Source organism: Quercus suber, unplaced genomic scaffold, assembly GCF_002906115.3.
Source record: "Quercus suber isolate HL8 unplaced genomic scaffold, Cork oak 2.0 scaffold_21, whole genome shotgun sequence".
Taxonomy (NCBI): Eukaryota; Viridiplantae; Streptophyta; class Magnoliopsida; order Fagales; family Fagaceae; genus Quercus; species Quercus suber.
Window position 1 is genome coordinate 2425298 of NW_027069486.1, and position 72089 is coordinate 2497386.

General features: G+C 34.1%; 3 protein-coding genes and 2 long non-coding RNA genes across 7 annotated transcripts in view; 4 read left to right on the top strand and 1 right to left on the bottom strand.

Moving 5' to 3' along the window:
• The first annotated feature begins 1853 nt into the window (after positions 1 to 1853).
• LOC112027635 (uncharacterized) lies at positions 1854 to 11642 on the top strand. Of its 2 annotated transcripts, none has more exons than XM_024060292.2 (4): positions 1854 to 2085; positions 4665 to 4757; positions 6283 to 6550; positions 11217 to 11642. In XM_024060292.2, the coding sequence occupies exons 2-4, from the start codon at positions 4674 to 4676 to the stop codon at positions 11363 to 11365; spliced, it is 501 nt and encodes a 166-aa protein (XP_023916060.1). In that variant the 5' UTR covers positions 1854 to 2085; positions 4665 to 4673; the 3' UTR covers positions 11366 to 11642. The 2 variants fall into 2 exon arrangements, with proteins under 2 accessions (XP_023916060.1, XP_065620250.1); XM_065764178.1 differs by lacking the exon at positions 1854 to 2085 and adding an exon at positions 2691 to 3479.
• A 4539-nt stretch (positions 11643 to 16181) lies between these two features.
• LOC136063648 (uncharacterized) lies at positions 16182 to 17660 on the top strand. Its single transcript, XR_010625274.1, has 2 exons — positions 16182 to 16426; positions 17193 to 17660. It is a non-coding gene; the product is annotated as an uncharacterized LOC136063648 (long non-coding RNA).
• An 18960-nt stretch (positions 17661 to 36620) lies between these two features.
• Positions 36621 to 43851, top strand: LOC112037314 (uncharacterized). Of its 2 annotated transcripts, XR_010625213.1 has the most exons (5): positions 36624 to 40981; positions 41131 to 41276; positions 41464 to 41581; positions 42700 to 42859; positions 43160 to 43851. It is a non-coding gene; the product is annotated as an uncharacterized LOC112037314 (long non-coding RNA). The 2 variants fall into 2 exon arrangements; XR_010625212.1 differs by having other exon boundaries at positions 36621 to 40981; positions 41131 to 41581.
• A 3675-nt stretch (positions 43852 to 47526) lies between these two features.
• Positions 47527 to 50064, top strand: LOC111999905 (uncharacterized). The gene is made up of 3 exons (XM_065764318.1): positions 47527 to 47877; positions 48100 to 48311; positions 49805 to 50064. The coding sequence occupies exons 1-3, from the start codon at positions 47692 to 47694 to the stop codon at positions 49953 to 49955; spliced, it is 549 nt and encodes a 182-aa protein (XP_065620390.1). The 5' UTR covers positions 47527 to 47691; the 3' UTR covers positions 49956 to 50064.
• A 15894-nt stretch (positions 50065 to 65958) lies between these two features.
• LOC112016844 (DEAD-box ATP-dependent RNA helicase 15-like) overlaps positions 65959 to 72089 on the bottom strand; it is a 10657-nt gene continuing 4526 nt past the window's right edge. Inside the window, exons 5-18 of the mRNA XM_065764235.1 lie at positions 71457 to 71780; positions 71142 to 71325; positions 70979 to 71043; positions 70831 to 70900; positions 70619 to 70703; positions 68637 to 69701; positions 68323 to 68524; positions 68043 to 68229; positions 67898 to 67952; positions 67408 to 67788; positions 67101 to 67226; positions 66776 to 67021; positions 66590 to 66676; positions 65959 to 66332 (exon numbers count right to left, since the gene is read on the bottom strand). Coding sequence (XP_065620307.1) covers positions 71630 to 71780 — 151 coding nt within the window. The 3' untranslated portion in view covers positions 65959 to 66332; positions 66590 to 66676; positions 66776 to 67021; ... (9 more) ...; positions 71142 to 71325; positions 71457 to 71629. The remainder of the gene's footprint in view (positions 66333 to 66589; positions 66677 to 66775; positions 67022 to 67100; positions 67227 to 67407; positions 67789 to 67897; positions 67953 to 68042; positions 68230 to 68322; positions 68525 to 68636; positions 69702 to 70618; positions 70704 to 70830; positions 70901 to 70978; positions 71044 to 71141; positions 71326 to 71456; positions 71781 to 72089) is intronic.

A 72089-nucleotide genomic window follows, 5' to 3' on the forward strand; every position in this document is an offset into this window, starting at 1 on the left:
GGGTTGGGTCGGGTTGGGTCGGGTTTGGCGAGTTTGTACTTTTATGACCCAAACCCAACCCGACCTGCCATTAAAAAAAAAAAAAAATTGTAACCCAACCCAACCCACCAAGCCTTAAAAACTGACCTAACCCGGCGAGTCGAGTTGGGTCGGGTCGGGTTTGGCAGGTCAGTGGATTTTCTGCACACCCCTAGTTTGCATAGGAAGGACTATTATAATAGTAAATGATTAACAGGTTGTGGGATGTAATGATAGTGTTGGGCTATTGGGGAAACACCACTTTTGGAACTTAAAAAGCTTTAAGAAATGGTTTTTTCATTTTTTATTTTTTTATTTTTTTATTTTTAGCCCAATCAAGCTAGGATTAACAGACATGGACACGAACATGGGTAGGGGTACGACATGATGACATGAACAATTTTTGAAAAATTATAACATGATATGGCAAATAAGACACGGGTACAACACTCCAAACTAAGTATCCGTGCATCCTATAAGTAGTGGTTATTATATCATCTTCCCTATAAATAGGATTAAGCTTCAACTTGGGTTGGTGATTTATGTGAATAGTGTAGACATAGTAGCATGTTCCTCTTCCATTTATCTCATGTTCACTTTGTTTTTTCCTTTACCTTTTTTTAAACTTAACAGGTTTTCTTCTCTGGAATCAAACTAGTAGTGGTGGGTAAGAAATAAAAGTTTTGAGAATCAGGTCCAACTAATTCAAGAACCCAAAATAAGGTTTGCTCTAAATTTCTTATGCAATTTTCAAATTAAATACGGCCTCTTATGTGAAGATGAGAGTTGAAACTTTCAATCTATAAATTAGTTTCTCGGGTTCCACCACAGTCATTTTCCATTCACCAATTATCATAATCTAGTTTGCTTATTGCAATATGAGGACATAATGATGGGCCTATATCATAATCTAGTTGGACCTATATTCATAAACTAATTTGAAGAAGTTTTTTGTCCATCTTCCATATCATTACCAGTTTACCCCTGTATCCTTGCGCATAATGATGATGATTTGAACCTTTTTCACTAATCTCAAATAAAAAGGATTGTTCAAAGTGTCTACATGTAAGAACTTTTGGAGTCACAATTGCTTAGGCTTAATTTTAAGAAGTCACTATAGTAAGAGCAGTTATATGTTTATATTGTGTAGTAATTCTTTTGTCTTCTATAATTATTAGTACTTATCAAGGCAAATGTAAGAGCACTTTTATGGTAATGGATTTAACTATATATGAATTGCATTCATTTAGCCTAAGTTTTTGGTTATCATTTTTGAAGTCATAGTACCTTCAAGTAAACTAGATAGTTTTAATATTTATTTAAATATACCATGCATCACATAGGTTAGCAACTAGTACATATATATAATCGTTCCCAGTGGCTGAAAATTTAGGGAATATAATCGTTCATAAATTATCCTCAGCAAGAGAACAAATTAGAGATATTATACATTTATCCATGCAAGGTTCATCCTTTTTAAGCTTTTTTTTTTTTATTTCAATATAAAGCATTTTCATTAAGAGTCATACAAAACATTTTCATGAAAAAATGGATTTGTAAATAAGTTCAAGCCTATCTTTAAGGTTTGATTTCGAAACAGGACAAGCTTAAACATAATAGCGTATTTAAACAAGCTCTTAAATATGATGGTTGATTGAAGTATATATAATATAATATTGGGCAAAAATACCTTTTAAGTAACTATATTATTTTGGAGGGGTGGGGGGGTATTTTATTTCTGGTCTTTATGTTTTTAATGCATTCAATATGGTACTTGTTTTTCAAAAATTTCATTTGGATCTTGCTAATGGAAAGATCCATTTGAGAATTAAAAAAAAAAAAAAATTATAAAATAATGAATTTAAAATGAATAAAATAAATCGCCATCTTTTCTTGCACTTATTGTGGAAATCTCCTTCATTTGAGTCTCTACTAGACCATTACCATATTCTCCATCTTCAACCAACAGTCTCTATATTCGATTTAGGGCTTGGAGGAGTTCTTCAATTGTTGGACTGATTGTGGAAGATTTATGGTCTGTGAGTTTTCTGACAACTCGAAGAACAGGTTTTGTTTCGTCTTCAACCCCTTCCCTCTTATTTGAATTTTATTTCCATTTAACCATAAATATAAAAAAATTTAGATACTTGTCACGTTTCAAAACAATGTTGAAAAGTAACGTTTCGAGTGTCTAAAACTCGAGTTCTATGATAAAACTCGAGTTTTTAAGTCTCGCTTTGTAAGCGGATAGAACTCGAGTTCCGAAAAACGCCGCTATAGGGACTTAAAAACGTCACTATAGGCCTTCAAAATGGAGTTATAAAAAAATTTAGCAGAAAAACGTCGCTATAGGGCTTTAAAACGTCACTATAGGACTTAAAAACGCCACTATAGGCCTCCCTGAACCTGTACTGAATACTTATGAAAAAAATTTTGCAGGAAAACGCCGCTATAGGGCTTTAAAACGTCACTATAGGACTTAAAAACGCCACTATAGGAGCGATAAAGCTAAAATTTTTTTTGCATGGAACTCGAGTTTCTAAAACTCGAGATTTATGCATATGAATCTCGAGTTTCTAAAACTCGAAATGTCTAGTTTCCCTTATAGTTTCAAACGTTGCCTAACTAACTATATACAAAGGCTTTGCACAGCTATTCTGCACATTCTCCCCTCTTATTTATCTTAAACCTTGCTGACCTATATACACGTTCAAGATATCATTTTTTTGTGAGCATTTCTTCAATCTGCTTCTTGGCTACATTGTTAAGCATCATATTTTGGGTGCAAACAGAGGATTTCATTTTCCTATATGGAACTTAGGATTTTACTCCACAGAAAAAAGCCTTTTCTTTTCAATCTGGGTTCTCCAAATTTGATCTGATTCTTTACCCAAAATCCTGGTTTTTTATTCTTACTTTATTTCATTTATAATTCTCTTTCATATCCACTTCCTTCCTTGTGGGTTCTGTTAATTCTTGTGAAATTCAGCTGGAGCTGGATTTTAGCCATTTTGAAGATCACCCTTTTGATTAATTGCCAAAGAGAATGCTTGGTGCTGTTTCGCCAAGATATGGTTGGAATGGGGGTTGAGATTAATCTCGACACCTATTTCTTCACTCAGCAAACTATGACTAGTACATATGTGATTTTGGGCCAGCATGTTCTTGATGCTTGAAGGTCCTAGTGTGGAGATAAGCACGTGGGTTTGCTTTTCTTGAGATTTGAAGCATGACCATTCGGTTTTTAATTCATTTCTATAAAAGTTCTTGATCACAACATGGCTTCGAGCTTCAATACTTTTGGCTTGGCTCTTGTGATCAGTTTTATGAGATTGTGACATCAAGCTGTCCTCCACATTGGTATGGTGATTTGGAAAGAGATTCTCATCTTTTTGCTGTGCATTTTCCTGCACTTACTGCATCTGTTGTGAGGCTCACAGGGGCTGGTGATTGCTTGGTTGGTAGGACGCTTGCTTCTCTTTCTGCAACTGTGGATGTTGCACTTTGTTTTTGCTATGGTGGATTACTCAGTTTGCAGCTGGGTTTCGTTGTTTCTGTTGCCATTGATATTGGCATCTCTTCTAAGAATTTGATGCTAGATTTTAGACTCATGGGTTACTACCTCACTGCATTTGAAAGGTTCTATCAATCCATGTCTAGTACTCTAGGCACTCTACTCTGTTTTGGAGCTATGGTGCTTGTCTATTTTAGAGCCCTGGTGTACATCATATTTTTGGAGCTGTGGGGCTCGCCTTTACGCAGCAAGTTCTGCATTGTTTCTGGTTTTAGTAGCAAGTTCTGCATTGTTTCCGGTTTCTGCAGCAATTTCTGTGTTGCTTCCGGCTTTGTTTCCGGTTTTGTTGTTCTCCATTTATGTGTTGGTTTTTGCCGGCAATACTTTGTCGGGTCTATTGTTCTCCAGCCATCGTTGGTGTTTTTGCGGCCATCATTCTAGTTTTTGCCATTGCCCTTTTTCAGCATCTTTTGTCTGTGATCAGTGACGCCTCTCACCATCACCTTCGTGTTGCACTTGATCATGCATCTTGGAGCTCACATTGAGCCTTTTACTTCTGCTATGCAGAATTTCTTCTTCTTCATCAAGGTTCATATGTGTGTACACTCCATCTTGACTCTTGAGGGGGCCTATTAGAAATTATATTGTACATTAGTCTTTGTATTTTGTACATTGTATTTTAGTCTACACATTTTCCATATTTTCCACGTGATTTTTCAATTAGTTAGGAATTGCTACCTATTAAAAAAATTTAGTTAGGAATGACCAAATTAGTTAGTTTGTTAGTGATATTTTCTTAGGCTACCACTTTTATATATAAGAGTGCTTTGATGTAATTTACACACGTTGATAATACAAGAAGTTATTTATTTTACTCTCTATATTTTGACAAGTCCTAAGCCCAAGTTTTAGCTACACCAAACTAAAGCATGTATTAATTATTATGGTTGATGATCAGGCATTCAAGGTTCTAATTATGTCTAATTGCAATTTTTTTTCTTTTTCTTTTTTGTATAAAACTGAAAACCCCTAATAAAAATTATGTCTTTTTTTTTTTCCTCTTTTTTTATATATATATATATATTATTTAAAAAACAAATCTATTCTTTGTATGCTGTGTTTTTCTATTTAGAATTTAAAAATGGATGAGACTATGAAGCAATTCCAGGAGGGCTTAATTGAGCTTGAAACTGAAGCTGAGCATCTTCTTTTAGCTCGCCATCAGGTAATTTTCTCAAACTCACTGTTTTTTTTTTCTTTTCTTTTATTTAACATTCTGTTATGTTGCTAAGAAAGTGTGGGAAAATAGAAAGACAATTGACATTTGAAGCTTGAGGACAATTTCTATTCACTATTTTGAAACGAATCTGTAAATTTAGAACTCAAAATTGAAACATTATTGCTTAAGAACACAAAATTATAAATTTTTGCTGTTATTAGGGAACTAAGAAACAAAATTGCAAAGCTCAACTAAGTCCAATACAAGTTGTTTGGCTTGGTTGAGTTAATAACACTATTTTTTATTTACTTGAGGAAAAAATTATAATTTCTTCTTGTTGTTGTTTGGTTGTTTTTTCCCTCTCTGATTAAAATTATGTTTACCTAAAGAAAGGGGAAGGGAAAAGAAAGGAATAAGAGAAGAAAATAATTCAAAATTCTTCCTTGGAAGTAAACAAAAATTTTCTCTTCAAAATAGGTGAGATTTGGAGAGAAAAATTGGTTGCAAGGTGGGCTATGACTTGTGGAGTTTTGTTTTCCAACCTTTTGGGATGAATAGGGTTTAGTAGAGAAGGTGATTGATTTATTGCTTGGTTGGAGAAAATGGCTGGTAAACATTCATCCGACATATGGAAAATGGTTCCTTTGAGTTTGATGTGGACCATATGGAGAGAACGCAATAGACATACATTTGAAGATGAGAAGCACATAGGAAATCAGTTGCTTGTGATTTTTTTTTTAATTCCTTATTTGGTTGGTCTCAAGGCATGGGGTTTTAGAAATAGGGATTCTATTGTTGCGTTTTTAGATATGCTGCCTTTTTGTAGATAATTTTTTCATTTCTTGTAATTCTTTAGGCTCTTCATGTTCATTTTACATGAAGTAGCCACTTTTTAATTAATTATTATTACCTATTTTTAAAGACAAGAATAAAATAATATAGAGAAGTGATAGCACATTATGATCCTAGTGTCCCACATTGGTTAAGTGTAAACTTAATCATGTGTTTATAAGCTCTTGAGCACCCTGCCCTTGCAAGCCGGTTTTCAAGGGTGAGCTCTACCCATGGGTTTGTAACATTTGGTATTAGAGCCAACCATCACCCTGATTAATTGGGTGTAGCTCATTGAGTATGGGATCAAATGAGTTGTGGCTTTGTGGTCGGATCTCGGAAGGGGCAACCTAGAGGCTGGATTAAAATTACTGATAGTTGAGTAGAAACACTAAAAAGAGAGAGGGCTGTATTCTCAAGTGTTGATTACAATGAACCCTATTAGGGTATATATAGGAGGTAGGGTTAGCCCTACATGGGCTTACAATATATTGGTCCTTTTGGCCATTTTACATTGACATAAACTCAATATCTCCAACACCTATAAAGAAAAATTATTTCTTCTATTTACTTTAAAGGAGGTAATATAGCTTTTTATTCTTTTCTTTCTTCTTTTGTGTGCATGTGTATGTGTGATGGATAAATCTTGCTTTCTTTGTGAGGACATGAAAGGTTACTGATTCCTTTGATGAAAATGTAGCTGGTTGAAAATGATAGAGTGAGGAATGGGAATAGGGAGGCGCTTACTGCATTGAGGAAGAGGGCTCGGACGACAAAAACTAGTGTTGCATCTCCTTTTGAGTCAATAATGAGAGATATTGGGGGTCCTGAATCCAGGCCCTTGGTGAAGGAGGTATGTACCACCTGTGGCAACCATGACTCTAATGAGCGGACATGGATGATGTTCCCCGGGACTGATCTCATTGGTAGGATTCCATTTCATGCTGCTCATACCATCTTGGAGACAGGTTTTTCTCAAACCTTTCTTATTTTATTGCAATTATGTGTTTAAGTTGCTTTTTAATACGATAATTATAAACACACACAAAAATCATCACATACCAAATGAGGTGATTTATTAAGGAGTTCCTAGGCTTACTAAGTTTTTGAGTATGTTGAGTTGAAGAATAACAAAATTAACATACATCAGAAATGAAACTTTGTTCTTTCTAGAATTTGTGCTCCTTTTTCATGAGGGTGATTTTATAATATATATACATATATATATATATATATATGTATATATATGATATGCATATGTGGATAAAATGTAAATATATTTTCTGTATGTCCATATGAAAATTGTCTCTGTTTTTACTCAAATATTACTCAAATACTATTGTAAGTAAGCCTCTTTTTATAAATATTAACTCAGGTCAAACAATAGCTCTATTCCAACTCTCCTGGCAATCTACCCAAATTAAATTTGAATTCCTCCATCTAGGATAAATAAATTAAAGTTCTTAAATTTAATTTCTCTGCATTGCTTGTTCCCCTAGTAAACAATAACATTTTGGATTCATTTGAGAAATGCAATAGAGAAGGCTTAAAATTTTAATTTGTTAGAGAAACATGTAAATATATAGAATAAGACCAATTAAGAAGCAATGACAGGCCTGATATTGATAGATATTAGATTGATTGTTTTGGATTCTTGAACCCACATCTTGGAACTCGGAACCTTGTTTTGCTAATTCACAGGGTCAACTAAATTTGTCTAATGATAAGTTGATATCTAAAGTTAGTTACAAAAAAAAAATAAAAAATATATATATATATATATTGGTGCACGTGTAGCTTACCAATAAAAAACTAGTTACAAATAAAGGAATAGCTATGTTTTATATGTTCAAGTATCAAACATTCCATGATAATGTCATTGTATTATTGGCTTGATATATTGGTTTTTATCCCTGATTTCAATCATGGGGATTGTTGTCAATTACATATCCAAAAAAAAACGGTGATGTTGTCAAGGCTATTGTTTTGTTGGCCTTATAGCAGTTCTTAACAACTTACAATGCCTGCTTTGCAATTTGTGCTAGAAAAAACATTGTGGCTCTCCCTATATGCATGCCATATGATCTCAGATGCAAGGTCAGATTGAGTTTATAACAGTTGGATCACAAAATCAAGATTTTGTTCTGTCCTATTACAAACCAATATCTAGATGAATCTCCTTCTTTTGTCATAACATCTAATATTTATGATGTGGTGATGGGAGATTAATTTGTTGCTGCTTCGCAATTTTTTTATTCAAGATTTATTTTATTTTTACAGGAAAAATGTGTGAAGTTTGTTAGAATAATGGTTAAGTGATTTAATTCACCTCCTTCCTATTAGTTTAAGTTTTGGGGATTGGTGGTAGTTTATCATTTATTGAGGCTCTACCTCCCCTATAAAAATTAAAAATTCCCTGTGTACTCACTTATTGATGGAGAAATTGGGTCTGCACATTAGGGATTGTATTAGAGTAATGATTACGTGACTAAATTCACTTATTTCTTATTTGGTTCAACTTTTGGGACTAGCAGTAGTTTATCGAAGTCCGATTAAAGCAAGATTCGTATGATTTTAAAGATATTGTTATAAGAATTCTAGGCTTGAAACAATTTTTAACTTGGGTTTCTATTTTACAAGTTATGGTTAGTTTTATAAGGAAAAGTTTTTCTTCCAAATTACTATTTGGCATTTTTTAGAATAAGCCATTTTCCATTAGGTCTTATGAGAATCACATGATTTTTTTTATTTGATAGGCTAGAATCACTTGATTTTTTTAAGTACTTAACAATGATTGCTTGTTAAGCCTATCATATTTTGTTTTTTTGTTTTTGTTTTTGTTTTTTTTTCCTTCTCTCCAATCTCACTTTACCTAAGTTGTAACTAATCTTTATCATTGTCAATCCCCGTTTGCTAAGAATTCACCTAGTTAAAAGTGCTGCACCTTTTCCAAACACGATCACCAGTCTCTTCACATTTCTAAGCAATTACATTGTTTTCTCGACATCAGAAACCAAAGGGATTGGATTTGAATTGTAAATGTGTATGAAATTTTGACAATGGATAAGGCAGTTCAGCTAATGAGGAGTTGGGGATGGGCTTGGGCCACAGAATAGGGAATTCAAGAAACTTGTGTGACTTGGATTGAGAAGTTGGAGAAGGGCTTGATGGATTCAATGTGATTGAGCTATCACTATGATAACGGCTATTTAATTAAGTCCAACAAGCTCTTTTTTTTGTGCACATAGGTGAGAGATTTCCTAGTGAGGGAAGTGCATGTGGGTGGGCTTGCAGGGAATTTCGGGTGCAATAAGACCATTGAGGAGCTAGAGCACAATTCTACTAGCCAAGCTTAAGTGAGATGTCACCAAGATAATTGGCCAGTGTTGCTAATGTCAACTGGTCAAACACCGTAAGCAAAATGTTGGCCTTTACACCCCTTTATTGGTGCTAGATCACCCTAGGTAGGATGTAAGCATGGATTTTGTGCTAGGTCTCTCTTGCACCCTTAGGAAGCATGACTTTTCTCTTGTGACTATGTATTATCCAAAATGGCCCAATCATTCCCTATTCTGAGTCCTCTAATGCCTCCAAGGTTGCCAAACTTTATTTCAACGAAATTCTCAAACTATATAGCCTCCCCAAAAACAGTGTCTGATAGAGTTAATGAGTTATTTTTAGAAAACTATTTGGCCCATAGAAAGAAAAAAGTTGAAATTCTCTATCGCTTACCATCTTGCAACATTTGGCCAGACTAAGGTTGTTAATAAGAACCTTGGGAACATTTCAAGGTGTCTTGTAGGTGGACATGCTAGGAACTTGTACTCTATTCTCCCTACGGCCTAATTTGCATGCAATTCTCTATCAATAGGATCATAGGCATGAGTTTGTTTGAGGTTGTGCAGGTTAGAAGGCTAGGAAACCTTTAGGTCTCCTCCCCATGTCCCCTCATGTTTGAGTGTCTGAGTCAACCAAAGCTTTTGGATTGCATGCCCATGACTTGCATCATGACATCAACAAATGTATTCAACCGAGTAATAAACAATATAAAATTTAGGTTGATTCTCATCATCGACATTTAGAATTTAACATATCAGATTATGTCATGGTTCATATTAGGCCTGAGCAGTTTCCTTTAGGAATAGTTAGGAAATTGCAGTGCTAGACGGCCTGGACCATTTAAAGTGCTGAAGCTAATTGGACCAAATGTGTATGTCATTGATATTAACACAACTCTTAACATTAATTTTTTTTTTTTTTTTGATAAGTAACAAAAGTTCATCAATCAAAAAAGAGAATACCTAGGTACACTAGAGGTGTTCTTGAGTAGCAGTGCATCAAACTCACAAATTACAAAAATTAAATCAAATAAATTAGAACAGGGAGGAGAAATTTAAGCAGTACTCCAATCCAGCAAAGAATGAAGGAGGGATTTAATCTTAAGTATAGATCGTTCATTTCCCTCAAAGCATCTCACATTCCATTCTTGCCAAAGGCGCTACATAACACGGTGCGCCACAACCCTCCGGAAGATGATATTTCTATGTGGGGAAAGAGAGGTGAGAAAAGAAAGCAAGAGCGAGAGTAACCCCTTACTTGAATTATTTCAAGTATAGGACTAACATTTTTTGCCAAATTACAAAACTGCCTTTTTTTCTTTCTGCTGAATTTTCATGAGGCTCTCACCTCAAGCACCTTACAGCCTTATTTAAGGTGCTCAACTAGGCTCTAAAGGCACCTTGCAGACTTCAATGGTGCTTTAGTAGCACCTCACCTTGCCTGATCGTCTAGGCAAGTGCCTAGCTTGTGTGTGACTGCACTGCTTTGAGGTTCAAGATTTGTTGATACATGTATGCAAGTATCTGGGGAGCATCAAATATGACTTATTTCTTCAAAATTATTTTCCTGCCCAAATATTTGATATTTTTAAGAATTATTGGATGGGTTTCATGGGTAACCAAATAGTATCAGTATCTTGGATATGCTCCTAATATAGCTCCGTCATAGGAAAAGAATTCCACCTGAAAGGAGTGGATTCAAGGTAGTGGCACAATGTTGTGAAGTTGCACTGGAAAGGATTCTTAGGATTCTATGATAACATTTAGCTGCATTTGTTTACAAACTGGGCAGCTAAAAACTGTTTTTAGTTTGGCAGTAAATCAGTCATTCAGGTGGCTGGACCATGAGAAGGGATAAAGGACAGACTCTTCAAGAATCAAGAGTTATTGAGATAATTAATTTTCCTTATTCTCAAATGGCATCTCCTTCCTTGTACTTCAAGAATCAAGAGTTGTTGAGATAATTAATTCTCCTTATTCTCAGATGGAACCTACTTTCTTGTAAGAGCAAGGCTGAGGATGAGGTCATGGGTACAAGACCCAACTTTCTAATTAAAAAAATTATAAATTATCCACGTACCTTTTTTTCTTCATTTGTAATCTTACAAGTGGTTCCTTCGTAGAAAATGAAATTAGTTTTTCTGTCTAATGACTTATGTTATTGCTTTGCTTACTCAATGCTACTGAAAGTGTTTTGATCTTGATAGTCATTATTGTCAAGAAAATTTTTTCTTCACTTTATACATATAAGATAATTGATATTGTGGATAATCTGGGCCTTGTCCTTGTAATGTAGATCAAGCACAACTTGACTTTGATGCGAAAAGACTACAGAGCTATATGAAAGAGAAGTCCTTTTTGATTTCAGAAAGAGGTGCCATTGCTGACAGGATCAGTCCAGGTGTACTCAAATCTATCATAACCCTATCAGACAAACCAAAGTAAGTGGTGATTTTGGAAATATAGTCTACCTCATGGCAATAACCTCGCCTCTACTCCCCTGTGGAAATTACGCTCATTTCTTCTCCATCTCACAATTGTAACATTCACATTTACCTGGTATGAAATTATGTATAGACTAGTTTTTGAATGTTTTCTCCTAATGCTGCTCATGAGGGTTGCCAAATTGCAGCATTTGACTCCATGTTAGTAATGATAGAAAATTTTAGTAGTTAATGTTCGTTTGATCTACATTAATCTTCATGGTTACACCTCTTTTTTAGGTCCTACTTTGTGGTTACACTTTTGTTCAGAACACTTGTGCTTGTCAGTGATCAGCATATCATACACACCTGGTCACAGTATTTTTATGACACACACTTGAATGTACCAGCCTTGTTTCTGAAATGCGCAGAAAAAGAGTATATCATTACCTATTGTAGATGATACAAGTCAAGTTATACAAAATAATATGACGGTCCAAATGTGGCCATCAAACATAAGATCTCCATTTCCTTTACATGTGTGCACACCATGATGAATGCTTCTTCACTGTTCTATGGCATAATACGTGGAACCATGTTCCCATGTTTATAGTTAAGACTAGCTAGTATTTAATATTACATGATGAGTATAAGACCTCTAGCTTTCGTCTTGTTTCCTTTTTGTTTTGTTCCCTATGGCTTTCTTCCTCCCTACTCAAATGAAGTGTTAAAAAGAATAGTTTGGTGTCAGGTTGAGGGACCTTGTAGTTTTATACTTTTTCCTAGAAGCTTGGAAGTTTCGTGGGGACTGAACAAAAGGTTTGCACATATTGCCCGTGTTCTTGCTCTGTGGTCCCTTAACAAAAGGTTTCTACAGGGTTGAATTAGCTAGCTGATGGGAAACTTCCCCTTCTGTTTCTCCTTTCTTACCACTTTGTTTTGCCCTCTTTCACTGTTAGTTTTTATTGCTATTAATAATTGACGTGCCTATAGATGGCAACAAAAGTAATTTTAAGGTCTGTTTGGTTAGGCCTTTTCGGAGCCTAAAAGCGAGTTTTGAAAACTCAAAATTTCGTTTCGCAACTACAATCTCTCGTAGTTTTTTTACAAATTCCATTTTAAACCCAAAACACTGTTTTGCAACAACTTATACAAATACACCCTTAATACAAGATTTGTAGATGTCCTATGTCAATCTGCATTTTGCACAATAAGCTTGTTATTATTCTTAGTTACAATAATTAGGTGTTGTTCCTTATGTTTTGCTTTTAAGATTCAGTCATGTAGCAGTATTTAACTAAAAATACACTTTCATTCCATAAGAAAAAAATCACATGCCTAAATCTTAAGAGGGAAATTCTAAAGAACGATATCTAAATACTGTACATAAGTTTTGTCTTATGCATCATCTATGGAATCGAGGCATATTATATATGAGTGTAATGTTACAACCACAAATTATTTTACAGTATTTTTATTAATTGTTGATATGTTCGGTTCTTACTGGTTCTCATTTGAGCCCATCATTAACGTCACTTATTTATTTTGATAAATCAATGTAGGATTTAGTTTGCATCCAATATTTTTGTGCAAAAGACAGTAACACAGGCACAACACGTGTCTTACAATAACCAAGATGTCGACCTCATATTCTGTTAGTGCACGTGACCCACCAGACTGAAGCTTACCCCTCAATGTGTAGAGATCCCCATTACATACCATCCCCTAATGGTGTGATTCTAGCTAGTAAAAGATTAAAGGAACGTAGATAGACAAATTGATACCAATGGGAAGCATACCATCCCCTAATGGTGTGATTCTAGCTAGTAAGATAGTAACCCAAAGGGAACTTGTGTTGTTAGTGGGTGGCAGGCTATTCTTGGTGTTAGTTGTAGTCAAAGATTGGCCTAAATATAAAATGCTAAAGTTCGAGAGTGTATAGATTTTGTCTTTAAATTTCTAAGTTTGAGGGTCTTTAAATTTTAAACCTTGAAATTTCAAAACTTAGATTTTATGTTATGTAGTTATATTTCATTTGCATTAGTAGTCTTATCAATATATTTTTTCGTTAAGTCATGCGTGTTAATTAGTTTGTCAAATAAAATGATGCCACATAATATTTGTGAAAAAAAAAAAACTTAAAATAACTAATATAAAAATGACGTCACATTATTTTATTGGACGAACTATATATGAGTGGTAAGTTTATGTGACACTTAATAGAAAATATAGACGAGGGGATACAAATATAACTGAAATATAATTTGAAAGTGTAAAATTTAAATTATGAAACTTCATGGTGTAAAATTTAAAGAGTCCTAAACTATAGGGATGTAGGATGTAGTTTGAGGTTTATCTAACATAAAAAAAACATTAAAAAAAAATTAGGACAAAGGAAAGAAACATAATTCCCTTCCTTAGGTAGTTTCATAAGGATGGCAACTTTTTATTGATGCTGGAAGTTTGCTTTTGCAATAGACTAATTAAAAGTTATATGTAAAGTCAACAAAATATTATAAATATCATCGAAGTTGAATGATAAAATATAAAATATTATTTAAGTTATAAATATGGTAGAACTGTAGGATAATAAATAATGATAAAAAAGATTAACTTATAAAAATAGAATATAATCAAAATAGTAATTTGAATTTCTTGCAACTTTGGCAATATAGTTTCATATAGAGTAGAAATAGCTTCATTAATTTATTTTTTATTTATTTTTTTATTTCTGAGTAGTTTTTATTTTATTTTATTTATTTTTTTATTTAGAGGCTCTTCTATTTTTTTGGGTAAAAATTAAAATTTTTATATCTATTATAATTTAAGATTACTACATTTTCAATCACAAAAATACTTAGGCGTGCGATGAAAAAATTATTTCACCAACAAAAACGCATAACACTCATACACCCACAAACGTGCTTTTGTGCGTGAAATAATTTTTTCGTCGCACGCCTAGGTATTTTTGTTGATTGAAATTGTAGTAATCTTAAATTATAATGAATGTAAATTTTAATCTTAACGATTACCTTACATTGCTCGTTAACACAACCCAATCAAAAATTTTGGAGACTCTAACACGCGGAAGGCATATAGACAAGTTTCCCCCCAAAAAAAAAAAAAAATTATACACGTCTCAGTGTATGATTGATTTGAGTATTAGTTTTTACATCATTTTGAGGAGAAATTATAGAGTCCTTTGGTGGACCACGTCACTGGTCCACCATTCTACTAAAAAACTTCCACTTGTTTAAAATTCTGAGTCAATAATTAATTTCTATTTAAAAAAATTTTCTAACTAACAAATTTAAACAAGTGGCAAATTTTAGTGGAATGGTGGACCACGTCACTGTTCACCATGTGGATCTTATAATTTCTCCATTTTGAAGGGTATTATAGTCATAAAAAATGCAATCTGGTTTTTTTTTTTTTTTTAATGGGAAAACTCGTCTCAGTGTATAAAGGAAAACATGTATTTCCAAATGGCACCATCAGCCTTACCCTAGTAAGTATCTTCATTCGAAAAAAAAAAAAAAAAAAATCTAGATTATGCCGTATTTCATCTTCTATTTAGGTTTTGTTTACCTCCGGTACTTTTTTAACTTAAATCTTCACTTGTTTTAATGAGAAACTACCACATTACCTACTAACTAAATAAAAGATGGATATTAAAATTTAAAACTTACTTCTATTTACCATTGTGTATTTAAAACAAAATAAGATCTCCAGTTAAAAAAGTACTAGAGATAAGCTAAACCCCTCTTGTTTGCCTTCTCCTCCAAAACCAGGATGAGACGCAAATGTATACCGCCGGCTGTATATCCAGTGGAGGAAAATTTGCCCTTCATGCTCCCTATCACTATTCGCTGTGACTCCTGCTCCAAGTATATTAACCAGGGCACCGAACTCTTTGTCCACAAGGAGGAGGTTATTGATGAGGTTCCATATTTCTTTCTCTATCTCTCTCCCTCTCGATCTTTTTGTTCCTAGATATGCCTTCCTTTGAGTAGGATACACATGATGCTGAGGCGTTCTGCTGTATACCTCCTGCCCTGTTTTCTTTTACTTTCTTCTCTTCTTGATAGAATACTGTAAAACAAAATGTTTCTACCTAGTGTAGTGTGGTGTGCCTTTGTTATATCGATCAGATGTGCGCTTGCGCTTTGCACCTAGGCTCTAGGAGGCACTTTGCACTTAAGTGTGCTCAGTGCTTTTAACAACGCTGAAAGTAACATAGGGAGTTCCAACCTCTTCTGTAAATGTGTAACAAGTAAAATGCACCCTCTTCCTTAACTGAAAACTCAAAAGTTTTGGATTCAACGAAGAAAAACGCAGATCCTCCCATTGAGGTTAGAAGAATAGCAGGAAGCGAAACAAAAACAATGAAAAAACTCATTATCTATGGCTGATTTGAGGTAGCCAAGCCTCGTTTATGACTAATCTGAGGTAGCCAGGCCTCTCTTATGCGAACATTCGCAATTTATTTATTTTAAAAGACAAAAAAAAAAAAAATGACTGCCAGACTTTATAAATAAGCTGTCGTATTTTATAAAATGAACAAGTGGCACCTTATATTAAGAATTTTTTTTTTGGTTATTGTTTCCTAGTTTTCCCCATGTTCTATCCCACTACACTTTTCTTCATGCAAGATTTGAATATCCTAAAAAAAAAAAAAAAAAAATTCTAGATTGTGCCGTATTTTATCTTCTGTTTGGGTTTTGCTTACCTCCGGTACTTTTTTAACTTAAATCTTCACTTGTTTTAATGAGAAACTACCACATTACCTACTAACTAAATAAAAGATGGATATTAAAATTTAAAACTCACTTCTATTTACCATTGTGTATTTAAAACAAAATAAGATCTCCAGTTAAAAAAGTACTAGAGATAAGCTAAACCCCTCTTGTTTGCCTTCTCCTCCAAAACCAGGATGAGACGCAAATGTATACCGCCGGCTGTATATCCAGTGGAGGAAAATTTCCCCTTCATGCTCCCTATCACTATTTGCTGTGACTCCTGCTCCGAGTATATTAACCAGGGCACCGAACTCTTTGTCCACAAGGAGGAGGTTATTGATGAGGTTCCATATTTCTTTCTCTATCTCTCTCCCCCTCGATCTTTTTGTTTCCTAGATATGCCTTCCTTTGAGTAGGATAGACATGATGCTGAGGCGTTCTGCTGTATACCTCCTGCCCTGTTTTCTTTGACTTTCTTCTCTTCTTGATAGAATACTGTAAAACAAAATGTTTCTACCTACTGTAGTGTGGTGTGCCTTTGTTATATCGATCAAATGTGCGCTTGCGCTTTGCGCCTAGGCTCTAGGAGGCACTTTGCACTTAAGTGCGCTCAGCGCTTTTAACAACGCTGAAAGTAACATAGGGAGTTCCGACCTCTTCTGTAAATGTGTAACAAGTAAAATGCACCCTCTTCCTTAACTGAAAACTCAAAAGTTTTGGATTCAATGAAGAAAAACGCAGATCCTCCCATTGAGGTTAGAAGAATAGCAGGAAGCGAAACAAAAACAATGAAAAAACTCATTATCTATGGCTGATTTGAGGTAGCCAAGCCTCGTTTATGACTAATCTGAGGTAGCCAGGCCTCTCTTATGCGAACATTCGCAATTTATTTATTTTAAAAGACAAAAAAAAAAAATGACTGCCAGACTTTATAAATAAGCTGTCGTATTTTATAAAATGAACAAGTGGCACCTTATATTAAGAATTTTTTTTTTGGTTATTGTTTCCTAGTTTTCCCCATGTTCTATCCCACTACACTTTTCTTCATGCAAGATTTGAATATCCTATGTTTAGTGAACTGAATTTTTAATGGATGGTTTCTCATTGCAGAAGTATCCAGACTTTGAAATCTACCTGATATGCTTCAATTGTACAAATTGCTCTGCTGAGCTTTGGATTAGACCCAGAAAACAAAGACTTTGTTGTTGAGTCTGGCGCTACCAAAAAGCATGTTGAAGAAGATGATGGTCAATTAAAAGTTTAGATTCCCTCCCTAATCTTGATATCACAATGGATTCTGATTTCGTCAGTAAATTAAAATTATTCCTTTTACCAGGTTTTCTCTTTGATGATGATTGATCCTGACCGGGACAAGCAAGATTGGAGCTAATGATCATCTCAATCTCTTCCATTTCATTGGTTTTGGTGCTTTTAGTAGATAGGGTTTTAATTGTTTGAAGTGGTTTTCAATGATGGGTTTTGTATTTGGAACTTGGAAGTGGGCTGGAAATATATTTTTAATTACATTGTACTTTTTATCTTTTGAAATATTGCTTAATGAATTGCACTGTTGAAACTGCTAGCGAGTTTAGAATGTTATTTTTTGGGAAAAATGTATCTTATACAATTTGAAAATACAAATTGAATGTTTTTCTTTAAAGTTAATGTAAATAGTTGGAGTGAGGAATATAATTTGTTCGATTTGGATTCTAGAGAGGGGATATATGGTAAATTTGTTCAATCTTTCTATGCCATAAGGCTTTAAGTTGAGCAGCTAATGAATTCTCATTATGCAAGAGCATTGTTTTGAAAGCCAAACCGTTCAAAGAATCATAAAAGTGAGAGGTTAAAGTTTTTTAAGGTCAAACCGGGGTTCAACCAAGGTCAAATCTTGACAAAATAAAATATATTAGTTCAATTATATATAATAAATATGATAGTTTGTAAAATAAAGACCCAAGAAGCTGACTTGCATTAATGGTTAGCATGTCAAACACAAGTTCTTGCATGGGGGGCTTGGGTTTGAGTCCCTGCATGTGCCTCTAATTTAAATTTTTCCAAAAACACAACTTCCTTGAACTTCTTGCCAAAATAACAGCTGGTTTGGTCAGGTCCGGTCCAGTCTGGTTATGAAAACTATGTGCAAGAGGCTATTTGGGTGGTTTTAGCCGTAGGTACCTTGATACTAGGACTTTTGTTTGAACTGTCAGATTATAGGAACTTGTTGACTCCCCAATGTGAAATTCTATAAGAAAAGTTTGACAATTTTTTGTTCTCCAATCCTATTTTATCTATTTGTTCATATGAGTCCTAGTGCTGAAATGACCGTGCTGATTGTTTTGGGTGAAAGACCTGATGCTCACACTGCAGTTCTACATTCTCAATTTGAGTTTACAATGCTATTATATTTCCAACTATATGCTTCTATATAGCATTATTAAATAATGTGCAGAAAATATATGTTCCTATCTAGCATTACATGTCCAAGGTTTGCATCAAGATACAATAACTTCAGTTTATGTTTCCAGATATGCATTGTACTCTAGTTTATCAGTTTGTGTTCTGTTATTCTCACCTGCAGATTATTTATTTATTCATTGGGTGTTACATCGTAATACATTCTTTATAGGGGGGGGGGGCAGGAGTTTGGGGAGTTGGGTTGGTGCTGTTTTCTTATTCTAGGTTTGCTCAAGAAATTTGAGTTCGAGATTTATGATGTGTTGTTTTCTCAAATTCCATATGGATTTCACGATAGAAATTTTTTTGCTTAGTATGGGCTTAGGTTGTTGATGATGGTCATTCATGTGGGTTGCTAACACAATGATTAAAAAAAATTTGTGTTTTTAAAAATATATGACGGGAGATAAGTTGTTGGGTACTTGATGTATTGTCATTTCGGAACTTAGTGTTGTGAATTTATGCAAATGTTGTTTCAGGCACGAGTATGTAGTATTACCTTATTTACTCATTTTGATTTTGTTATGCAGAAGGATAACAAAAAAATTCTAGCAGTTCCGGCTGAAGTTGTATCTGTTCTTGCTGTGGGGTTGTGTAGAAAGCTTTGGTTGGACAGTTTTTTCAACAGAGATGGTCACTAGATAAGGTTTATGTAATCTTTTTTTCTTTTTTTGTTTGTTTGTTTGTTTTGTTTGTTTGTTTTGTTTTTTTTTTTTTCATTCTTATTTTATTTATTGTAGTTATATTACTAAATAAAATAAAAAAAAAGTATTATGGATATGTATTATGGAATGATGTGGTGTTCTGGATGTTTTTGTATTAAAATCTGGAAGGTAGTAGTATTATGGTAGTGTTATGGAACAATGTCAAGTATTTTGAATGGTTAGGTGTTCGGTGTTATGTGTTATGAATGCTTATGTTTAATCATGATAATGTAATACGTGGAAGTATATGAGTGTTTTTCTCTGTTTGGTTATGAATGCTAATGTAACGAACTTTGAGATTATTTTTTAGGTTTTGTTTTATTGATTTGAGTATTTTTCAAACTAGTAACTAACCCGTAAAATAAAAATTACATATATTTATCTAATTGATGGTGAAAATTTGGACTTAAATGTTTCAATGCTCAAACCATCAGTCCAATAGTTCCTCATAATTCTAAACCAGCCAAAGAAAAGAAAAGGCAAACATTCATCACAAAATAACAAATAGACAACTCAAATTTAGGTTAAATTACGCCAACCCTTTTACATGTTACAAAATAACTCTCTCAAAACGTTTTAAAAAATGACACTTCTCGTGAGATTTGAATAAATGTAATCATTCATTTTTTGCAAATGGATTATTTTATTTAAAAAAATCTTATTAATTTATACATACCTATGGGGGAATATGAATATCATTCATTCACAAATCTAAAGGGAGGAGAGTATCACTTTTAGCCAGGTAAGGTTTTTTTTTTTAAAGAATATGCTTTTAATGAAATAAAAAGTTTGAGAGGATTTATGTCAAGAGGGTATGGCCTTTATTTATTTATTTTTTGGTGAGGGGAAAGAGGGAATAGACTTGAACATTACTTTTATGCAAACCTCAAAGGGGAGCGTAACTTCATGAAACATCTGCAGGGAGTAATTTCATAAAACCTCGGGAGGGTGTAATTTACCCAAAAATTTAACATAAGTACGTATCTGACTAACAGTTTTGTAGGATAAATTAAAAGCCCACCATTATATGGTATTCCAATTGCATAACAACCTAGAGAAGCAACCCAACATCTCAGTAAGGAGCCCCTCAAATTTTATTTTTAATAGAGGTACTAATTTTAGCAATTTTGTTCTATAAAATTACATTTTGTCACTCTTAACAATATCATTGATTCTTTTAATAGTAATGCTACAACCAAAAACTTTTATACAACAGTTTTACAAACTGCTGAGGTAGGAAGAAATATATATATATATATATATTTCTAATTCTATTTGTTCTTATCGATTTATTTGGATAAAGTAACAATAAGTATTGTTTCAATTTTTTTATAAAGTAACAATTTTACTTTTAGCTTAATTTATACTTTAATTGTTGTTGTTGTTGTTTTTGTGTGTGTGTGTGTGTGTGGATAAAGTATTAAATGATAGCTAATATGTATTAACATTAATGTAAACTTAATTAAAAAAAAATCTAATTTAGATAAGATCAACACAAAAAAAAAAGGGATAAAGTAACGCAAGAAATTTTTTTTTTTTTAATAATGACAAATTGTACAAAAAAGTAAATGACAAATTCAAATCCATGCAAGTTTGAAGAAAAACATTCAAATTTTGTTTCATGATATTGACAAAAATTAATATACAAAATAAATAAATAAATCATCTTATGAATTCTAAAAACAAACATATTTATTGCATTCTTTTAATAAGTTATTACTATATATATGTGTGTGTGTGTGTGTATATGCATTTCATAATACCTCAATTTCACACAATATGAATTTATTATATAACTTAAAAGTAAAATATTTATTTATTTTTATTATCTATTTTATTATCTAATTTTAAGTAAATTAATAAAAAAAACTATTTTCATATGAATTTTGATTAAGCCGTTTATTGCACGGGCATAATGCTAGTATGTGTGTGTGTATATATATATATATATATGTATGTATGTATGTATGTATGTATATCCCACATTTTTACACATTAGCATTATTAAAAAACTAATTTCATCACACGCGCTTCGCACATGCGATAAGTTTTTTTTTTTTTTTTTAGTGTCATAATTTTTCATTCATTCTAATTTGAGATTTAGATGTTTTCTCGTTAATATTACGCATTTAGAACTACTAATACAACCAGGAGTGTCATGAGTCTTTTTTTTGTTTGAAAAACAAACATACACACGCACATACAAGGGAGAAGGAAATGAGTTCTAACACAAAGGCACACCACAACTTCACTCAAAAGTCATGGTGAGTGACATGAGTCTTAGTGGTCCTATTTTGTTGCCCAAAAAAAAAAAAAAACTATTTTCATTTTTATATATAATTTTTATTTTGAAATTTTAATTTATAAGTGGATAAAGTAATTTGAAAATCAACAGGAAATTACCCTATTTTTTAGGTCATGTTTTAGTAGGAGTTAGAGTTGTATTTTTACTAGATTGTCCTTTAGTTTTGTCTCTACTTAAACATAAGGGTGTAGGGACATTTTTGAACCAAAAAAATAAGGAATCCAAACCCTTTTAATAATAGTATAGAAGATAATTATTTTTAACCCAAAAATTTCAGCTAAAAAAATACTCTTTTTCTCTCCCAAAAACATCCAATATCTTTCTGAGAAAATTGGCATTTAACACCAATTTTCAAACATATTTGTTAGTTAGCACGTTTCCAAACTTATTAGCAAACTAATATCTTAAGGCTCTTAAACTCAAGTTTACTGTAGCAACTCGAGTCTTGGAAACTCGATTTTCATGTGTTGGCAAGTGGAAATCGAGTAGTAAAAACTTGAGTTCCTCAAAACAAACTAAAAGAGCAAAATTGAACAATTTCAGCTCCTTATGCGTGAGCTTCGGGTCTCACTCTCACATTTAATATCTCACAGGACTGTATGGCATCCTTCAAGGTCTCACCTTCAAATCCTTCATAGGTCTTCACCAGCAAGACCAAACCCAAACCCAACAAACACACTAATTAGAACCTACAAAACCGAACCCAACAAACACGCCAATCAAAACTTGGAAAACCAAATGCACCACCACTTCATCCCGATCCCAGTTACTACCTGGGTTTGCCGCTTGGAGCTTGGGTTTGTTGCTTCGTGTTAGTGTTTTGATCTCACTGGGTTTGTTGCTTCGTGATTCTGTTTTTGATCTCTCTAGGTGTTGTGGCTTCTGTTTCGATCTTTGTGTTTTTGTTTTTGTTATAGGGAAATCGAGTGTTAAAGAGTTGAGTTCACATGGAACTCAAGTTTGTGAGACTCAAGTTGCTATAGTGAAATCGAGTCTAAGAAACTTAAGATGTTAATTTGCTAATTAGTTTGAAAATGATGCTAACCAACGAATATGTTTGAAAATTGGTGTTATATGTCAATTTTCTCCTAGAGGATACGGAGGAGAGAGAACCATGTGGGTAAGGAAAGAGGGCCACCTAGCAATTTGGAGAAAGCCAATTGGTGTTTCATATCTAATAAACAAGTGACACATCCCAAAAAAGCCAGCTCAACTTACTCCACTAAACCAAACCAAAAGACAATTTCTCTATATAAAAAGCACGAATGCCCTTTTGGTTTGTTCAATTGGCACTGTAGCTATAGTGCCTATAGTTTTTTTTTTCCCCCTTCTCTTCGGTCATCGGTTTTTTTTTTTTTTTTCCTTTTAAATATTTATATGTGTTGGCATATATATTGTTATACTGACACAACAAATTTCACAATATTGTGAAAGCGCAAATGCACAGTAGCTACAATGTCCTTTTGGTTTGTTCAATTGGCATTGTAGCTATAGTGCCTACAGTTTTTTTTTTCCCCTTTCTCTTCAGTCATCGGTTTGTGTTTTTTTTTTTTTTTTTTCCTTTTAAATATTTATATGAGCTGGCATATTTGTAGCCCAAAAAAAAAAAAAACTATTTTCATTTTTATATATAATTTTTATTTTGAAATTTTAATTTATAAGTGGATAAAGTAATTTGAAAATCAACAGGAAATTACCCTATTTTTTAGGTCATGTTTTAGTGGGAGTTAGAGTTGTATTTTTACTAGATTGTCCTTTAGTTTTGTCTCTACTTAAACATAAGGGTGTAGGGACATTTTTGAACCAAAAAAATAAGGAATCCAAACCCCTTTAATAATAGTATAGAAAATAATTATTTTTAACCCAAAAATTTCAGCTAAAAAAATACTCTTTTTCTCTCCCAAAAACACCCAATATCTTTCTGAGAAAATTGGCATTTAACACCAATTTTCAAACATATTTGTTAGTTAGCACGTTTCCAAACTTATTAGCAAACTAATATCTTGAGGCTCTTAAACTCAAGTTTACTGTAGCAACTCGAGTCTTGGAAACTCGATTTTCATGTGTTGGCAAGTGGAAATCGAGTAGTAAAAACTTGAGTTCCTCAAAACAAAACTAAAAGAACAAAATTTACAAACAATTTCAGCTCCTTATGCATGAGCTTCGGGTCTCACTCTCACATTTAATATCTCACAGGACTGTATGGCATCCTTCAAGGTCTCACCTTCAAATCCTTCATAGGTCTTCACCAGCAAGACCAAACCCAAACCCAACAAACACACTGATTGGAACCTACAAAATCGAACCCAACAAACACGCCAGTCAGAACCTGGAAAACCAAATGCACCACCACTTCATCCCGATCCCGGTTACTACCTGGGTTTGCCGCTTGGAGCTTGGGTTTGTTGCTTCGTGTTACTGTTTTGATCTCATTGGGTTTGTTGCTTTGTGATTCTGTTTTTGATCTCTCTAGGTGTTGTGGCTTCTGTTTTGATCTTTGTGTTTTTGTTTTTGTTATAGGGAAATCGAGTGTTAAAGAGTTGAGTTCACATGGAACTCAAGTTTGTGAGACTCGAGTTGCTATAGTGAAATCGAGTCTAAGAAACTTAAGATGTCAATTTGCTAATTAGTTTGAAAATGATGCTAACTAATGAATATGTTTGAAAATTGGTGTTATATGTCAATTTTTTCCTAGAGGATACGGAGGAGAGAGAACCATGTGGGTCAGGAAAGAGGGCCACCTAGCAATTTGGAGAAAGCCAATTGGAGTTTCATGTCTAATAAACAAGTGACACATCCCAAAAAAGCCAGCTCAACTTACTCCACTAAACCAAACCAAAAGACAATTTCTCTATATAAAAAGCACGAATGCCCTTTTGGTTTGTTCAATTGGCACTGTAGCTATAGTGCTTATAGTTTTTTTTCCCCCCTTCTCTTCGATCATCGGTTTGTTTTTTTTGTTTTTTTGTTTTTTTTTTCCTTTTAAATATTTATATGTGTTGGCATATATATTGTTATACTGACACAATAAATTTCACAATATTGTGAAAGCGCAAATGCACAATAACTACAACGTCCTTTTGGTTTGTTCAATTGGCATTGTAGCTATAGTGCCTACAGTTTTTTTTTTTTCCCCTTTCTCTTCAGTCATCGATTTGTGTTTTTTTTTTTTTTTTCCTTTTAAATATTTATATGAGCTGGCATATATATTGTTATACTGACACAACAAATTTCACAATATTTTGACAATTATTGAGGTGTCAATTTTTTATAGGTCGAAATAAAATAATAAAATATGAGACTTGGGCCAACCATAACTGAAAATAAATGTTTTGTGAATATGTTGTAACACTTGTTGTTGTCACAATATTTTCACAACTATTGAGATCTTAATTTCTTATAGATTAAATAAAAAAACACTAAGTCCACAACATTTTCACATTAATTTCACAACAAATCATAGGTAAGTTACTATCGATGGATAAAAAAGTTATATCAGTTATGGGTCCATTTTAAAATCAGTAACAACTTGCCATCTAGAATTTGTAATGAAAATATTATAGAGATGGCATTTCTATAAAATAAACAATAATATATTAGACCGAAACTTATCTCGACTGAAAATAAAGGTATTGTGAAAATATTGTGACATTTTGTTGTGTTCCTAGACTTCTTTTTTGGTTTAGTCAAATTTGGTGAGCAAAAATTCACTGTTTCAAACACAATTTTTTCCGTTGGTTTTTTGTTTATTATTTTTTTTAATGCATAATTTAAAAATGTTGTCTCAATTAAAAATCAATAAAATTTACCACCTAGGATTTGTTGTGAAAATGTTATAAACGTAGCATTACTCTAAAAAAAATTATAAAATATCATACCACGGCCCACCATAGCTAAAATAAAGGTATTGAGAAAATATCGTGACATTTATTGTGTTCCTGACCCTTTTTTTTTTTTTTTTTTTTTTTTTTTTTTTTTTTTTTAATTTATTGTGTTCCTGACCTTTTTTTTTTTTTTTTTTTTTTTGTTTAGCCAATTTGTTGAGCTAAAATTCATAGTTTTACGGATAGTTTTCTTGGGTTAAATTTTTTTAACACTTTTTTTAAAGTAAAAAACATAGTTTTACCAACAAAAAAGAATTATGGAAAAAAAATAATTTTTCCCTTTATGTTTGGAGTAGTTTCATCCCCCCAACTTTCAAGTTGAATAATTTCCACCTTTGTATTTTGTAGACAAGTATATAGTCCATGCTGTTACTCTCTTAGTTAAATCCTAACAAAATCTTATGATTCCTAGAATATTACATTGTGCAATATCTAAAATGCCTCACTAAATCTATTTGTTACCTAGAAAACACTAATTTATTAGTGATTTTAATCTTTTAAATTTATAATTTTATCTAATAGAAACTTCAATGACATATGTCTTTCGTTATTTTTTTTTATTTGTTTTCTTTCTTAAAAATGCGTTCATTAAAAATTAAGTAAGTTAAGTATCGAAGTTAGGCTCATAAAATAAAATGATAAAGACCGAAGTGGGTTAGTTATTTTTTGCTGACATATCTCACATTTATTGGATTTTAATAGTGCTGATGTGGTATCATTTGATACCAAATACCTCTCCTAAGAAATTATCATACTAAATAGATAGTTATATGTTAAATAACTATTCTAAAGTTAAATACATGATTTGATACTACTTCAAAAAACAAATCTATCTTAAATTTTCTCACCGAAAGAGCAGCACGTGCAACCCTTACTAGTATATATAAAAAGAGCAAATAGGTTTTCAACAGTAACATTTTGGTTTGTTCAATCATTAAGGCAAAACCAAAAAACTTACCGTTTGACACTTTTATTTTGTTCTAGCTTTTTTTTTTCTTTGGTCTTTTTAAATGCCCAATTTTGACACTTTTGCTCTAGGTTCTTATTATTTTTTGTCTTTTTAAATTTCCAGGTTTGGTTTGAAACTTTGACTTTGCCTTTTATTTACCATGGTATTTTTTTAATTTTAAAATAATAAAATATTGACATAATAAATTGTCACAATATTTTCTCAATTTTTTAGGTGTAAGTTCCTTATAGGTCAAAATTAAATAATAAAAATATCATACTGGAATCAACTACAGGAAAAAAAAAAATAAAAGGTCTTGTGAAAATGTTGTGGCATATTTTTTGTATTTCTAGATTTTTTTTTTCAATTTTAATGAGCTAAAATTCACTATTTCACATACAATTTTCTTGGGTTAACTTTTCATATTTTTGCTTCTTCTTTTTTTAATATGCCATTTTAAGTAATAAAAAAATAAAGTTTTTTTTACAAAAAAAAAAAAAAAACAAACAAACAAACAAACAAACTTTAGGGAAAAAACACTTTCAATATTTTATGTTTGGGATAGTTCACAATTTCCACCCCCACCCCCCTACACTTTAAAATCAAGCAATTTTCCCCTTAATGTTTTGGAAACAAGCAAAAACCTCAGACTTTGCTCTCTTAGTTAAACCCTATTGAAAATTTATGATTCATAAAATATTCCATTGTATAATGTCTAAAATACAACCACGGTAAATTTTAATATCCCAAAAAATTTCTTCAAGTATTTTGAGTTTAAGGAGGTAATAATGCTTGGAAAGTTGGAATTGTGATATAGGATGTTTTATTTGTTACCTAAAGAATATTGATTTGTTAGATTTAATTCTTCTAGACATATGATTTTCGCTAATGGAAAATTTGATGACATTGCCTTTGTTTATATATATGTGTGTGTGTGTGTGTGTGTATTTCTTTTATTGCTTAAAATGGGTGTTCATTAAAATCTAAGTAAGCTAACCATCACACCAATGCTCATAAAATGTAAAGATAAACAAGGGAGTATGAATATAACAACATTTTTATTGTGGATGATTGCAGGTATTAGATAAAGGGTTTCAATTGTTGCATATAATATCATTCATTGCAAAAAATTAAATATTGTGACAATATTTAAACAAAACTCAGTTGATTATTATTGGAAAATAATGATATTCGTCATCATTTTTAAAAATTTTTAGTAAGTGGATATTGCCTCTAGCAATTAGGTGCGAAGAAACTTTTATAGCAAAATAGATATTCATATGTGAAATAACTATCCTAACTTTATAAAATCAAAATTCTTATACGAATGAGATTAACATTATGACATATTTTATTTATGGATATTGCCTTTACATGGTTTCATACTCACTACATCAAAACATGTCTATTACATCAAGTGTTAATATAACAGAATATGTATATAGTAGTTTTAGATAAAATATTGCATCTACAAGTTAAAATAGTTGCAATAGTAACTTAAAAGTGTTAAACTATTGCATTAACAATAATAAGTTGCAATAACTTATAATTTTCAGCCGCAATAGAAGTTATAATATATTAGGAAAAATTGTTGCAATAACTTAAAATGAAAGAATCATTGCAATAAATTTATACAAATTGTTTTTACAATCTATTGCAACAAAAATTTCGAATTAATAGCTTATTGCAAAGAAGTTACCATTGCAATAATTTGATATTAATTATTTTACAATCTATTGCAATGACAAACACGTAATTGCAACGAATATTTCGTTGCAATAATTTGATATCAATTATTTCATAGTCAACCTCAATGACAAAATTAATTAATTATTTTTTACAATGAAGATATCATTGCAGTAATTTAATCCGACTTATTTTGTTCAATTATTTGCAATCTATTACAATTAGTTTCATGAAGTAATAGCCTATACTTACAAGATATTCGAAATAGTAAATTGTTTATTGCAACAATATATATATCATTGCATCAAAGTTATTTTTAAAATATTTGGAGTTTATTGCAACAAAAATTTTTGTTGTATAAACCTATTACCTCAAATTTTATTGCAACATCTTGTATCAACTATTGCAATGACTCTAATGCTATTGCAATGGTTTTTTTTCCGTTGCAATAATTTTTTTTTCTTGTAGTGACTTCTTCAAACAAAACTCTATCTTAATTTTTTCACTTAAGAAACACATGCCTTGCACGTGTCCCCTATACTAGTTGTCATGAAAATTTTCGAACGACGCCCTTCTCGCCTTTCCCCCCTTCTAAATCTTATTTTTGCTTCTTACAAAAAACCCTTGCTAAACCTTTTCTTCTCTCTTCCTTCCTTCCACTGGCTTCTATTTCCGCTGCCGTACCTCTGTCCTCCCATTTCTGGCTCTGACCACCTCAAAACAGTGCCCCACCTTTCCCTTCCTCTAATTTTAACCAACTCTAGGTATTTTCTCTCGGATAATTTTCCTTCCCCAAAATAAACCTACTTTCCTCTCTCACCCACACAGGTTTCGACCACCTCTAATGTTCTAATAGAATTTTCAAGGACAAAATTGTCTTTTGGCTTAGCTTAAGTTGACTTTTTTTTGGAGAGGTGTGGCTTAAGAGTTCACAGATCTGAAGAACTTGTTGGGGTTCAATGAAAGTCTTTGAGTAGGGGGTTACCTCATTGAACCCAAACACGTTCTTGAGATCCGTGAACTCTTTAAACATCTAGTGAGTTTCTTTCTTTGTGTTTTTGTTTATGGTTTCTTGTGTTTGACAGAAGCAAGCAAAAACCAATAACTCTTTTGCCAAATTGGTTGAGATAGGATCTTTGTTGGGTTCTTGGTTAGGTTATTTTCTTGAGTTGCTGCTACTTGTTTGGTTGAGTTAGTTACTCGTGTTATTGTTCTTGGGTTTCTGGATTTTGTTGGGTTTTGATGTGGCTTAATGGGTTTTCTAGGAGGATAAGCTATGAAGCATGAGTGCGGATTTGGGTTTGGGTGCAAGTGCGGGTGCAGATGCGAGTACAAGACTCGGCAATTTTTGAAAAAGTACGGTGTAGGTGCGGCAGGATACATTTACTAATAAATTATTAAATATATTTTCATATAATGGTAAATATATATCAATTTAAGTGCAATAATAACTACAAATAATTCAGTAATTTCAATTTAAGTTGTTTAACGTACAAATAATTTGACAAATATATAATAAGTTAATAACTAAAGAAGAAATCAACTCAAGTTTTTATTTTATTTTTTTTTAACATGTATTTCGGCCAGTTTCTTGGCCAATTTTAGCTGTACTTGGCGCGACTCGGCTTGAATAGGTGCGAATTGACCCGAACCGGCGCGACTCGGCCTGAATCGGCTTGAACTGGCGCAAATAGGGAAACGAAAAAAAAAAAAAAAAAGAACGTGAATCGGCGCGTCTAGTGCGAATTAGTGTGTCGCCGAGTGTCTGGTGCAGGTGCGGCGACCCTGGAGCAGCACCCATGCTTTCTAGCTCATAAACAAGAAACAGATTGTGCTGGCCTTTAGAAAATCCAATCAGTAAGACCAAGTTTGGGTGGTGAAGCATTCCTAAATACAATTTTTCAACCTGACATTAAAAGCAAAACAAAGCAAGAAAAAAAACATAAATGAGAAACTTGAAGAAAATAAAGAAAATGAAAGCCGGCCCAGAATGGTAAAAAGTAGCTGTTTTTTGCAACCTTATATAGTTGGACATCCCGAGTGTTCTTAAAGTGTGACCTCTTCACAGCCACATTCTGCACAGGCAGATGTTATGAGGGCTATTCTCTGGAATCATTCCATGAAAAATGCTTCCAAACCTGCTTCTTTGACCAAGTTGATTTGCAAAGTCATTAGTGTATTAGGTGAGTTCTTCTACACTGAAATGGATGAGCTCTACATTTTGATTCATTGTGGTGTTATGTGATTGTGATTTTTGGATAGGACAGTAGAAAAAGAAAGAGAGAGTTTTCCCTGTTTTCTTTCTTCCTTCCTCTACAGACTATGGGAACGTTCTAAGCCTTACTTGGCGAAATTCCGCCATCAGTGGTCCGATCCTCTGTGGAATCCTACCAATTCATATCATGCAACCACAGAATAGTATTAGTTCTATGTTTGGTACTTGGTCAGAATAGTCATTTTACACCTTACTTGATACAATCACGTGTATACAACTCATAGTACACACTCCTCTATCTTTAGACCTATTCACATACTAACATTTGCCTTAAGTAATTTTTTTTTTTTTTTTTTGAGAAAAGCCTTAATTTAATTAATCTTTTTTTTTTTTGGATACAAGATAGAATTTCTACTCTAGCCTAATCTTAGTAATTTCAATTTAAGTTGTTTAATGCACAAATAATTTGACAAATATATAATAAGTTAATAACTAAATAAGAAATCAACTCAAGTTTTTATTTTATTTTATTTTTATTTTTTAGCATGTATTTCGGCCAATTTCGGCTATAATTAGCGCAACTCAGCCTAAATCAGCGTTGAACTGGCGCGACTCGGCCTGCATCGGCCATAATAGGCGTGATTTGGCTTGAATCGGCCCGAATCGGTCCGAACTAGCACGAATCAGGAAACTAAAAAAAAAAAAAAAAAAGAATGCGAATCGGTGCGTCTAGTGCGAATCAGTGTGTCACTGAGTGTCTGGTGTGGGTGCGGCTCTAGGCGGCGACCCTGGACCTACACCCATGCTTTCTAGAGGATAAGTTGGTGGCATTGGAAGAAACTGTTCAATCAAAATGGTTGAGCCATTGGAGATGATCTAGCCTACATTGGTTGAGCCATTGGAGAGGATTTTGTACCGCTTGAATGTGGTTTAGGGTATTGTAGAGCACCTAAAGTCAGTAAAGGAAATGCCTGACCTCCGGTTTGTGTTTGAAGAAGTTCAAGTACTATATGTTTCTCCAAGTTTATGGCATTTTATGTTGGGTGCAAGTTCTTAATTATATGGTTATGAGTAGAATTTAGTGTTTTGCTTTTGTAGAGATGTCACTATTATGCTAGATATGAAGAAAAAACGGAGTATTGTAGCACAACTATTTCATTGTTCTTTTTCCGGATGTTACATACTTCATTTTACAACTCACATCTATATATAGATGTGTTAGGAGTTTAGGATGACTACATGCTTCAAGAATACTACAAAAGTTTGCTTCATTTCTCTTTAATTGACACTTGTTCATAAGGTGTCCACTTGCATGCTTGTTCAATTTTGCTACTGCTGGATTCTTCATTTGTTGACACCTAGATTTCAATTGCTTCTTTCTTTGACACTTAGGGAGCCAGTTGTCAATTACAAATTACATTTTAACACCCCCGCTTAATTTGTAATTCCCACATTTATCTTAAACTCTTCCAATTTTTCTGAAGTGCCAACTTTTGTAAAAACATCTGCTAGTTGCTCATTTGTGTTGACAAACTTGAGTTGTATTTCTTCTTCTTGCACCAATTTTCTGATGAAGTGATGGTGGAGTTCAATGTGCTTTGTACTACTGTGAAACGCTAGATTTTTGGTCATAGCAATAGCTGACATGTTGTCACAGTGGATGATGATTGGCGTCTCTTCACTTTGTTGAATGTTTGAAAGAATTCTTCTTAGCCATATTGCTTCACATGTTGCATCTGTTGCTACTATGTATTCGGCTTCGGCTGATAATAATGCAACGATTTTCTGCTTCTTTGAGGACTAAGAAATTGGTTTTGTACCTAGGCAGAATAAGTAACCAAAAGTGCTTTTGCGGCCATCAATTGAACCTGCCTAGTCGCTATCTGTATATCCCACTAACTTGCTGTCTTTTTATTTCGCATATTTGATGCCAAGTTTTTTGTACCTTTTAGGTAGCATAGAATTCTTTTTGCTGCTTGAGGTGGATTTTGCTTGATTCATTCATGAATTTGGAAATAAGATTGATTTGTTGCACAATATTTGGACTTGTGTTTGTTAAATAAAGGCGAAAAGCACATTTTAGTCCCTACATTTTTAGGCGATTTCTATTTTAGTCCCTACATTTTATTTTTACCGCTTTTAGTCCCTATCCTGAAAAACGGTTCCCATTTGGTCCCTGCCGTTACATCATAAACAGATATTGCTGACGTGGCAAACAGCAGAATTAAAAAATATTAAAAATATTTTATTTTATTTTAAAATAAAATAAAATTTTATTTATCAATAATTTTAAAATAAAAATATTAAAAATTTTAATTAAAAATAATTGTTCTTCTTCCCTAAGAACATGGTTGCCCAGAAAAAGAAATTTTTCTGCTTATCATCATCTTCATCCTCCACCTCCCCATCCTCCTCTTCAGAATCGGTCCGAACTAGCACGAATCAGGAAACGAAAAAAAAAAAAAAAAAAAGAATGCGAATCGGTGCGTCTAGTGCAAATCAGCGTGTCACTGAGTGTCTGGTGCGGGTGTGGCTCTAGGCGGCGACCCTGGAGCCACACCCATGCTTTCTAGAGGATAAGTTGGTGGCATTGGAAGAAATTGTTCAATCAAAAATGGTTGAGCCATTGAAGATGATCTAGCCTACATTGGTTGAGCCATTGGAGAGGATTTTGTACCGCTTGAATGTGGTTTAGGGTATTGTAGAGCACCTAAAGTCAGTAAAGGAAATGCCTGACCTCCGGTTTGTGTTTGAAGAAGTTCAAGTACTATATGTTTCTCTAAGTTTATGACATTTTATGTTGGGTGCAAGTTCTTAATTATATGGTTAGGAGTAGAATTTAGTGTTTTGCTTTTGTAGAGATGTCACTATTATGCTAGATATGAAGAAAAAACAGAGTATTGTAGCACAACTATTTCATTGTTCTTTTTCCGGATGTTACATACTTCATTTTACAACTCACATCTATATATAGATGTGTTAGGAGTTTAGGATGACTACATGCTTCAAGAATACTACAAAAGTTTGCTTCATTTCTCTTTAATTGACACTTGTCCATAAGGTGTCCACTTGCATGCTTGTTCAATTTTGCTGCTGCTGGATTCTTCATTTGTTGACACCTAGATTTCAATTGCTTCTTTCTTTGACACTTAGGGAGCCAGTTGTCAATTACAAATTACATTTTAACACCCCCGCTTAATTTGTAATTCCCACATTTATCTTAAACTCTTCCAATTTTTCTGAAGTGCCAACTTTTGTAAAAACATCTACTAGTTGCTCATTTGTGTTGACAAACTTGAGTTGTATTTCTTCTTCTTGCACCAATTTTCTGACGAAGTGATGGTGGAGTTCAATGTGCTTTGTACTACTGTGAAACGCTAGATTTTTGGTCATAGCAATTGCTGACATGTTGTCACAGTGGATGATGATTGGCGTCTCTTCACTTTGTTGAATGTTTGAAAGAATTCTTCTTAGCCATATTGCTTCACATGCTGCATCTGTTGCTGCTATGTATTTGGCTTCGGCTGATAATAATGCAACGATTTTCTGCTTCTTTGAGGACTAAGAAATTGGTTTTGTACCTAGGCAGAATAAGTAACCAAAAGTGCTTTTGCGGTCATCAATTGAACCTGCCTAGTCGCTATCTGTATATCCCACTAACTTGCTGTCTTTTTATTTCGCATATTTGATGCCAAGTTTTTTGTACCTTTTAGGTAGCATAGAATTCTTTTTGCTGCTTGAGGTGGATTTTGCTTGATTCATTCATGAATTTGGAAATAAGATTGATTTGTTGCACAATTTTTGGGCTTTTGTTTGTTAAATAAATTAAGCTTCCTACCAAACTTCGATAATTTCTTGCATAAACTTTTTCTGCGCCATCGTCTGAGTGCAATTTCTCATTGAATGCCATTGGGGTGGATACTGGTTTGCATTTGTTCATTTGGAACCTTTTGAGTAGATCTTCAAAATATTTTTCTTGAGAAATAAATATTTCTCCTTTGCATTGACGTACTTGGATCCCTAGAAAATATTTCATGGGACCTAAGTTTGTCATTTCATATTCTTTCATAATTGCTTCTTTAAATTTTGCAACCATCTCTGGGTTTTTACTTGCATAAATAAGATCATCAACATATAAACAAACTAAAAGAAAATCTTTTATACCTTTTTTTCTTGACATATACACTACCAAGTGAACCTGAAGAAACCTATCCATTTTGCTGAAAATATGAGTCAATTTTGCTATTCCATGCTCGCGGTGCTTGCTTTAGTCCATATAAGGCCTTCTTGAGATGATAGACCTTGTCTTCTTTTCCTTTTTGCACATAGCCTGGTGGTTGTTCGACATATACCTCTTCTTCAAGTTCTCCATTTAAGAATGCTGCTTTTACATCAAGCTGAAACACTTGTAGCTCCATTTGGGCTACTATGGCTAGGATAGTTCTGATAGTTTCCATGCGAGCAACTGGTGCAAAAGTTTCATTGAAATCCACACCTGGTTGTTAAGAGTAACCTTTGCCACTAATCGTGCCTTGTGCTTTTGAATTGAACCATCTTCTTTGTACTTGGTCTTATAGACCCATTTTAGTCCGTTTACTTCTTTCTTTTTAGGCTAATCAACTAGTTCCCATGTGTTGTTCTTTTCAATAGTTGCAATTTCATCATCCATTGCTTTTATCCAGACTTCTTCTTTAGCTGCTTCTTCAAAATTTTGAGGCTCACAAGCAAAAAATGCTACATTAGATTATTCATAAATTTATTTGAGAGAACGTACTCTTCCTGGTGGAGTTTCAAACTTTGAAAGTGTTCCATTTGATGGACTTGCTCCTGCTGATGGGCTGTGGCTTGGACTTGCACTTGGAGTTGATTGAGAACTTGAACCTTCTTGATTTGTCACTGGTTCAATAATTTCTAACCTAAGTTGCATCGACACGAACACAGGTACGGATACAAGGGTACGACAATTTTTGAAAAATAAGAGTACGACACGACGTGGGTATGACAATTAAATAATTAATTAAATTTTATATTTAGGCATATTTTTTAAATATTTTTAGACATAAAATACGTTTATGTCTAGAATTTAAATTATGTAATAACTACAAATAAGTAAACTAACGCCAAAGTAGCACAATAATACATATAAAATGTTTAGAGTACAAACCAAAAGTTTAAATAGGATTCTTCTTGAGAGATGCTACGTCCACAATATTTTTACAACAAATCACAGATGTAATTAGTTGTTATTAATTTAAATTTGAACCTAATACTTAGATTACTTTTTTAACTCAATAATAACAACTAATAATAACTTACTACTTAAGATTTGTTATAAAAATATTATAAAAATATTGTAGATATATTATTCTTTTTCATGAAAAATGATATCCCTAAGAGCATCCACACTAGATGTGGGATATGTGCCAAATGTTAAATATTTGGCACATATCCCACACCAAACCCAATATTAGCCTATTTAGTAGATGTGGCATATATTATTTTTTTTGCAACATTGAACAGTACCGTGGCAAATTTGCCACGGTACGGAATGCATGTGGCAAATTTTTTTTTCTTTTAATGTGTAGATTGCGTTGATGAGTTGTAATAAATATTATTTTAATGTGTAGTAAATATTATTTTAATGTATAGAATTGAATTATAAAACATCTGATAAATGGGATGTTGTAAAATGATGTGGTAAAATAATAAAGTAAGCCTTTGGTGTGGTAAAATGACATAATTTTTAGAACATCTGCTACGGATGCTCTAACCCTTCGGTCCACGCAAACAAAAAATACGGGGCATTAACATTTTGCTTTTGGGCCCATTTTCTTACCTCATGGGCGGCCCTATTGGCCTCTCTATTCATCTTTAGACTTTAGGCACCCAATTTGAAGGGACCAATTTAAAAAAAGGTTTGGCATTGTCACTGACAGACACAGGCCCACAGTCCATCAAATGAAATTTTAAAAAAATTGACAGCCTCAAAATTTTGAAACTCAGCAAAGAAGATTAGCAGTAGTACAAAAGAAGAATAAAAAGCCAGAAGCTTTTGCACTTCAGGAGAAACGAGTTTTGTGGCATTTTGAGTAAATAATTACAAATATGTGAAACCCCTTCGGTATATTGTGCCATCATGCCATCATCCTCAAAGCCGTTGAAAGCTTTTACTGTGCTAAATGCTCAAACTTCAGGAGAAATTATTGGTTCCTCCGGAAGGACCACACTGCCAGCCAATAAAAAAAAGTGCCACGTGGCTATTTTTTATTCAGCTCCACATCAGCGCTTACCCATTAACTTAACCCTCGTTAACAAAACCAAACCGAGGTTAAAACTCAGCTCCACTTACCCACAGCTGGAAACCCAAAATCAAAGACTTGTTCTGCCTCAAGCTCTCACTTTTTCTTCCTTCTTCTGATATTCGCTCTCAACTCAGTGAACTCACTCTTTCTTTTTCTTTTCTTTTTTCTCTCTGTGGAAATTTTTTATTGTTGTTGTTAATTGTGATTTCTGGGATTCCGATCCACCATCGCCGGAAACCATGGGTTCTCCGGTGAGTCCTTCGTGACTCCACTCTCTCCATGCATGACCCGAGTCACCATCGCTGCCTCCAAATTTAACTCCTCTACCATGGCTTTCTCGGAAGGTACTTCCCATTTCCAATCTCTAGGTCTTTTTAACTCTTGCTCTCCGTTTGGTTACCGAGAAAATATTACAGCAAAGCAAATGAAAAAGCAGAACCGAGTTTTTTTTTTTTTTTTGAAAAGATTTTAAGTGGTTTTGGATCGGAATAACTCGCCTCAGCCGAGTTAAGCAGAATCTGAGATTAGGAGCTGTATTTTCTTCGCTTTTTTTCCTTACACTTTCTCAGTAGCCAAACAAAGGAAATAGCATAATTGTAACTGGTAGTGTATGCATATTAAAGTTGAAGCATGTGTAGAGATTGGATATATATATATATATATATCCAATGTGTATGTGAAGATATCACTATTAAAGCAATTAAGGCCTCTTTATTTATGTATTTGATGAGTTTAAGGGATCTATGAAAAATCAAGCCTTGGGGTTTTTGATTAAAGAAATAAAAAAGACATTAACTTAGACAATATACTCACATGGGCTTCACTGTAGTTGACCACATTAGCTAAACACAGCAGCAATATGAGAGAGAGTGTGACCCCATAAGCAGACATGATGGTTCTTGAAATGGGTCTCGTTGGGTTTGTGTTTTGATTAAAACAGTATATGAGAATTGCAGGAAGAGTGTGAGTGTGATTGTGTGAGAGATGGGCCTTGCTATTTTTCTAGACAGGTTTTTTTTTTTTGATTTGGTGGTGTATCATAAATAAGTATGAATGGAGTTTTGAATTTGGGGTGATGACCTGCTTTAGGTGGTGTTAAATTGTGGGGTTTTCAAATGGGTTTTCCACTATTGCTGCTGCATATTTTGAGGGTTGGAAAATGGCTTTTCAGCTTGTTGGAATTTTTATTGATGAGAGTTTTTGCTGTTTTTACTTCTTTGGTTGCACTTTGGCACTGTGATTGTGGTGGTGGTGAAGAGTCTTCACTTAAACTTGAGGGGGATGTAGGACCTTCTAATCAGTTTGTGTGGTTGTCACATTATGTGAAGCCATTATGGATTGTGAGGGCAAGGCTACTGTTCACAGCTTCTTGCAGTGTCAGCTTAAGGTGCATTGATAGAGAGGGTTTTTGTGGTTCTACAATAGGGTTGTCCACACTTAGTCTCCACCAAAGTCTCACATTTGGGTCAGGTATGCGTATTCACATGGGTTAAATTTCTGACCTTATGATATGGAGGCCCAGCCCCATACTGTTTTTATCCATTCGTTTGTTATCTGATTCTCATATATATCTTTGAAATTTTAAAAAACTTTGCTCTTACCCTTACATGATAAAACAACTTTGAATCAAGGACCTATTTTATTACATATTTACATTAACAAAAAGTCTGTAGTTTGATTATTCATTGATAACCAACTTTGAATGGATTGGTGTTTTTCTTCTTGATAATTTTCCTGATCCTTTATACATGGAGTAGCCTTTTTAGTTTGATTATTCATTGATAACCTTGATTCCTTAAAAAACTGAAGAGGATTTGCTAGCTGTAGTGTTAAAGACTAAACAATGAGAGAAACAGACATGTACTGGTGGCGGTGGTTGCTAGCTTGGACTGGAGCCGGAGCCTGGAATGGAGCAGACGACCACGAACTCACAGTGATGGTCACGTGACATAACACTACTTCGATCAAAAAACCCCTACTGTCCAAACACCATCCTCTTTTTGGGGTGGTCAAGCATATGGATCCACAGAGAAGTATACAATAAGATTACATGAAGAATCAAAGACACGGTAGAATTGCAAAACCTAAAAATAACAGCCATATATTAATGGGATATTATAGTAAATAGAGCACAACACGATGCAACAACCTTTTTTAAGTATGAGGTAACTAAAATAAAATACCGGAGTGACATCCTTAGCTAGCTTATTATCTATTCCAAACAATGTCTTTGAAAGGTTGAAAAGACCCTTCTGAACATTTGGCCAGGAGAAATATTCGAATGCCTCTTCCTGTAGAATACAAAATCAAGAAACACATAATACAATGTTGGAGTTTTTAAAAGAATATAATGAAATGGAGTGGATAGATAATAAAAAAAAATGGAAAGGAATAGAATAAAATAGTGAAATTTCTCTAGTGTGTGCTTTCAAGTTTATAAAAGAAAAAATAGAAAGGAAGAAATGTATTTTACATTTACACCCTTCAAGAAGAAAGAAACAAAATGATTGTCTTCTGTAGTTCTTCAAAGGGCTGCACAAATAGCAAAGTCTAAGGTAATCTGTGTTGAAACTTTTGGTTATTTAATAATTGTTTTGGTCTTCAAGTTTGGGGCAACTTACTTTTATCTTATTTTATGTGTTTCTAATCTATTTCACTAGGGTTATATAAATGCTGCTGTTGATAATGTGCCTTGGATGATAATGTTGCATGTTTCAATTTTTGATGATGTTATTAACAATTCTGAAAACCGAAATTTGCATAATAAATTGACTCGTGCTCGTTTAAGTTTTTCCTTTGGTGGAGATCATAATAATATTCCAATAATAGACCAAATCTTAAAGCTTAGGTTTGATAAGGCTAAGCCTCTCGAATACAAAAATTATGTTGAGGTATGTTTATATATATTTTTCCTATTATTTTTATGATTACTTTTTTATGCAAGAGTTATTGATTATTATACTTTCAGGTAAGCATGGAAGGCAAAATGGGTACTCTTGGAGAAGCAGATCAACTTATGTACGAAATTCGCCATGCTTACCATGAAGTTGCAGTTGAAGGTAGTCCAATGTATTATATTTTTAATGATTGCGAATGAGTTTTAGTTTAAATGGCACATTGTTTGTGTAATTAGAGGTATTTTCTGGTCTACTTTATGGAGAGATCATTACACAAGCAAGGTGCCATTTAAACTAAAACTCATTCATGATCATTAAAAATATAAGACATTGGACTACGTTCAACTGCAACTTCATGGTAAAGCATGGCGAAGTTCGTACATAAGTTGCTTTTCCAAGAGTAGCCATTTTGTCTTCCATGCTTACCTGAAAGTATAATAATTAGTAACTCTTGCATAAAAAAGTAATCTTAAAAATAATAGGAAAAAAAAAAATAGAAACATACCTTAGCATAATTTTTGTATCCGAGAAGCTTAGCCTTATCAAACCTAAGCTTTAAAAATTTGGTCAATTATTGGAATATTATTATGATCTCCACCAGAGGCAAGACTTAAACGAGCATGAGTCAATTTATTACTCAAATTTCGGTTTTCAGAGTTGTTGATAACATCATCAAAAATTGAAGCGTCCAATGTTATCATCCAAGGCCCATTATCAACAGTAGCATTTATATAACCCTAGTGAAATAGATTAGAAACACATAAAATAAGATAAAAGTAAGTTGCCCCAAACTTGAAGACCAAAACAATTATTAAATAACCAAAAGTTTCAACACAGATTACCTTAGACTTTGCTATTTGTGCAGCCCTTTGAAGGACTACAGCAGACAATCCTTTTGTTTCTTTCTTCTTGAAGGGTGTAAATGTAAAATACATTTTTTCCTTTCCATTTTTTCTTTTATAAACCTGAAAGCACACACTAGAGAAAGTTCACTATTTTATTTTATTCCTTTCCATTCTTTTATTATCCATCCACTCCATCTCATTATGTTTTTTTTAAAAATTCCAGCATGGTATTATGTGTCTCTTGATTTTGTATTCTACGGGAAGAGGCATTCGAATATTTCTCTTGGCCAAATGTTTGGAAAGGTCTTTTCAACCTTTCAAAGACATTGTTTGGAATAGATATTAAGCTAGTTAAGGATGTCGCTCCGGTATTTTATTTTAGTTACCTCATACTTAAAAAAAGGTGGTTGCATCGTGTTGTGCTCTATTTAGTATCATATCCCATTAATATATAGCTGTTATTTTTAAGTTTGACACACTCAAGTTGAATTCTTCATGTAATTTTATTGCATACTTCTCTGTGGATCCATATTCTCAACCACCCCAAAAAGAGGATGGTGCTTGGACAGTAGGGGTTTTTGATCGAACTGCCCACCTGGTCTACAATCTAATACCACCAATGGGGAATATTCCATCCCTACTTACATTTGAGGAGGTTGGTAAACCCAATTATATTAGCTTTTAGTTGTGGTACAATATTTTATAATTTCTAAGATTGTAAAAATAATGGAAATTTTTGGATTGTTGGGGTTTTGAAGTTTTAAATATTATTTTCTGTCAGATTCATTAATGAATTTTTGGCAGGTGTTGACTGTGTTCCATGAATTCGGTCATGCACTTTAACGTATGCTGACCAAGCAAGATGAGGGTTTAGTTTCTGGTGTACAGGGGATTGAGTGGGACGCTGTTGAATTATCTTCTCTGTTCATGGAAAAATGGTGTTATCACAAGTAAATTTGTCTTCATTGATTCTTAGCTTTGGGGAATTAAATTTCCATGAACTTTTCATTTACACAATGTATATAATAGGAACTTTGATTCATAATGAGAAAAGGATTTTCCTATATAATGCTTAACTAAGCTATCATGTTGCATGCTAGCTTTTCATTGTCTAATTTTTTCTAATGGATTCTTTAGAGATACTCTCATGAGCATTGGAAAGCATTATAATACCAAGAAGAGTATCCCTGAATCACTTTGTACGGATTAGCTTAAAAATGAGGATCTCTTCAGAGGCTTAGTCAGTCTTCACCAAGTGAGTGTATTTGTTGGTGTTATTTTTTTCTTCCTTGTTTTTTTTGCCATGTATTTGTCCTATATCCTTTGGTACTTCTGATGTGATTTTAGTTTTGGGTTTTCATTTCAACTCATTATCCATGTTAAGTGGCATTTGATGTTCCAGTTCCTATTTTGCATATCTAAACAATATACACTTTTGGTAGGTTGGGGGGAGATTGTATTGTCTTAACTGAGTGTAATTTGCATCTAAGTTTTATAGAGTTGCAGGTTAAAGCTAATAGAAATCTCTAGAATGTGCTGTTAGAGATAGAAGGCACTGCCACATAATTTGTGAGCTTGGCATTTTTATACAAGCATGATGTCTATTAGCTTGACTATAGCACAAGGAAGTTTTCCTTTATCACTTTGATTAATGCGTCTTTTTAATTTTATGGATTGGGGAATACCTGAAAATAGAAGCTTAATAAGATTGCTAATGGGTGGATATTAACATTGATTCCATATTAGCGTATTTCATGAAAGACAGGGGAAGCCAAATACTTATATATTTTTTATGGGTCTGGTGGTGTTTCAAGGTGCTCTATTGTTGTGATCCCCTCCTTTTCTGTCTTCGATTGTAAGATACAAGTGAACCTTTTTTTAGTAGGATACAAATGAACCTAGTGAGGTTTGAATCCATGATCTGACACTCTCTATCTCATTCTTATAGGAAAAGTATGATTTGAGCTAGAGCTCATTGCCAATGTCATAGGACTAATTGGGAAATTGCTTATTTGTGCTTTTGGTAAGCTTAGGGATAGGTGGATTTGTGTTTATATCTGTAGGTTGATTATACCCACAAAGGTGGGTACAATTTGTTTGAGTGGAAATATTTAAAGTTGGACTCCATCCCTTATTTTGATTATTGTCATATTTCTTTTCTTTCCAGACATTTTCTTTCCCAAAATTTTCTACTTTGAACAAGACTGAGATTATTGTTTGTCTTGATTTTAATGTTGCATTTTTGTGATGGTCACAATTATAAACCTGTGTTACTCGGTTATGGGATTATGGAAACAATAAATTGAAATTTCTATGATGTTCGTATGTATGACTGACTTTGTAAATTTCTTTGCATTTATTATAATTTTACAGGTAAGAATGGGGATTTTAGATTTGCAGTTGCATGCAATGTACATCCCTGATGGGCCAAAAACTGCCCTTGATGTTAGTAAGAGTGTTTATGAAATCACATCTGTGTACCCTATGCTACAACAAGATAGGTATCTTTGTAGCATCTCTCATATATTTACAGGTTTGTTTTCCCTCTCAAATTGACTTCTTTCTAAAATCATTTTTATTTCTTTAACTCCAGCCTAACCTATTGATAGTTTCCTTTTCATGAATATTAGATGAATATGCAGCTAGATATTATGGCTACCAAGTTCTTTTTATTTTTTTATTTTTTATTTATTCCTATATTATTCATAATTGTCTGTTGCATTCTATATGATTCTTTCGTGAATTGTGGGCAAGTTTTCTATTGTTGTTTGTATACCCTTTGTATTTTATTCCTCTTAAATTTACTTCGAAACCATAATTCTGCATTTGGCAGTGGTCTGAGATGATGGCAGTAGATGGTCTCTGCATTTGAGGCTGCTGGACTGGATGACAAGGAGGTAAGTCCAAACGAGCTGTCTAGAAAGATGCCATAGTCTTGCCACTTACCTTGATTTTTTCTATTATAGTTTCATTTACGCATATAGAATATGGTTTCTAAATAGAGCACATCATCTCCATATGCATTTGAGGCTGCTGGACTGAATGACAAGGAGGTAAGTCCAAACGAGCTGTCTAGAAAGATGCCATAGTCTTGCCACTTACCTTGATTTTTTCTATTATAGTTTCATTTACGCATATAGAATATGGTTTCTAAATAGAGCACATCATCTCCATATTATAGTTTCATTTTCTATCTGTGGCATTGCATTAAACAGAAGACTCCATCAAGACCTTTCTACTAAAACCAGAAATGATGCAGAACTTTCTGCGTAAAGGTGAGCCCCACTGCTCCAAAAATATGATGAGCAACAGGGCTCTAAAATAGACAAGCACCATAGCTCCAAAACAGAGTAGAGTGCCTAGAGTACTAGACATGGATTGACAGAACATTTCAAATGCAGTGAGGTAGCAAACCATAAGTCTAAAATCTGGCATCAAATTCTTAGAAGACATGCCAATACCAATGGCAACAGAAACCAATGAAACCCAGCTGCAAACTGAGTAAACCACCATAGCAAAAACAAAGTGCACCATCCACAGTTGCAGAAAGAGAAGTAAGCGTCCCAACAACCAAGCAACCACCGGCCCCTGTGAACCTCACAACAGATGCAGCAAGTGCAGGAAAATGCCCAGCGAAAAGATGAGAATCTCTTTCCAAATCTGTAGCACCATACCAATGTGGACAGCTTGTTTTGGGGGGGGGGGGGGGGGGGGGGAGGGGGGGGGGGGTGGTGTATTTTTCAATCTGGTCTTTATGTTTTTAATGCATTCAATTTGGTACTTTGTTTTTCAAAAAATTTCATTTTGATCTTACTAATGAAAAGGTCCATTTTAGTCTGAAATGGACCTTTTAGTTCAATAAAGCCCAGGTGTCTTTTAATTTACTATTTGTAGTCCAGGTGGTGTTGTTTTGTAAGTCTATTTTTGTAAGTTATTGCTGTCTCGGTGAACAGTGTCAACTCTGCTGCGTTTGTCTCTTTTAGTTCAATAAAGCCTTCGTATATAATTTATTTTTTTGCTTTTTGTGTGGGTTTGAGACTCACATATTTTCTAATTTTCTCTCAGAAAAAAAAAAAGAAAAAAAAAAAAAGACTTTCACATATAAGACTTTCATTTAATCTACTCTTCTGTTTTACAATCATTAAATTTTGAGAAATGCTAAAAAAGTATTAAATTTAACAATTTTTTCCCATAACTTATTGAGAAGATAAATTATTATAAAATTAAAAATGACGTAATTGGCACACCAAATTTTAAATCATTGTAGAAGTTTTAAAATTAAGTTTTAAAATTTATTTTACGGTAGTGTTAACAGTTACGGTAGTGTTGCTAAGGGCGCGCGGTGGTATAAAATAAAGTAAGTTTTTTGAGTTTTACTTATCACTTCAGTAATATTTTCAATCATCTCATTAATTTATACTAATTTGTATTAAATAGACCTTACAAAATTGCCTTAACTGGCACAATAACATTTCCTTGAATTTTACTTTTTAGTCTTACTTTTACCCGTTTATCTCGTTTTATCCACCCATGTCAATGTGAATCTCTGCAAATTTGAAATGTTTGATCGGATCGGGGGGAGTGAAATGGACATGTCATATGGCCCATGTGTTATACTTTTATTTTTATTTTCTTTATCTAGGTACAAATGTCAATAGTACATTTTTATCTTTGACTAAAAAAACAAAACTATATATATATATATATATATAATTAGTGGTAATCATGAAATGGTATATCGGTATGAATCGGTACTAAAACATTTCGTTTCTTTGACTAAACCAAAATGGCCACTGATATGGTATTGACTCCCTTGGTCACGATTGAAAGGTGTCCTAGGCGCCAACACCATGCTTGGATGATTTTTTTTTTCTTGTAATAAATTATGTTTGTAAACATCAATCCATAAATAAAAGGTTTTGTTTCTTCTCAAAAATAAAATATAAAAGGTCTTATTAATGAGTATCTTAAGGGTATAGTTTAAATATTAATAAATGATATGTAATGTACACTTTTCAAAAAAATAAAATATACATGTTAATGATTATTTACACACACAAATTTATTGTGGTTGTGTGCTTTTTTTTAGATTTATGTGTACTGTGGGTACCATAGGAGTGCTTCACACGTCCTAGGCCTGCTAGGCGTGCTTGGCATTCACCTTTGCATGCTAGGCAACCACCTACGCTGTCCTCGAATGGCCTTGCAACGTCCTAAGCTTACTTGACATTCACCTCGGATGGTGTCCTCGAATAACTAAACTAATGGTACACTACTTCTTTCGCTTCAAAGCTTATAAGGCAGCAAGTGGGGGGGGGGGGTTATTTCCTTCGATGTGGGACTCTTAGGACACCGTCCGAGGTGAATGTCAAGCATGCCTAGGACATTGCAAAGCATTCCTAGGACGTTGCAAGGCCATCCGAGGACGGCCTAGGTGGTTGCCTAGCATGTCGAGGTGAATGCCAAGCACGCTTAGCAGGCCTAGGACGTGTGAAGCACTCCTATGGTACCTATAATAAAGTTATTCGAATAACTAAACTAATGGTACACTACTTCCTTCGTTTCAAAGCTTATAAGGCAGCAAGTGGGGGGGTTTTCCTTTGATGTGGGACTCCTAGGACACCGTTCGAGGTGAATGTCAAGCATGCCTAGGACGTTGCAAGGCCATCCAAGGACGGCTTAGGTGGTTGCCTAGCATGCCGAGGTGAATGCCAAGCACGCCTAGGACGTGTGAAGCACTCCTATGGTACCCACATGTACAAATTGATTTTATTTTTTGAAAATGTATAAAAAAAAAATAGAGTTGGGTTAATGGATTCTCTTAGAACATTTATTAATGGAAGATTTAGGAATATTTTAAAACCTCTTTTATGTGGGAAATATAAAAGACTGGGGGTATGCAAACAACTTGCCAATTGACCAAAATCAACCAGATTCAATCCAACCCATTGGTTTGGGTCAGTTTTCAGGGATTAGTGGGTTAGGTTGTGAATTTTTTTTTTTTAACAATGGGTCGGGTTGGGTTCTAGCATAAGATTCACAAATCCGCCTAACTCGATTTGATCCACTTATATTTAATATATATTTAAATTTAAAAAAAATAAATTTAGTATATATTTAAAAATATATTATACAATTTTGTTATTTACTTTTTTCCCCACTTCCTAAATAAAAACCAAACCTAGGACGTTGCAAGGCCATCCAAGGACGGCTTAGGTGGTTGCCTAGCATGCCGAGGTGAATGCCAAGCACGCCTAGGACGTGTGAAGCACTCCTATGGTACCCACATGTACAAATTGATTTTATTTTTTGAAAATGTATAAAAAAAAAATAGAGTTGGGTTAATGGATTCTCTTAGAACATTTATTAATGGAAGATTTAGGAATATTTTAAAACCTCTTTTATGTGGGAAATATAAAAGACTGGGGGTATGCAAACAACTTGCCAATTGACCAAAATCAACCAGATTCAATCCAACCCATTGGTTTGGGTCAGTTTTCAGGGATTAGTGGGTTAGGTTGTGAATTTTTTTTTTTTAACAATGGGTCGGGTTGGGTTCTAGCATAAGATTCACAAATCCGCCTAACTTGATTTGATCCACTTATATTTAATATATATTTAAATTTAAAAAAAATAAATTTAGTATATATTTAAAAATATATTATACAATTTTGTTATTTACTTTTTTCCCCACTTCCTAAATAAAAACCAAATCCTAGATTCTCTTCATTTCAATTTCCTTCTTATCTCACGTTACTCTCTGTGTGCCACTCCTACTCCTATTCTTATCCCTAAATAAAATTCAAACCCTAAGTTTTCCTTATATAATTTGAGTTGGTTTGGTGTTATGCGTAGAATTATTTGGTTATAAATTTGTTCTTATTTGTGGTGGTATTGTTCTAATGCTCAATTTAATAATAATAATAATAATAATAATAATAATAATAATAATAGAAGAAAAAATGGTTCAACCCATGAGTCCAACCCGATCCACATGGGTGGGTTGGGTTGAAAAGTAACCCCCTCAACCATGATGCACACCCCTATTAAAAAAATATATCAAAAACAGGTTTTTTTTTTATTTTTTCATTAAAAATTTCTAAAAAGTTTTCTAGACCAATAATCCATTAACTTTTTCCAAACATAAAATCACTTGCCATATCAACTATTTCTAAATTGTTTGTAACTTTAACATTTTTCAATCTATAAATAAATAGGAAAAGGAAAATGCTAGCTACTAGAGATTTCCATGATTGCAATTATTTGTGGCTGAAGTGATTCTCAATTACCTCTCCATATATATATACACCTTACTTATTTTCAGGGTAAGTCTTCCCTTCCCAACTTCAAATACCAGAGATATCGATGTTTGCTGTGATCTTATTGATGGGATTGCTAGCAATAGGACGGGCTTATCGAGCCATCCGCCCACCACCTCCCAAAATTTGTGGCTCACCTGGCGGACCACCCATCACAGCACCTAGAATAAAGCTTAGGGATGGAAGGAATTTGGCTTTACAAGGAGCATGGTGTGCCAGCACAAGTGGCCAAGTATAAGATTTTCTTTGTTCATGGCTTAAGTGCTTGTAGACATAGTCCTGTGATTTTGAAAAGCCTCCCTCAAGTAATATTTCTAAATTATTATGTTCTATTTTGAAAAGCCTCCCTCAAGTACTGTACTGTGTTCATTCAGCAAAAAACAAATACTGTACTGTTTTCTTTTATTTACATTGAGTTTCTAAATTATTCTGTTCTAAAGGAAATACTTTTCAGGAATTTATTGAAGAACTTGGACTACACATTTTGTCTTTTGACAAACCCAGTTATGGAGAAAGTGGTCCACATCCAAAACAAACATTGAAAAGTTTGGCTTTAGATATCGAAGAGCTTGTGGATCAGTTGGAACTCGGTTCCAAATTTTATGTAATTGGTTATTCTATTGGGAGCCATCTGGTTTGGGGCTGCCTCAAGTACATTCCTCATAGGTATGAACTAGCTTTTATATATATATCAAAGATTTTTTTTTTTCCCTTTAACAATAAATCTGTTCTTATATGAGCACATTTTGGCAGTGTACTATTGCTAACCTTGATCCTTTTGAAGAAAAGGAAAAAACTAGACAAGAAAAAGAGGCCTGAATGAAAAAAAAAAAAAACAGCAGTATTATGTCAAATTTTCTATTCTAAACTATATTTCATTTAAATATCATTTTTTTTTCATTCATTTTTTATTATTATTTTCTCCACTTCTCAAAACATTTACCTTTCCTAAACTTTTCTAAACACTCACACAGTCACTCTCACTTTTCAAAGAAACATAAAATAAAATAATTGTTTGAGGAAACTAAAGTGTTCCCTAAATGTGGGAAGCAGTGTAGCAAGATCTTATTTTAGATAATCGGTGGGAAAGAATATGAGTGTTATTCATGAGTTCATTACCCATATTGGGCTCTTGTCTTATTTTAAGGAGACCATTGTGAATACTCTAAATAGCCACATTTCAAATACTAGTACAGAGTAGTATCTTGCTATGCCTATGTAACTATTGTGAATATATTTCGGATATGCATATAATCTTATAATGGTGAAATCTATGGTACTCTTTTTTTTTTTTTCTTTTTTTTTTTTCTATAACATACCTACTTAATCTTAAACATTAACATATGATATTACCTTATTTAATATATATTTTATGATAATAGATAAATGATTAAGACCACATAGGTATAATGCATACAAAAAAGTGTGCACCACTAAGAGCCTTATAATTTTAATTGACACCTCATAATGTTTCCAACTAAGATATTCACATTAAAAACGGTTCTCCTCCGTTATCACACACACACACACACATATAAAGTGTGTACTATTTTCAATAAAAAAAAGAGAGAGAGAGAGAGAGAGAGAGAGAGAGAGAGAAATAATGATAACTTTTATTCAATTGTGTGTATAAAGTAAGTGAATAATAATAACATTTATTCAAAAAAATAATAACATTTATTCAATTGTGTGTATGAAGTAAAAATTGGTATTAAAACACTAATTGGAATGAGTCGAATGACCCTTGGTTTTGGCAAACTTGATATGAAAATTAATGATAATATTTATTCAATTGTGTGTATATAGTAAAATTGGTATTAAAACACAATAATTAAAATGAGCCTTTGGTTTTGGGAAACTTGATATGAAATTGATTAATACAATGAATAAGATTGGTGAAAATACTATTCCATTTTTCTCTAGAACATTAAAACATAGTAAAATTGTCATGTGAAGAAAAAAATGGACATTTAAAAAAAATTAATTAAATAAAGGTTTCTAAAGAACCACGTTTCATATTAAATAACGTACATCTCAATTAGAAGTAGTTATGATGTACTATTGTTTCAATTTGAGAAAGTTGTCCTGTTATTCTGAACTCTAAAGAAAACAAATTTAAATACAAATTTGTGTAATCTGATTTTGTCATACGTCTAAAGGTTAGCAGGAGTAGCACTACTTGCGCCAATTATCAACTACTGGTGGGCCGGTGGCAAGGTTTGCCTCCCAAATTGTCTACAGAGGCTTACTACAAACAACTACCTCAGGACCAGTGGACAGTTCGAGTTGTTCATTACATACCATGGCTAACCTATTTATGGAACACACAAAAGTGGTTTCCTGCATTAAGTGCTGTAACCGGAAACCCTGATATTTTCTCTCGACAAGATTTAGAAATAATGTCTAAAAAGATTGGGACACAAATCAACAAAGTACGTAGTTGAACGTTCTCTTTTATTCGCTAAGAGTAAATATTTTCAGCCCAAAAAATTGCTTTAGGAAACTTCTATGAGTAACAACGTTGTTAACCACCTAGTTTTCTACAAATATTTCTATTGTGATCTTGCAGTTGGCACTCTCAACTTGAAGAGGAAACCGTTGTGATTTCGTAGATAACACAAAAAATTAAGTACTAGTGTACTACTATAGTATTATAAATTTAAATTTCAACTTATAATGTCTTATTGATCTAAAAGTTGGTTTTGAAATCATTTAACAGTACTTTCATAGCTGTACAACTTTTAACTATAAAAGAGCAAAGAATAAAAAGTATTCATGTTTCATAAACAACATGAGGCTATCAATAATATTAATGTTGGTTGAAACTTGTAGTGTAGTGGTAATGTGGCATGCATTTAGTGAGCCATGTCTTTATTAGATAGCAATGAGATTACAAATGTGAGGTGTTGGACATTGGTGACCCTAACAAAAGAAACTATAGTTAATAGTAGGCCATATAGGGATGGTCAACCGTGATGAAAAACTTTCTCCAAAAAAAAAAACCGTGATGAAATTAATTAGAAAATATTTTTATTCAGCTATTAATTTATATATGAGTTGTCATGAGTACACTTCAAAAAACAATCTCCTAAGAAACAAATACACATGATGATATGTAGGATCATTAATGAATAAGAATATATTGGAAGTAGCTATGGAAAGATAGGTTGGGAGAGGAAGTTTGTACATGTGGAAAGGCAAATAATGGAAGGACATATTCATATTTAGGGTTCGTTTGGATACAGTTGAAAACTGAAAACTAAAAATTGAAAACTGAAAACTGAAAACACTGTAGCAAAATAATTTTTAAATATGTAAATAGTACTGTAGGACCCATTTTTAATGAAAAAGTTGCTGAAAAGTGAAATTTGTGGGTCCGTGAACAGTAAACTTTGTGTGAAAAAGTCAAATGTTGCGACTACTGTTCAATAAACAATAGTCGCAACAGTAATGAATAGTACAAAATGCCGACTGGGAAAGCTGAAAAGTAAAAAAAGAAAAAGAAAAAGAAAAACGCAAACGTGTTTGGGAAGCGCAAAACGCACTTTCCAAACGCACACTTAATGTAGTCAATATATAGCTTTTCAAAAAGAAGCCGTACATTCAATGTGTTCCTCTAGCATCTACGTATCGTATCTGATAGTGAGAGTCAGTTATTTCATTAATGTACATCTTCTTTCCATGAGAAGTCAATCATTTAGACTTTACTTGAACTTCAATCCGTTACCCATCTCTCCTTTTGCTGTTAGAAAAAAAAATTTTTACAGAAAAACAAACATAACAAAAATAAAAAAGTTAGGGTTTTGATTGCTTAAGAACTTCTATGAGAACAAAGCGGAGGGAATATTACACAAATCTCACTCTGATTTTGGCTTCTCTCCCCAACCCAATTAGCTACTGTAAGGTTGAATTTAATTAACCATCTTGTTAGTTTTATTCCGTGCCAAATTTGCTTGTATTTTAGCATTTAGTAACCTTGTACTTAGGTGGGAATCTTATAAGGGTAGTGAGTGAGAGAGTGTGAAGAAATTCTCAAGATTGTGCAAAGAAACAGGGACTTGTGACTGGATCTTGCGGGTGGCTCGCAGCTTGCAAGTTGCCAGAAGTTGCACACGTGCCAAGCATTCCAGAAGCTGAAGAGTCACGCCAGCTGTTGCACTACAGGACAAAAGTCCCAAGCTAGCCAGACCGTTAGCTCGCGCCTTGAAATCGCGACTCAACCTAGTTGCGAGGTCAAGCCATCAGAATGCCCTGTTTGGGAAAAACTGACTCTTCGTATTCCATTCTCAACCTAGTATAAATATCCCTTATTCCCATGAAATGTAGAGAGCTTCCAGAGAGAATTGTGAGAGAGAAACCCTAGAGAAAACAAGATTGCCTCATCCACAATCTTCACCTAAGAGACTCTTCAGGTTCCTTTACTCTCTTCCTCTCCATTGATACATCCTTGAGAGGTTTTTGATCAAATCATTTTCTCACTATACACACGATTGTGAGAAGGTTCATTTGGTGCTAAGGGAAGTAGTTTGGAAGGGACCAATGATTATTGGTTGATGCTATGGTTTATAGCGGAATCCGGTAAGCTAGAAAAGAAAAAGGTTCGGCCCAACCTCGTTGGAGCAAGAAGCTTGGAGGGCTTAGGTACTTGGGTAGATTAGGCTTGGAGGGTCTATTACTGTTCATGTATCCCAACTACATTTTCTAGTGGATTATTAACTGCTTGGAGGGCGGCAGAGAGGTTTTACGCTGAGGACATCGGTTTCCTCTTCGATAACACATCATGTGTAGTCCTTGTGTTTGCATCTCTCTTCCCTTTATCTTTGCCTTTTATTTTTTGTTGTAGATGTGATTATAATTGGCTTAGATTGTTTATCAATTCTGTGTTTAGCTTATGTTCATGTTTCGCACATTAATTGTTTGATAATAAGCTTGAATTGGTTATTTGTAATTGGGGGGTCTAAACGTTCATAGTGTTTTCAACGCTATTTGAACTTTCAGCTACCTCATACTCGTCGCCGTGTCCACTCCTAGCTTCTTCCTTGTTGTCGTTGCCCCGCAAGCTGAAGATGATCATGATCACGATCATGATTTGGATTGAGGAGCTGCAAAGAGAGTCGTCAGATTCGTCGAGTTCTAGGGTCGTCGGATTCGGCCTAAGCTCAGTCTCACCGAGCCCTATCTTTCACTCTAAACCCGAGCTCAGTCTCTCTAAGCTCTCGGCTTGAGCTCTCTCTAAACCCCTATTCCCTTATCTCTCTCAAACGAACTCCATGGCTGCCCCTCTCAAGCTTACCCCTTCACATCAATGTCACATCCTCAGTAAAAACCCAGATCAACCACTATCTTTGCTTCATGGGTTTTCTTTTTTTATTTTCTTTTTTTGCTTTTGGGTTGTGGGTTTGATAATGATCTGATTATGGTAGGGTTATGGGTTGTGGTGTTGTGGATTGTGGGCAAGGTGGTGGTGGTGTTGAGTTGTGGGTTCTAATAGTAGTGGTGGTGGAGTGGGTGGACAAGAGTGAAAGAGAGGATGAAGGCGATCGGACTGCTTCGTGGGTTTCAAAGTTTTTTATTTATTTTTTTATTTTGGCTTTTTGGTTTTATTTGATTTTGGCTTGCTAGTGGTAGTTGACCTCCATGGCCATCGTTAGCAGCACTACGAGCCACCGCCACGACAGCCAAGCCATCGTACAAGCCACCATAAAACTTTAGGTCGAAACACTCAACCACCATTATCGGTAGGATGAACAATGGTGCTGTTTGCTTGTGATTGAAATTCTCTCTTTGGTTTGTTTCTATTTTCTGTTTAATCTATGATTGGGTTCTAAAATTTTTTTTTATTACAGTTTGGGTTTGAAAAATGAGAGGGATTTTTGGTATGGATTTAGAGGATTTAATTGGTTTTGGATGTGTGTAACTAAAAATTTTGAACTATATTTACAAATGTTGTGTTCTTGTGTTCTTGAGGAAAAGATTCAATGGTTTGTATTTTTGATTCGTGTTATGTTCTTATTTTTAATAAAAGGGTGTTTTTTCTAACGTTTGAGGGTGAGGTGGGTAACAGATGGATAACAGATTGAAGTTCAGGTGAGCAAAGTGTAAATGATTAAAACACAGGTAGGCAAAGTGAAAACGGGCCATACTACAGGTGGATTTACTGTAATTATCCATTTTTCTTTAAAATTACCTATATCAGTGGGTGTAAAAATGTGCAAATATGCATATTTGCTACCATAACTGTTCATATTTACATGGTTACTGAAGCTGTGTATAATAATTCTTTATTATTATTTTTATCTTTGTTCTGTTAGACTACTTCTTCCCTAACATTCACAACAGCTCAGTGGAACATAAGAAGAAGAAGGAAGAAGCAGATGATAACCACCCAGCCACCAATCTAGTAGCAGCACCACCACCGCAACCTACCACCACCCAACCAACACCAACACAAACTATTTGAACAGTTGATGATCCACCACAAAGTTGACCCAAAATCCATGGAAAATTAAACCAAAATTAGCACAAGTAATTAGAAAACCCAACTCAAAATCAAGCCAAACCAAAATCAAGCCATACTCACCTAGAAACCCAACTCAAAAACAGTCCAAACCCACTGGGAAACCCAACTCTAAATCAATTCAAACCCACCGAAAAACCATCCCAAACCAAAATCAAAACCAAAGCCAACAGAAAACCCACGTGAAAAAACCCAACGGAGTTGCTGCTTCTGCCAGATCTACCGTCATGTATGAGTGTTTGAGAAAGGAAGATAGTTGAGGGAGGATTGAGAGAGAGACTTTTGGAATTGATATTTGAGAGATATGGTTTAGATGAAAGAGAGAAAGAAATATAAATGAAATAGAGATATTAATAAATCCTAAAAAAAAAAAGAATAAATAATATTATTCAAATAGAGTAGATGGTAAAATTGATAAACTGATGTGTATGTTTTGAAAAAGTGGTAGTGTAAAATAAAAAAAATATGTTCTTAGTGTAAAATAGACTGAAAAATTTAACCAAATTGATGCAAATGCTCTAAAAGTTTATAGGTAAAAAAGTTTAAAAGGTTAAAAAGAATTTACGTAAGGGAAATGTTAACCAATGCCCCAAGAATATTAGTTTATGACCTATTTTTAGAAACATTTTATTGGGAGAATGATAAAAAAAATGTTGTTGATAGTTTTTTATATTTCCCATGAAAGTAGTGTCAAAACTTTTTTATTATGGTTTATTAACAATTGCCCTAAGGGCATCTGTTAACATGACCTTTTATGCAATCAATTTTTACATCTCACATGATGTGGTAATTGTATGGTACATATCTAAATCTACAATTTTTAGAGCATTATTATTTGGGAGCCAAAATGTAAAATACAACCTTTTATAGTAAGAACTATATTTAGATCTTACTATATAGTATGTTTAATTTATTTTTAAAATTTTTTTAATAATGTGTCGGGTATTGGGCTTTTTGTTTTGGGTGAGTTGAGCATGGCCTTATTATAAAATTAGAATTTTTTAAAATTATTTTAATATGATGTGTCATAAAATAGAGTTTGGGATGTAGGTTGTATTATTAAAATGAGAATGCAAACTAGATAAATTAACTTTGAGTATGCAAAATGCTTTTTTTTTCTTTTTTTTTTTTTGCGTTATCAGATGGGAATGCTCGTATGTTACTTTCAAATTTGGAATAGTTTTTTGGTTCTGCTAGCTAGATCACATTTGTAGAGAGAGAGAGAGAGAGAGAGAGAGAGAGTATTCCAATGGGTTGTTGTGTATCTTAAGACCAAAAACAATTTCTTACCCAGTGACAATGAATTTCTCAAAATGAGAACAATTTTTCATGTTACAATTATGGTTAAATTAATTATTAAATTTAGAATTTTCTAACAACTAAACTTTTGAGATGATCGGTAATTTAACAAGGGAAATGTTAAAGAATTCCCTTAGGGCATTTATAGTGAACCATTTTAGGAAAAATTTTATGGAAAAAAAAAAATTTAATGTTTTAACAGTTTTTTCTATTTCTTATAAAAGTAGAGTCAAAACTTTCTTGAAATAGTTTATTAACAATTTCCCTAAGGGCACTCATTAACATAACCCATTTAACAATTTTAATTATTTTTTGGACAAAATTTAGTTACAAAATTGGTTGTAACTTAAGGCAACAACTTTACTCAATATTTTTTTATTGGAAGTGAATTTTGATAAATCTACCATTTGATTGTATTTTCTTCTTATATCCTCTATGCTTGCAAAATTTCTAGAAAGTTAAAGATGAATGGCTATGTTATCAATAAATTGTTTAAATTGCTAGTTTTTATAGTTTAAAATTATGCATAAAATATAAGCTTGTAGATTATATAGTAACTAATGTCCAATTGGCACAAAATTTGACATGTGTATTAAGAGCGTAAAGAACATGCAATCCAACAATTAGATTTTCAAAATATGTTGTAATATTAATTTTTTTAAAAGAAAATTGTAACCTTAAATTACAATTAATTTTGTAACTAAATTTTACCATTATTTTTTTTACCCTTCATTAGGACCTTAATTTCTCCTCCATTAGGTATGCGTCAAAATAAACATTTATAGAACAAGCATTTATTATGCACTCTTAAATGGGTCTATGCAGGCACATGTATTTCAGCAAGGAGAATTTGAATCTACATCGTACCTTGCTAGTTGGATTTGGGAATTGGGAATTCAGTCCTATCGATCTTGAGAATCCCTTCTCTAACAATGAAGTCTCAATTCATTTGTGGCAAGGTGATGAAGATAAGCTTGTAGATGTTGAATCGCAGCGCTTTATTGCCAAAAAACTTCCATGGATTCAATACCATGAGTTACTAGGTGCTGGACACTTTTTCCTTATGCTGTTGGAATGAGCCAAGTTATCATAAAAACACTTTTATTTGGCAAGAAGCAACAGAATTTTGATGCAGAATTAACAGAATGTTGATCTTATACGATGTCCAAAAATTCTTTTGCCATTTTTAATTTTAAAGAGAACCTTTTGCTTTATTAAGAATTTAAGATTGTCCTAATTTATTCTCCGAATTTAAGGTGAGTGGATCTGAGTTCGCCCTTTGGTTCTAATTTGGCCATGAAATGTCAAATCTTGGCCATTGAGTGGCTGATCTAGGCTGAGGGTGGCCTATCTTAGTTTCGGGGCCTTGGATCATCCAATAGAAAAGGTTTATAAATAAATAAATAAATAAATTGAGTGGTTTTTATTTTATTTTTATTTATTTTTATAATTTATTTATTTATTTTATGACTATTGGTGTATGCTGTTTTGTTTATTTCAGTAAACTCACGGTGTAACTACCTTTTTTAATCCCTACCTTTTGGGATATTACCAATTAAATCCTCGAGTTTTTTAAGTTCATTTTTTGTCCTTAAAATTTTAATTTGCCATCAATTTGGTCCTCAAATGAGGATATGATATAAACCAAAATGACAGTAAATTTATAAATACTAATTACAGACTCACGCGATGTATGAGAATATATAGTTATTTTGAGATATAGTATAATGTATAATTTACTCTCTAAATTTTATTGTAAATAATTTTTTTACTCTAAAAATTAAACAATTTTTAAAAAGGCATGTACACTTGAAGCGCGGGTGCAACTTCTTAAATGCAAGCAGAAAGGGCAAGTCCAAAAAGAGAAATGATCAATAGATTAGAAGGCTTAGAGGCTTTTCATCACTCAATTTCTGTCACTCAATTTTCATTACTTATCACTCATCACTTATCACTCATCACTCTAAAATACCACACCCGTTTGGCACCACCACTCAATTTTCATCCCTCAATATTTTTCACACTGTTTGTGGGTCTCATACATGTCACTTGGTCAGAACAAAATTGTTTTATGGGCCCCACCATTTTCTCTTTTCTCATTTCCCCTCCTTCACCCTTGTTACTCTCCCAAAACACAAACCCAAACCCAGCTTCAACCACAATAACAAAAACAGCAGCAACAACAACAACAACAACAACAACAAAATGCGGCCAATCAGACGGCTAATTCCACCTCCACCTCAGTCAGAGATGACAACAACGAGCCGATACAGAACCGATACGGTGACGGTCTTCGTCCATCAATCGATACAGAACCGATGCGAGATCTTCGTCCACGGTCTTGGCTGGGACACCACGCTAAAACCCCAACCGCCGTGTTCAAGGAATGGGTATTTTGAAACCCATTCATGTGGGTATTTTGAAACCCCAAATCCAAATCCAAACCCATCCTTACCCGGTCATGGAGTGCAGCTTCAGACCAAAAAATTATGTGATGAAGAACAAAAAAAGAAAAAAAAGAAAAAGGAAGAACTGAAGACCGAACCCAGTGAAAGAGAAAAAAAAAAAAAAACCCGAACCTAGTGAAAGAAGAAGGAAAAAGAAAAAGAAAAAGGAAGAACAATGGAGACCAAACCCAGGAGAAGAAAGAAAGAGAAAAAGAAGGAGACAATGTCAAGAGTTGGGGGGAAATAGGTAACTATTTTTTTCTCTAACTATCTAGTTAGTTGGCCCGGTTCGGAAACCATATCATTTAGTAGCATCTCGAGTCTCAAAGACTCGAATTTTGCGCTCATACCTCGACTCTTTAAGGCTCGGTTTTTGTAGTTTGACCTGGCGTGATTCCACGTCGCGTCCACATGGAACTTGAGTTTCTAAGACTCGAGTTCCACATAGATGCCACATAGACCTCGAGTCTTAGAAACTCGAATTTGGTATGTACACTGTCATGTCCAGTCACATCTGGTCATGTCATTGACAGTCTGAGCTTCACGTTTTTTTTTACTGTAGCTGGCCTGCCTGATCTAACTTCACAGTTTTTGTAACTTTACCCTCTGCCTGTTGGTCACATCTTAAGCCCCTGACTTCTTTATGTCACTTACTTGGCTGAAGCTCTTTGTCAACAGAAATTGCTTCTTTCTCAACTCATCCTCTCTCACTCTGCATTACTCCTCTCTCAACTCTCATACTCATTCTACAGAGCAGAACAATACTCCCCTCTTAACTCTCATACAAGCCGATCATTGTAGTCTCTCTCTCTCCATCTCACTCTCATACAATCCCAATAGTAAATTTGCACATCCTCATGTCAGGTAAGGGTCTCCTCACTCTCTAGTTGGTTGTTTAGTGTATATATAACTGCTTTAGAAAGTGTTGCTTGTATTGAATTTGTCATGACATTTCCTAATAAAAATATTTGTTCGTAGTAACCACTTAAATATATATATATATATATGTTTATATATATGTATATCACTTTATATATATATATATACCACTTTATATATATAATTGTTTTTTTTTTGGTAATGTCTAATGAACCCCTCTGCTCTATGTTATTCATTAATACAAAAATATTTTAACTTAACTAAAATTCAATACTTTTTATAAATAGTATAATTATTTGTTTATTTTAGTCAAACGTTATAATAAAATAATCTAGCAATGAAATTATTAAAATAATATTTTTAGTTCCATTTTTTATTATTTATATTAACATCAACATTTTCATGTATTAATATTTTTCTATAAACTGGATTTAATGCATCAACTGGCCTATGGTTGCAAGTGTTCCATTTGGCAAAAGCTCACCACTGTAATATGGATAATGGTATTGACCCAAATATTCATTCAAAGGTGTTATTGCCTTATTGAGACCTTTAGGCTTCAGCCATGTGCTACCAAGTAGGGTGGCTTTGAATTTTGGAACCAGGACAACAGGTTCAACTCAATGTATTAAGGGACTTTAGGCGAATGTGACATTTTCTTATACTTAAATATTTAATTTTTGAAATCTTTTTCATCTAAAATTTTTGCTATGTTTTGTTTATTACTAATTTACTAAAAAAAATTTATCCAAATATCCATTTTAATACTTTAAAGACAAAAAAATATCCCTCTAAGATTCAATTAATTGGTCAAGTTTTTTTTTTTTTTTTTTTTTGTGGATCTTTTTCGAATATTTTCATAGCTATATGAATGCCTTTCTAGTAGATATTTATAATTAAAAAACATTTATGAATAAATTAAACATGATCTATAAAAGAATTGAGATCCTAAACATGATCTATTAAACATTATCTATATGAATATGTTTCTAGTAGATATTTGTAATTTACAAGTAAAACCAAGGTTATTAAAATTGAGATCCTAAACAGGACCTATAAGAGGCCTCATAGAGTAAATCATAGAATCGAATTGATGATCATAAGATTTTACTTTATGTGAAAAATAAAGTAAAAAATATTAGTAATAATGATATATTTTAAATAATTATTAATTTGATCAAAGGAAAATGGACATAATGCAACTTTCATGTCCTATTTCTAATAAGTAAAAAAAATATTACATTTCTTTAACAACTAAATAATCATTAACTTGTTCATTTGGGCAGATTTGATGGAGGGGGCTAGAGTTGTATTTTTCTTGGGCCCAATTAGAATTAGACTCTAATATACCTAAAAATTGAAATTATATATGGAATAATGATGTTACATAATTGCACTCATTCATTTGCACATCCTCATTACTTTTGTTGTTTGGTTTGATATTTTTATTTATCTTTTTGTTAGAGCTGAGTTAAAATTTTGTAATAGAGGTGAGTTTTGTCTTTAGTTTTTTCATTGTTTGAGTACGAAATGATAATGATTGTGCAAGTAGAATTGTATGTGATGTGGGGTGAGTATATGCAATTGTGGCGTGAGAAGTTGTAATTTTTGTATTTTGAGTAGATAGAAAAAGTTTTGTAATTGATGTTAAATAAAAGAGATAAAATATGTCACTAACATAGTATACTTGACTCTTTAATAGGTTCACAATATTTGAAGAATATTGATATAAATGTATACTTCGGTGGACCCCTTGATAATCCTGAAGAGATTGACAGAATCTCGTTTAGAGGGCCTGGTATCCAATGCTACTACATGATGATACGTCGTAAGTTGAAGACGTTGAATGATTTGAAGAGCAAAATCATGGGCGAATTGAATTTGAACCGTGCTTGGTATGATATCAAGATTATTTATCGTTACCCACAAGAAGTCCTTCATGAACGGATAAATTACGGGTATATGGAGATCAAAGAAGACAAACATGTAAAGATGATGTTTAATAGGATACAGAAAATGCCCCAAGTAAATGCTACTGAGTTGTACGTAAGTTTGGAGGCAAGTGCAAAAGTTGATACTGAGGTGGTGCAAGAAACAACTACGTCTTTACAATTTACAACCCTAGATGATGGATGCACTACAATGGGAGGGTATACAATGGGCGGGTATACAATCGACTCTTCAATGGGAGGGTATACAATGGATTCTTCAATGGGAGGTTATATGCTCCCATTTCAAGATCATGTTGCCAATACTGGTGAAACCCTCCATCCTCAAGAGACACATTTAGAGGAGGAAGACGAAGACGAAGATCATGCTGTGGGAGGTTATATGCTCCCATTTCAAGATCATGTTGCCAATACTGGTGAAACCCTCCATCCTCAAGAGACACATTTAGAAGAGGAAGACGAAGACGAAGATCCTGCTGCGAATGATGGTGAAAATAGTGATGGTGTAGATGAGTTCAAAGAGATGGTTGAGCGAGGCGACTTTGAGAATGATGTAGATGACCACGAAGTTGTTCCCAATTTTGAGGAGGAAAATATGGAGTACCACGATGAAGGTGCTACTGACGATGATATTGGCATCCAGCATGATACAAATACGACCACTGGCTACAGACCTCCTGCCGACTCATTCTACGCAAATACTTGAGAAAATATGGTTGATCCTTCACGTCTTCAGATACCATTTGTTTCTACTTGGGAAGATGGGATGCATTTTTGTAAAGGATTGAATTTTGCAAATAAACAGGCGGTGAAGCGTGCATTGACAATATACGCAGCAAGTCATAATAGAAATTTTAGAATCCGAAGGTCGACCCCAACTAAATTGTGCGCCGCATGTGTTGACGACAATTGCAAGTGATACGTTGGGGCATTTATGAAGGCTAAACTTAATGGTCTGTGGATGGTCACGCCTTATGTGGGTCCACACACTTGTATACCCTTTGGCCTACATAGAGACGGTGGAATGATGGATTCTAATTTTGTTGCATTAGAAATTGTGGAAAAATTGCGAAAAAATCACACTGCTCGTATTGATGAGCTCTGGGAGATCATACATACTAATATAATCATGAGCTTTCTTACTATAAAGTATAGGACGCAAAACAAAAGGCAATTGCTAAGATATTTGGGGATTGGGAGGAGTCTTACCAAAGGTTGCGAAAGTTGTTATTGGAATACTTGGATCAGGATTCGGGTACCCGGTACAACTATCACACCATACCTAGGCCAGTCGAAGGTACTGCGTTACTGCGCTATGTATATTGGGCATTCGCTCCATGCATTGCTGCATTCCAATATTGCCGGCCGGTGATCAGTATTGATGGGACTCATTTGTATGGTAAATACAAAGGGGTATTGATGATTGCAATGACAACCGATGCTAACCAAAAGGTTTTACCTCTTGCCTTTGCTGTTGTGGACAAGGAGTCAGGGGATAGTTGGGGGTGGTTTTTAGAGTGTCTAAAGACTTCGATAGAGCATGTCATACCTAACCAGGGCATTTGCATTATTTCTGATCGACATAAAGGTATCAAATGCGCCATTCGAGAGTGGCCTAGAGGTCAGGATGGAACAGAACATGTATTTCATCAATATTGCCTTCGACATGTTGCTAGCAATTTCAACACACACTTTGATGACCCGACTCTAAAGGCATTGGCCCTGAAAGCTGGATATGTGACTCATGCAGCTAAATTTGAGTCCATAATGCAAACCATTAAGGAGACCGAGATTAATTTACTGAGGGGTGTAGACCCTACTGATTGCCATGTTGCACGCTATATGCCACACATATCTAATGAGTGAGGATGTGGAAAAATGGACCCAGTCACATGATGGTGGAAGATGTTACGGGGCAATGACAACCAATATCTCTGAGTGCTTTAACGGGGTACTTAAAGGTGCCCGCGGTTTGCCCATTGCTGCAATGGCTGAGTTCACTTGGGCCAAACTTATTGCATATTTCCACGATCGACATAAACAAATTTCTTCTAATCTCTCTAGAGGTAAGTTATGGAGTGATTATGCAATGGAGATCTATAACAAAAATGAGCAGAAAACCCAAGGACACACTCTGAGGCATTTTAATCATGAAACTGGTGTATATCAAGTGGTTACCCCGTACAACGACCATAGAGGTGGAGGGGGAAACCACAGTCATGAAGTGCACGTATTTGCTAGGACATGTGGCTGCTGAAAGTGGCAAAACTTGAAGATCCCTTGTTCACATGCAATTACAGTTCTGAAAGCTCTGCACCGTGATGCGACAAGCTATATCAACCCATGTTACAGTTTGAGCAACGCGATCCACACATATTCACATCATTTTGTGGTGCCTAAGTCGGAGTCCTTGTGGAGGGACGTTCGCGGAGCATGGTGGGTGCCTGACCCACAACTGTTGCGGGCCAAAGGTCGTCCTGTGAAGTCCAGATTAAGGAATGAAATGGATGGGGTACGGCGAGAACGGGGAAGCCGGAGGGAAGATCTGGACTTGAGGGAGATTCAATTGAGGCAGCGATGCGGAGTGTGTCATCAAGAGGGGCATAACCGCAGATGTTGTCCCATTTCCCGTGGGGCTTCAACAAGTGGTAGTGCTATGAACTAGGCAAGTGCCCTCCCTGTTTTTATATAATATGCTAAGAATTTCATTTGGTTTTTGTTCTTCGGATTTGGAAACTAACGACTGTATTTTAATGTTTGTCAGGCGAGCGGAGACTCGATTTTCGGATGGCATTGTAGACTATGTTGTATTGACTTACTTAGTTGTTATTTTGTTTATTGCTGAATGTTGTTGTAATTGAACTATTTGCTATCCATTGTACTCGTTACATTAGTTGCGTTGTGCACCTTTTGCCTATAATGCCAGCAATGATATTACTTTGGCATTAGTAGCTACTACTTTGGCAAGTTCAACAACAGGAGGCTTCTTTGAAGCGATGATAGCTAGTATTTGTTATGTTTTTGTGTGCTACGAGGGCAACTATAATGCCCATGAATTTGACTAGTATCATATGCTTGTATTTAGTTGTTTACCGCTGGCCACCGCTAAACAGCTCACTGAGAATAAAGAAATTTAGTACGTAAAGCAGATTGTTGGACTTCAGCAGCATAAAGAATACACCAATGTAAAATCTTTGAGATATGGTCATTTGATGATAATGACTGATCAGGTGCGCCTTAAAATTCTCTTATTGTTTTGTTCTTGTTTTATGCTTACAATTCTCTCTACAAGGCACATGGACAGCCTTCAACCAATATAAAATTGTAACTATAATTCTTGTACAGGTTCATGATGATTCCCACATCAAAGTGCAACAGGATCAATTTTATTCTTTCTTATTGGCCATCACAGTTAAAAGTTCCAGGCTTATACTTTAATTGAGTTTACCACTCCTATTGTGAAGGTTGGTCTTTTCAGTTAATTATTTCAAATATTAGCACAACTTCACTATAAGTGGAATGTTTCTTCGGGGAAAATAATCATTTATCATCTTTGCAGGCAACTCACAAAAATGGGACATAATTATCATTTTTTACCATGCCTGAGTACGAGTCATGGAAGCACAATTTGACGGGCAATGCAAGTGGGTGGTCTATCAAGTACTATAAGGTTTATTAGAAATTTAAATTTGTTACATGTGAACCAATTACAGAACCTTTTATTCTATTATCTGTTTCTTGTCTTTTGCATATTGGGTGTGTGATGAGTTATGCATCGTGGGTTTGACTTGGATACAGGCAAAATACATCAAATTTAAAGTGGTACGGTATTATTCAGAGAGGTTCTGGTCAATGCTTGGAATTTTTTTGAAGGATTGTTCGTTCGGGATGTTGTAATAGGTGGTGACATTGCTATCTTAGGCCAAAACATACAAGATGATGATGTTAATAGCAATTCACAACCCCATGATATGACCTAACTTTGATATTGTATTAATATTTTTCTACATGCATTTTCAATTTCCAAAATCGTAATAAATCATTGCTTCATAGATTGTAAACTTGTCAGGAAATTGCTTTACCAGTGTCTTGCCTTGTTTGATATAATTCTTATGTAGTCGTGTGTTTTGTCAAGTTTTGTTTTCAAAACTAGTTGTTCATCCACGTGATATATGAGAATAAATTATTATTTTGTATTGTAATATAATTTATAATTTTTTTGAAGATAATTTGTTTTCTCTAAAAATTAAATAATTTTAATTTGGTCCAATTAGGTCTATTTTGGTCCACTCAGTCAAGTTCGGTCCTTCTTTAGTCCATTTTAGACTAATTGGGCCTTAAATTGATTATTTTTGTTAGTTTTCTTTTCATGTTTAGCTCAAAAAAACTTTTTTTTTTCCTCTTCATTTTTGAGTTAAAACGTATGAAATTTTATTAAATTTGGGCAAAACTCTTTAGTTTTGAGTTTTTTTTTAAAAAAAAACTAAAATAGACATTAGAAATTAGAAATATGAGCCCTAAAAATGCAATAAAAAAGATAAATATTGAAAAGTCTTATTTAGTCCATATTGGTTCTATTTGGTCCATGTTGTCATCTTCAGTCCAATTTGGTCCAATTCGGGTCATTCGGTCTTATTTAATTAACTTCTGTTTAATTTGGTCCTTTCAGTTCACATTGGCCCTTATTCTATCTACTTCGAACTAATTCGGTCCATTCAGTCCACATTGGCTCTATTCGGTCCACATTGGTCCTATGTTGTCCTCTTCGGTCAATTCTATCCACTTTGGTTCTATTCAGTCTATTAAGTGTAGTTTGGTTCTATTTTGTCCTATTCAATCCAATCTATTCACTTTGATCCACTTTAGTCCTATTCAGACCATTTGGTCTTATTTGGTACATATTGTCCATTATGTCTTATTCAGTCTACATTGGTCCTATTCGGTCCAGTCTGTCCACTTCAGTCCTATTCGGTTTACCTTGTTCCTATTTGGTCATATTCTCTCCATTTGGTCCACTTTTTTCCATTTGACCCAATTTAGTCTATTCAAACCCACAATGCAAGCATAAAATTTAGAAATAATGCCTATACTATAAAGTAAATTACTACATGCCCCTCTTCGAATCTATAGTGCATTTAGCTTCTTCCCTTCTTCCATTTCACCAAAGTGTTGAGGAATTTCATGACCTGCATATATTATGACATCCAACTCAAAGGGCCAAGTGAGTTAATTAGGTGTCGCTTTATGCTTAATTGAAGCATTTTACTTTAATCAAATACCAACTTTTTCCTACATTGAGGTTCCCACATAGGTGCTTATAGTACTAAAAGATTGAAGAAACTGTTACAATTAACACTTCAGCAAACAAAACAAAAAAATTGTTACAATTTAACAGCTTGAAACTCAACAATTTCACAACGAAATAGATTAAGACTCAAGGAGATGCACCACTGACATAAGTTACAACAAATTACAAAAATGATTCGCCTATTGCAGCAGCAGCCAGCCCAACCAGCCCAGTAGTTATTTTTCTCATTCTGCTGAGCCACATACCATTTAATCAAGTCCCTCTGTCTCATTCCAGCCAGCCCAGTCCCTGCAAAAATGCAGACCACAAAATGTTTCAAAGGCCATGGATTACAATGATGAAGAATTAATAAACCATGAACAACATCTGAAGCAACACAGTTGTGTAATTCTACATGGCTGACGAATAAATATTCAGCAGCCACAAACCTATTCCACAATGTGCAGTGACAAGCAGAAACCTAAACTTACATATGGTCATACCGATTTCTATAAATATAAACCGGCAAGGGAATATAAAATGAACAAAGAAAGCAAGTGTCGGACCTTTTGCTGTATATGCCACAAAAATAAGAAGCTGCCAAGCAGTAAAATGTGCATTAGGAAAGAAATCACAGGACGGACTTCTAAAACCTAACAAAGGGAAAACCCAAGTAATTCTAAGTCAGCATGAACCTAAATTGTTAACAAATTAATGAAAGTGATCATTGTAAAATAACCAAAGTGTCGGACCTATTTCTTCTCTTTCTTATCTTTTTCTTCTTCGCTTTCTCTTCATGTTCTGCTTCGGCACGGTCATTTCCGTTGTCCCCCTCATCAGCTTTCTTCGCTCTGTCTTCTCCTTCTTATCTTCAACGGTAGCAAGAGCCTCCTCTGCTGCTTTCTCTGCTTTCCTCTTCTTTGTGACTTTTTCCTCCTCATTGTCAGCAACAGCATTTTAGGTTTGCACAAGAACAAATCCACTGAAGGATTATAACTCTACATACAAAAGAAAAGCTTGTGAACACCTAAAACCAAGGGGGAATATTACACGTCACATAAAATACAAATCTCAGACCTTGGCAGCATTAATCAATTCACCAGCTCCCTCTTTCGATCCTTGTCATAGACTTCTATCTTAGGTTTTCCCTTAGCTCACCCAGCAGAGCGACCCAAATCTTTGCCTTCAAGACCGTGCTTCAAGCTGGAAAATGGAAAATTTTTAGCAAAGCGACCCAAATCCTTGTAACATGGAAAATTTTTAACCTCCTTTGAACATTACAGTATTTTGTTCTCTTCGAATTGATTTTATGAAGAATAATAGAAACACAATTTCTCAAACAAAACAATAAGTTATAATAAACATACAAATGTTTGACAGTTACCAATCCACCAATGCAGCCATAGATGATGAGACAGCTTCTGCAACAGATTCTGCATTATTTGCCTTCTTATTGTTGTTCTTCCGTGGGTTGTAAGCACATGCTTGTCTAGTAGAGACCATAGCAGCTTCATCCCTTGCTTTGCCTCTCATTTTCTTTCTGAACTTCTGTTTCTTCTGTATCATCAGTTGCAGCAGCAACTTCTGGCTCAACAGCTTTAGCTTTCTTTGGAAAAGGAGTGAAACCTTTTGTTTGCAGCTCAACATACAGATCAGCTCTCTTCCTATTACTTACAATGATCTCTCCCTTCACAACTGCAAGGATAAACCTAACGTTGTTTTCCAACTTCAACAACTCCATTTCACGTTTGTTCTATGTGAATTTCTGCACAAAATACAAAAATTGCAATTAATAATTGTTTCCCTAAGAAATGGCTTCTTTTAATTATTGACTATCAATTCTACTCTTTTACTATAAGCGTAAGTGAGCTCACCTTCCTTTTCTCATAAAATTGGAGTCCTAAATGGGGAGAAAGATATCTTCAAGAACTGCAGGAGGAAAATCACAAACAGTAAGTGCGTTATCATGGAAATTATATTGGAAAATCAATGAAAAGAACTCCAATTTCTGTCACATACTTTGCTCCGGGTTGTCATACTTCTTAATCATGCCTCTTGGGTCAAATAGGTGCATATTAGTTGTGCTAATTGTAGTGGTTAGTTTAAATTTCTTCAGCAAACCCTCTTCAGTGACCCTAATCAAGTTCTCAGGGGTCAAGAAGACGTCAAACTCTACTGTTACGTCATCACAAATCATATCAACATCCTGCAGCCAGCATTACTTTTCATGAGAAACTGGGTACAGTCTAATTCACATTGTGGTGGATAACATAATTCTCAAGGACTTGAGCAAATTTACCTCAATGAAGGGATCTTTGCATTCTCAATAGTTCCTTTAAACCATTTATACCATGGATCCATAGGCTCCATAGCATCACCATTCAACAAGCGCCTAACATTTGCTATTATGTCTCTTTGGGTTGTAATAATTGTAAGAGCTCCAACCAGTCCCAATTCCTTCACTAACATTGGCAAGAACTGTTGGTATAATTAGCATGTACCTAAAATAACCAAAAAAAGTAAAGTATAAGCCTTATTTATACATAGGAGTTCTTCATACAAAATGCTAAAATCCCTTCTACGAAATAGATAGAAGACTGGGGAGAAACATACCAAGTTCGTTCAATTGATTGCCCATCTTCATTCAGGTAGTCAAGAAGGTCATCATCATCTGTATGGAACAGAAACCGCGTGATTGGAGAAAGCCGCGTATAGACATACCTAGCACTTGCATCATCTTTTCCTCCTTGAAATCAAACAGATCATTAGTAAATTCAAAATGTAATAATAAGATTATTCACAAAAACTGCATCTTGAACTAGAATCGGCTTTACACAGTGACACAAGGCACGTTCATCTCAAGCATGGTATAAAATGATAATTGTGTCCCAATGAAGAGAGGTTGTACACGGTCAATGTGCTTAGGCATAATTTATGTAACAAGCTAAAACAATCACCATTTATTTATTTTTTTATTGGTAAGTAACACATGCACACAATGGGTCTTGAACCCAAGGCCATACCTTCCACCTAGAACTTATAAGGTGAGGAGGTTTTACTTGAGCTAAAACCATTGCCAATTTCTGATAGAATAGGAAACAAAACTTCTTCTACGGTTTAATGTTTTTTTCCCCCTAAAATGAATTAATAAAAATGCCTTTCTATAATCCTTCCAATAATATTGAGCTAAATTTTAATATACTTTTTTTGCTTCTTCTTTTTTACGACTATTTTATGCAGTTTGCCAAAATGAATGACACTCTCAGAATGTGAAGCCTGACCACTCCCTTGAAGGGTTAACGAGTGTGCCATTTGGCCCCTACGCCAGTGGCAGAAAAACAAAACAATGAAAAAGAAATGTCCAACTAATAATTGTACAGTGACTCAGCTGAGCCAACTCAGTTCTAAGCCAAAGGTAAAATTTAGTGATAGTTCCTTCAGTTCTTCTAGGTCCACTGAATTCTGGGTCAAACTTTCTGAACAAATAAAATCTTTGACAAAAAATAAATTATGGGTCTTGAATCTTTCCCACTAAGAATCAAAATAAAAAGTAAAAAAAAAAAAAAAACACAGCTTTCCTTCATTTTATATTGATATGCCATGGCCGTTAAACACAGCTTTACCCCTCAATGGGAACACACCATAGTAATCTCGACCCATAGCAGCAAGCCCAGCCAACTGTAAAAGAATGAATAACGTCAAAAATCATACGAAGTGAAACGCAATAGAGCTAACTTTAATGCTAAAATACTTTGTGCACAACGACATGACAACTTACTGCAACAACCTTAGCTGAATCTCCTTCAGTTAAAATGAAGGTACGTTTACTACAACAACCTTAGCTAAATCTATCCATATTGTTTTAGGCCTCCCTCAACTTATTTCACTCCTTCAACTTGATTTAAATTATTCTTTCATTAATGCATTTCCCTATCTGGCTGTCCCCTCAACTTTGGGAATTTTTATCTTCTACTCACCCCATTTCCTTGCCAACTGTAGAGCTGTTTCTACACCTTCAGCACCTTGAAGCTCCATATTCTTGGACCTCATAGGTAGGGTCCAAGGGAACTGATGAAACGGCTAATGAGGTTCTAAAGTCAGATATTCTGGATTGTTGGACTCCAGATAATCACTATTGGTGGTCTACATCTAGAAATGGTTACCATTTAGATGCAGTCCATCGATAGTGATTTTCTGGTGTCCAACAATCCAAAATATCCTACTATAGAACCTCATCAGCCTTTTCATCAGTTCCCTTGGACCCTACCTATGAGGTCCAAGAATATGGAGCTTGTCTCTATCAAGCAAAAGAAGTCTAGAAAAGCATGTAAACAATGTCTCTCTCAAACTGACTTATTCCTTGTCTCTCTATCAAGCAAAAGAAGTATAGGCCTTTAGTACAAAATATTGAGACTTAGAGAAACTGATGCTGAAAAGCAATAAATACTCCTACACCTACAGATAAATTTATAGCGGCAGCCATTAAATTTGAACATCACAGTAATCAGTGATTACAAGCATTTACATTCTTGATACTAACAACATTGCATAAGAGGAAAAGAACAAAACTTAAAGACAACAAAAGACCAACTTACATCCTGTCTAGCTACATCAAGGCTATAAAATGATAATTACGACAACTTCATTGAGTTCTCCTTTCTCAGCAGCTTCCTAAATTTCCTGCATATAAGAAACTTAATCAACACTTACAATTATGCTACTTGAACTGTTTGACTCAGTTCACCATAAGGGCTAATATGCTACATGCTTCAAAGGATTTAAATGCAGCATTGTAAATTCTGATTACCTCTACCACTTCTTCAACTACACGATGTTTTCTTCTAGGGTAAAAGGCAAATGCTCACAGTTTGATTGTTCTTGCATTAAGCAGTTTATCAAAATCAATACATAATAAAGCATATAATCTGCCAATAAGCGTGTATATTGATTAATACCTTTCTTTTCATTGCCCAAAAATAGATGTGATGGCTGAGGTGGCTGAAGCTATATTCTGTCTGAGCTGCAATAGCCAATTTAAATGGAAAAAACAATGTCAATGAAAATGGAAAACAAGACTAGAAACGTTGTGTTGGAAACTTGGCAGATTATATCAACTACCATTTGACACATCTGGATAAAAGGTCACGGTTTCAGACAGTGAAAACTTGGACCCACTGAACTTAGCCATTGCACAAAATTTTTCAGTACGATGGAACTTCAAATCTACTGGTTTCAATCCGTGCATATGGATTTCCAGACCCAGGTCATGTGAAGGATCAATATGATGAAAGGAAGTTCCCACCTATTAAAGATGGAGACACAAAATTTATTAGAGTAATCACCATGCTCAATAAACGTAAAGAAAATATAAGGCAGTACAGGACTCCATACTCAAACTAAGATACATAAGCTACAAGATATTACATCACAAACCTCTGAAAGGATTGCAGTACGAGTAACCCCACCACTTTCTATTGTTAATGAGACTGACTCAGGAACGTAGTTGCTCACTACTAACAAAGTACTTAGGGTCAGTTGGTGAACAAACCACTTCTTTGACTCATCCAGATTACGCAATATTTGACCACAACTTTCAAAAGACTTCTTTAAAGTACCCTCATGTAGAGAAACAGTCTTCCTTGGTCGACTAGATGAATGCAAACTGATATTTCTGACTGATATGCAACAGCGAAATGAGTCACCACTTGCTTCAGGTGAATAGCAAACAAAGGATTTGAGAAATCCAATTTTGGCCTCCTGTGAAAGTAGACTTGAGAGGTTATAATATTCACTCCACAAATATGGTTCCATCAGAACCCAAGCATCATTAATCATCTCAATTGTCCTGGAAAGACATTGCTAGTGAACACCCGAAAATATATATATATATATATATATGGCATCATTAAGAATATATGGCACATTAAATTTGTAAAAAATTCTCTTAAACTTCTGATTAAGTTAGAAAATTATTGCAAGAGAACACCTTCAGTAACTTTTGGCGCATGTTTTTTCAACTTCAATTCAATGGCTTCAGTTAATGACAATGAAATTCTGTGTTTTACA

Excerpts from the sequence above, each read along its gene's own strand:
- LOC111999905 (XM_065764318.1), top strand. The coding sequence starts at position 47,692 with ATGTTTGCTGTGATCTTATTGATGGGATTGCTAGCAATAGGACGGGCT. Across the intron at positions 47,878-48,099 it reads GTGCCAGCACAAGTGGCCAA|GAATTTATTGAAGAACTTGG; the intron begins GTATAAGATTTT and ends AATACTTTTCAG. Across the intron at positions 48,312-49,804 it reads CTCAAGTACATTCCTCATAG|GTTAGCAGGAGTAGCACTAC; the intron begins GTATGAACTAGC and ends ATACGTCTAAAG.
- LOC112027635 (XM_024060292.2), top strand. The coding sequence starts at position 4,674 with ATGGATGAGACTATGAAGCAATTCCAGGAGGGCTTAATTGAGCTTGAA. Across the intron at positions 4,758-6,282 it reads TTCTTTTAGCTCGCCATCAG|CTGGTTGAAAATGATAGAGT; the intron begins GTAATTTTCTCA and ends ATGAAAATGTAG. Across the intron at positions 6,551-11,216 it reads TCATACCATCTTGGAGACAG|ATCAAGCACAACTTGACTTT; the intron begins GTTTTTCTCAAA and ends CTTGTAATGTAG.